This window comes from Solanum pennellii, chromosome 5 (assembly GCF_001406875.1).
Source record: "Solanum pennellii chromosome 5, SPENNV200".
Lineage (NCBI taxonomy): Eukaryota > Viridiplantae > Streptophyta > Magnoliopsida > Solanales > Solanaceae > Solanum > Solanum pennellii.
In genome coordinates this window covers 4,136,926-4,203,939 of record NC_028641.1, presented here as the reverse complement: position 1 = coordinate 4,203,939, position 67,014 = coordinate 4,136,926, and the positions used below count along the sequence as shown (strand labels likewise).

Sequence of the window (67,014 nt, the reverse complement as noted above, 5' to 3'; positions counted from 1 at the left end):
GAGAAGATTTTATGCCTCGTCAAATTTATATATCGCGAGAAGGCTTTATACCTCGCTGGAATTTATGCACGACGAGAAGATTTTTTGCCTCGTCAAATTTATATATCGCGAGAAGACTTTATACCTCGCTTGAATTTATGCACGATGAGAAGATTTTATGCCTCGTCAAATTTATATATCGCGAGAAGGCTTTATACCTCGCTGGAATTTATGCACGACGAGAAGATTTCATGCCTCGTCAAATTTATATATCGCGAGAAGACTTTATACCTCGCTTGGATTTATGTGCGACGAGAAGATCCATGCCTCGTTGAAATTTGCACATCGCGAGAAGACTCCATGCCTCGCTGAAAGTTATGCGTCACGAGAAGATTCATATCTCGCGGGAATTTACGTATCGCGGGAAGATATTCATGCCCCGCAAGAGGACATACACGGATAAAGAAAGAGCAATATTTATCCATCGGCCTCAACCGCACTCCGTATTTTGATATAAAGGTAGACATCAAGAAGAGCATCGAAGATAACGACGTCAAAGGAAATACCAGTATCATATCAGCATTTATTTATTTTAGCATCAAGTGAAGATGTACATTGAAGAGTATATTACAAAACACAAGGCATACACTTTATTTGCTGGACGTCAGACAATTCGAGTCGACGTCGATTTGAGGAGAACAATGAAGTGTCGACACGGTAAAAAGACACTGTCTCCCAACCTAATTGCATTTTTTTTAAGCTGACGAGTTTTATCTCAGTCTTTGTCGAGAGCATCCAAAAGGATGAATTCTCCAAAACCACAGGTGCGGACGACATCAAAAAGGATGCAGCACAACGTGGAACTTTTTCTTAGCAGCGAACTGGGACACAGTCCGAAGAGGAATGTCAAACTCTTGGGACGCGAGCAGAGGAGCGACTTCCACCACAATCGAACCACCCCTCTCGAAGTATGCGGGTTTTTCTTTAGTTCTGTCAGTTTCTGTCTCGCATCCGGAAGTTTTGTTTTATCGGAAGCAAGTTTCCAATCTGAGTGACACTGCGTCAAGAGCTTTGGAAATTATGTCCGTGTAAGTTCTTAATTATGGGTGTGAAGCGCGCCACATTCATGGCTAAGAGGTTACAAGCCTCCTTTTCATACTCGTTTAATTTGTCGCTTGTCCAAAACCAAAGGTTATCTAGCATAATAGATCTCCTTTTCCACCGATCGAGTCGAACTACACACAGCCTGATTCCGAAGTTCTAAGGATATGTAGGCGGATTCTATGTCGAAAACTCGGCTGTATTCCAACATTCGCTCTCAAATTCTATTCTCGAGCAATTCGATACCTTCATAATTCGGTGTCGAGGTGGCTTTTGATTCTTTCAAATCGTGCGGTAAATCAAGCTTATCGAACTACAAGTGGCCTGAATTCTCATATAGCCTGAGATATGTAGGAAACCCGTTTGCAAGGGTTCGGCCATAATTCCTAAACCCTTTGTCGGAGCCTTCTTTTTAAAATGAATGGGGTTGGCCAAAATTGGTGGTCAATTTCATTTTCCTCGAGTTGCTTGCATCAACCCAAGTAAAATGAGGGACAGTTGTTGACACCCAATTTTTGACCCGCGTCGGTATAAATTAGTTATCGAGCTTCCTAAATTTTCCGAATATTTTAAATTAATCAGTTTTAAAAATTTTACGAATATGATAATATAATACATGAGAGTTATGTTACTTTGAATACTTTTTGTCATAAGTTTTAGGTAATATACATATCTACGTTAATTATGTATATAAGTAGTATATCTTATGATTATTCAAAAAAAAAAACCATCGAAATATACATTTAAATGTTTTATTAAAGTAGTTTAATTTTAATTATAATTATGCGTTTGAATCACTTTTTACGATTTTTAATAATTATTTTATTAAATAAAAGCTCGTTAATTGGTTAACGCGAAATTCGTCATTTTCGTTAGTTACGTGTTTAATTAATCCAATTCCCTTCCCTATTCTAATTAACTCCACCAGCAGCCCACCTTATACCCAATATTCCCCACAGCCCACAAACTCAAGGCCCAATTCCCCCCAGGCGGCCCATCCTCTTCAACCCAGTCCAACATCCCCTTTATTTCTTTTAAAAAATACCAACCCAACACTTAACAGCCCAACTCCCTTAAACTCTAACCCAACCCAATTAACCCACACTCAACAGCCCAAAACATAAAATATCCAACCCATCCTACCTGACCCGCTCCGACCCAAACCCTTGACCCATCCAACCCGACCCAGACCCTCTCTCCTCTTCTTCCTCCCCCTTTACGCCATTTCCAGGAAGAAACAAAAGAACGCAGAGAAACAGAAAATGTAGAAAAAGAAGAAAGACCCAAAAATGGAAAAATCGTCTCTCCCCACGCGACTTCTCCCTCCCCCAACGTCTCTTTCTTCAACACACTGTACCGTGTACAGTGCTTTTCGGCAAGCAGACCTGCGTTTCGTCCTTGTGACTGTGAGATGAAGCCACCTCGCTCACCAAGGACGCTCAATCGATCTCGACCGTCTCTCCTTCCCTTCCATTTCCGGAATGAGACGAATTTTCAGAAAAAAGGGATGCTACACTGTTAAGGGAAAAGGATTTCGAATTTGAAATTCGAAATGGGCCTGAAATCTCCCGCCCTTCCTCTTCCGAAAACCCTAATCTTCTCTATAAATACCCCCTCCGAAAAACGTCGTTGGGGTTGGAGTTTTTCTTGAATTGGAAATCGTTGAAAATTGGGAGGGATTTCGCAATTAGAAAATTCGTTTGAAAATCTCGGGAGAGAAATTTGAAAGACAGATCTTATCCTCTTGGAAAAGTTTTCTTGTGTATCGTTCAACCCATAGCAGAATCGTTAGGTTGGGAAACTGATTTCAGGCTTCATCGTAAGATTGTTCTGTTGATTCTTCTTTTGTCCAGCTTTGAGAGGAGTTGAAAAGGAAGTCGAAAGATATTCCCATTCCGCCAAGGGTGCGCGACTGTGATATTCCGCTAGACGCCTTCGCTGTGGTTCGAGGGTGGTTTCTGTGGTTGAAGCTCGCCATTTCCTTGCTCGACAACGTTCCATTCGCTGCACTCCAACAGGTAAACTCATTTTTTTTGAAATTTTCTTCTCTTTTGGTTTCAAATGTGACGATTTGAGGGTGAGGACTCCGTTATGTGTTGCTGGTTGGATTGACACCACTGAATCGACGTTACTTGTTGTGTTGTTGGAGGTTTTGATACTATCGAATCGATATTATTTGTGTGTATGTTGGAGCTGTTTGTTCTTTAGCTTACATATAGAACTCGCATGTTCCTGTTTATCTAAGTTGATTGAATGTATTATCCGGTTAGGGCATATAGGTTCGATGGATTGACCCAAAGACGACATTCTGATATCTTCCTCATTGAGCATATTTTTTTTTTCTTGTTAACATATTTGAAGTCGAATTGGAGCTTAACAATCGATGTCTTATCCTTCATTCATTCACCTCAAGTTGAAAGAATGTTTTGAGACATCAAAATTTGAGATTTGGTTCTGTTTTGTTTGTGTCTGCTCGTTCATGTTGCTCGCTGTTTTTTTTATGAGTTCGTCGTTGGCGTAGTTCCTATTGTATCGGTCTTGACTTTGTTCTGTTTTGTGGAGAGACATCGACTGTGGGCATAGTCGACTGAATGAGAAAATAATTTTCATGTTAAAATTTTATCTATATTAGGTTGAGTTCATGTTAATCAGCTTTTGGATTCAAATTTTGTGTTTCATATGCTACTGTTTATTTGTTTGCTCCGTAAAGTCCTGAATAGTTGTTGTTGTTGTCGGATTGATCTCACACGATGCGTTTTGACTCCAAGTTTTCATCATCGTAATCCTTTAGAGATTGGTATTCGTATCTTGTTTCCTAAGGTGATCTCCAAATGTTTAGTTTTTTTCATTGCTTTGGGTCCTCTTGAATTTTTGTAACTGTTCATGTTCGTGTTAACTTTATTTATCCTTTGTCGCATCAACATCGTTGTGTTGTCATTCTCATGAAGATCGAATTATACCCTTTGCTGATCCGGCTTTTCCCTTATTATGCATGTTCCGAATATCGCATTCCTACTCTTAGAAGCAGTCGGGTAATATGTCAACTGTTTGTTATTAATTTTAATGCCACAAAGGTTTTATTGAATGATCAGCATGTTATTAATATGGGTGTTGAGGATATCTTCAGTCTTTGACTCTTTTGCCTCTTGTTAGTCATCGACTTTGCTTTGTTAATTTAGAATACCTTGTTGCTTTTCGATACATGTGGAACTTTACCAATTTTACTAATTCGTCTTTTGGTTTTGCATGAAAAATTTGTCCGAGTCCTATGGACTTCGCCCTTGCATTTTCTTGGGCCATGGAGGCCCAATTCACTTTCTTCACCGAGCCGATCAATCTGCGATATTGGCGGACAAATCCCGAAGATAAAAATTGAAGAAAGTCGAAGAAGAAGGATTAGAAGACGCATTTTATTTTTTGCGTTTCGTATTGTATTTATTTTGGGCATAAGCCCTCGTTATTTTTACCTTTCTTGTAACTATTTTATATGCTTAGACTAGGACAGGTGAAGATGGGTTAAAAACCCAAAAGCAGGTGGGTCCAGGATTCGGTCAAGGCGAACAGAACCCGAATCTGGACCTAAAATCTCTCTCTCTCTCTCCCTCTCTCTCTTTACTACTTGTTTACGTTCTTTTGTCTTGAATTCCGTTAGTTTAGGATTAGAAAACTCCAAATCCCCTTCGAAACGCCCTACTCTTTTATCAAGCTAAAACTAAGTCTTAAAGCAATAATGTTTCAAACTCGTAAAACTCGTTTAAATAAAAATCATAAGGAAGTTAAGCTACGAAACGGACTCGCAAAAATATAAGATAAACAACAAATATTTCAACTTGTGAATTTGGCTAAGTAAATTCTGATAAAATTCAAACTTCAATTTGCAAAGGTTAAAACAAAAATAGTCAAATAAGTTAATCGCCGGAAAACCGTAAGTTAGCGGAGTGTCTTAGGTGCTTTACACCTTCCTAAGACACTAATAGGAATCCCGAACCCCTTAAATTATTTCCAAAACGATTTTTTCTGTTTAAGTTGTTTTTGGAAACAAGTTTTCTTGATTTTTCTTAAAAATTAAGTGGCGACTCCTAAAAGTCGAAAATACTCTTAAAACAAAACAAACTCTTCTCGAAATCATTATTTTTCGATAAAACAGAACCAATTAAAAAAAAGAGAGAAAGATACATGTGAATTATGATAGATTCATGCTCAGTACCATTGAAAATTATCATAAAATAGTAAAAAAAAGAATATTCTTAATTAAATATTTTGAATTCGAGCTTTAAATATAAAATTATCTTTGATAAGGAAAACTTTACTAATATATTAACAAAACAAGTAAAACCAATTAAAAAGAGAGAGAAAGATATACATGAATTATGATAGATTCATGGTCAATTTCATTGAAAATTATCATAAAATAGTAAAAAGAATTATTTTTAATTAAATATTTTGAGTTCGAGCTTTAAATATAAAACTATCTTTGATAAGGAAAACCTTACTCTAAACTAAAGTGAAATTTCTAACATAAATTTAAATTAGTCAAACTTAGATAAATACCAAACGTAAAATAAAAAATAAAATAGATAGATATTATTGGTATGATGACATATTCATTTTCTCTATTATTTAGTTTGACGCATTTTCTATATTTGTAGTTTCACGTCACATCTTCGGAATATTTTCATGAATAACGTGCTTACATGAGGTGTGTTTCTGGGCTTTTGAATATTTTTTTTTATATATTTTAAAAAATCGTTAAAAAATTATAAGTCATAACATAATAATTTAAAATAGATATAAAATAAATTTGATTAATTCTCAAAATTTTATTAGTGCAATATTGAAAAAGGAGAATAACATATATTACTTGGATATTACGTTATAATTAATAATTTTGAAATCATAAAAAAGAATTGATTGGTTTTTCAAATTTCAACGATATCACGTAAATCAGTACAAAGAGAAACAATATATTATTTGAAAAATGTCATATAAATTACGATGATTAAAATTTCAAATATTTCATAAAAACATATAATATTAATATGGGCAAATGACAAAAATCACATACTTTTAAGACAAAATTAAATTTGTCCCTTATAAATTTATAATTACAGAATTCCCTCAAACTGATAGAGTGATATAAGCGCCGATACATTAATCTGATGCGCGAGATACATTAATCGTTAAGTAAGATATATTACATTTTATACATGATACACCAATCTGAGGACATTTTATACATGATATATTAATCTAATGCACGAAAATAGAAAATTTTGGAAATTTATAAATCTAATAAGAAATAATGGTAATAAAAAAACTTGAATGTTGGATTTCTGTCATTTTTCCTATTAATTTATTCATTGTCTTTCAAGATTTATCTATGCCGCATAAAATTGAGACAAAAAACATAGAAAAAATTACATAAATTGATATATTTTTAAAAATAATTACTGATTTTAGCGATACTTCTTGTTTATTACCATTTATAGCAATATTGTGATGAATCTGTAATATGTATTAAAAGTGAATTGTGTATGCAATATATTTGAAAAAGGGAAATAACATATATTACTTGGATATTACGTTATCATTAATAATTTTGAAATCATAAAAAAGAATTGATTGGTTTTTCAAATTCCAACGATACCACATAAATCAGTACAAAGAGAAACAAATATATTATTTGAAAAATGTCATATAAATTACGATGATTAAAATTTTAAATATTTCATAAAAATATATAATATTACTATGGGCAAATGACAGAAATCATATACTTTTAAGACAAAATTAAATTTGTCCCTTATAAGTTTATAATTACAGAAATCCCTCAAACTGATACAATTATATAAACGCTGATACATTAATGTTAAGTAAGATACATTACATTTTATACATGATACACTAATCTGATGTGCGAAAACATTAATCTGATACACGAAAATGAGAAATTTTGGAAATTTGTAAAACTAGGAGATAATGGTAATAAAAGAAGTTGAATGTAAAATTTCTGTCACTATCCTATTATTTATTAATTGTCTTTCAAGTTTTACCTATGCCGCATAAAATTGAGACAAAAAAACATATATTGAATCCAAATCCATGTTATTACAAATTAGAACATAAAAAACAATTACTTTAATTTAGCTACCTCTATATTCTTTTATCACAATTTTGCAAAACAAAAACACCTCCCTATAATTCATGATGACTTATTTATCAAATTATTTCCCTTTGTATCTCAATGTGATATGACAAAACAATCTTTATTACTTTTCCATATCAATTCATGATACAAGAAATATTCCACACTATCAATATACAAATCTCATTTCCCTAATCCTTTTACTCCTCACACAAAAAACAAAGCACCAACACATTTGATTTTCTCTTTTCATTTCACACATACTAATCCTTGACCAAAAAAAAAAAAAACTCACATCTTGAATACAAATCACATTATTAACATATACATAGTAAACTCTTTTTAACTTTTAACACTACTCGACTCTTTAAACTCCGCCTTTTGACTTAATTCTTCGAAATTATCAACCACATTTTGTAGCCTTGCAACAAATTCAATTACAAGTGATGCAAACGTCGCTAAGGATAGAGCACTCGCGCTTAAGTAAGTTTCCATTTCGATTGTATCAGTAATTTCACCATCAACAAGTGAAAGACGCGAAGGCCATTGATTTTGCTTCTTAAATGGTGTTAATTTTGCGACTAATTGATCTGATTGTGGCCAATTTCCTTGTAATAACCTTATGTCGATAGCTGTTTCACTTAGTGATCGTGAACTTAATGGTATATTTTCACTACTACTATTTTCACTCGATGAATCGTCAAGGTTATTATTATTATTAATAATGTTTGATTTTCCAATTTCCCAACTTTTTGAGTTGACCAATAGATATGACTTGTGATCTACTTTTTTTTGAAGATTTTGTGCTGTCTCATGCACTTCTTTTAAGATATTTTCATGACTATTTAGCATTTCTAGTTTCTCTAATTTTGTTCCTAACTCACGTAGAACTTTTGCAGCATTTGTACCAACTCTCTTAAGCTCGTTGCGGAATACCTTTCTCTTCTCTGGTGGTGCCTGTCAGATTAAAAGACGTTAAAAAGTTTAATTTCTATATACTGATAAATGATTACGATAAACAATCCCTAATTTAATAACCTCTAAATAGTTGAGTAAATAACATGCTATGATTCTTAAAAATAATGTAAAAACTTATTTAGATTATATGCTGATGGCGTTCGATTTTTTCTTAGATTAACTTGTTAACATGACATACATAACAACTTGTAAATGTACATATTGATTAAAATATGACAACTTAAATATTGGAGTATTAAATTAAATAATTTGTTTAAATAATATCGATATCGATAGTGTAAAAGTTATTTATGTGTTTTTCTTGCCCCTCCATTTTTATAGTGGATGATGGAACAAAAGGGACTACCTAAATAAGACTTTTTGACTACTATAACCTATGTTGCTTGATCGTTTCTTTTTTAAATATTATTAAATGTGTGTCTGATCATCCAAAAAAATTAGTATATATTTAAAGAATTTAACAAAGTGCTATGATATTATTGAATAATTCGAGCAACATAGGTTCTGTTTCGAAGAAAAAAACCTGAATTTCTGATTGGATACATCCATGCAATGCCATGACCATGAATGCACAATGTCTCAATCCACTGCTTAATTTTACAATGTCTCTCCAAGGATTCTTGTGCATTTTAAAACGTCCATGAGGTGGCTCCCAAATAGCAAATCCAAGCTGTTTAAAAAAATAAAATTAATATTAATTAGGATGTCATATAATTTTTTCTATTTAAATTCATGATCAGTATTAACGGATCAAGTAAGACAATGGTTTTTTTAACTTGTCAGTAAATTTTATTCAGATACTTAAACTATACTCTATTTCAATTAAGTAACGAAACATCTAATGTATAAAGAAGTTGAATACCTGCATGATCACTCGACTTATAATAAGTAGACACCAAGTAGAAGAACTAAGTTAAGTGTCTACACATAATTATTTGATTAAATTGTTCCTCCAAATTTATGGTTCTCATCAACATGTGATTTGAACATGATAGTTATTGGCAAGCCATGTGGTTAGGCATTAGTCTTATCATATCACACAATTAATTAGTTTTAAAAAAAATCCTATTTTTCTTGAATATGACCTATTTTTATTTATTTTTAAAAAAAGAATCAGACAAATTGTCGTACAATATGTATGTTTTATTATGTCAGAGGTGTTCCATTATAACACAATATATTTCGAATGACAAAATGAAATTTTAAAAATTGTCGATATATTTAGGTCATTTAATTAGTAAGCAAATCAAATGTTAAAACGTACCAATGTTTGCTCTCGACTTGTTGATTCTATAACAGATTTATAGCCATTATAATCTGAATCATTTGTAGCTTCATCATAATCAACACAACTTAAATATCCATTGATACAACCTGCCACAAAATTTATAGTTTCATTGTAATCAATTATTAAAGAATGACTCTGATCGTCAAATAATTTAACAATCAGAAGCAATCTACTTACGATATATATTAACATTCAAATATATCCCACGTACCTTCTAAAGACGTTGCAAGATCCATGAAATTCTTAACAACCAATCGATGCAAATCTTCACCAGCCCAAATAGGGCAAACACTAATATTTATCATCAAACAAATTCCAGCCCCAACAGCAATTAGGGCCAAACGAGTAAAAATAGCCACATTATATTCTCTAGTTCGATTTCCAGCCACAATGAGAATACAATATGTCAAAATAAATACTCTATATCCATATTCATATGGTGCCATTGTTGGATATAACTTTAAATATGTTCCTATAAATGCTGCAAAAAAGAACAAGCAAAAAATATATATGAGATTATATTTATTAAACTTTGAAGTAAAATTAATATAAATAGTCAGTCCACTCAAAAAAAAAAGAAAAAAAGCCAGCATACATATGCGTGTAGGTGTATATCATGTATATTAGCTAAAAGTTGTCAATATTTTTGACTGACCAACCAACTATATAACATCCCCAATTAAGAATAGGGTATCTTAAAGATTAGCATATGAAAATATGAAGATCTTTAGTTAATTAACCCTCCTATTATTAACTTAGACAATCTCGATCCGTCCAAATTTAATCCACCAAAGAAAGAAAGATTTGGGCCTAGTAGGCCCAATTGACCATTATACTGATCTTTACAAACTAAATAAACACACTTTTTTTTTTATTTCATATGTTTTATTATATATAGATATAATAAAGAAAGAAAAACAAGTTTTGTTTGGTAATAAATAAATAATAAAAAAACAAATAAACAAAAAAATTTTGATAAGAGTTGGATAGATTGAGCTATAATTCAGTTATTTAGTCCATTTTAACTCAATTCATCTCACTGTGACAAACTTTTTCATATAAATTAGCCAATAAACCATTTATTAACACCAGTTTCAACTTTCAACCCGTCCAAACTCAACTCAGACCGGATATCTAACTCGAAAATTGTAGATATTTATGCTAGTTAATTAGAAGTGTTTACCTACAATAAAAATGCTCACAACAATTACAGCTTTTTCCCTTTCTCCAGCCCATAATGCTAATTGAGCAAATATGAAGGCAAGCATTCCAGCACAAAATGTTCCCAAGCCACGATTAAATCCTTTAATAAAAGTTGCTCCTGCAATTAACAAAAAAAGGAAAATTAATTAAAGGATAACTTATACTAAAACTTATTTAATTAAGCTAAACATATATTAATGGTGCAAACATGTCTTGTATTGTCAAATTACACCGTTAACACATAGAACTTATACTCATTCTACAGTAATTTTAAGTTATATACACTGACAGCCTAATAATTTTTATATCATTAAATCATTTATACATGTTGTACTAGATAATCTTTCCGAATTTCCAGAATAAAAAATATCACATGTTTTAAAGTAACTTACTTGTTAATAGTTCAGGTGATCCGATATAATAGTATTATTTATACATCTACAATCTATAATATATATAACTAACTCATGTACACCATCAAATATATAAACCATTTATCTTTTATAACAAATAGTCAGTCTTATTTTCAAGATTACAATTGTGAAATGTCACCTTATTTACATAACATATGGGATTTATTTTTCTTTGAATATGCTTTTTTAAGAAAAGAAAATTACCTGCTACGACAGATAAAAATATCAAACTTGATTGAGTAAAAATAAAAAAAGAGAGAGGGGGTGTTAGATTTTAGTACCTATAGTGAACTCAAACATAACAAGAACAGTCAAGATTGCCCATATTGCAAATTGAGCAATATCAGTTGGTTTCTTCCAAAAAATAAGAAGTGACACAAAAGATAAAGCAAATCCCATTTTTAATGAAAAAATGATCTTTCTTGGATCATTTTTACCCATCTCAATTGCTTTCTTTGCAAAATCTTGAATATTATTGAAGAAACTTTTCAATTTTTCATATAATGGAGTGAAACAACAACATCCATTTTTAATTTCATCATCATCATGTTGTAGTAGTTTTTCTTTTTCTTGGTTGTATTGATCTTGAGAAGCCTTCTTGAAGAAATTCTTTATGGTCACCATTTCTTTTTGTAAATTTATTGTTTTTTTTTTCTCTTGGTTTATATATGGAGTCTGCAAAAAAAAAAAAAAAGATCAAATAGTTATTTTTGTTTTACAAGATATGTGAAAGAAGAATAGAGAAATTAATGTAATAACAGTTACAATTGAATCAAAGCAAGTTGCGATCGGTTAAATTTCCACACTTCATTTAAGCATATAGTATATATTAATATAATATTATACAAAAGAGAATTTAAATTATGAGGGTTAAACTATATATTTCTCATTGGTAATGACTATTTGGACAGGAGATCTTATTTTTTTTGTTATATTTATATATTTAGAATTTATGTAAAAGTATTATGTGGAAATAATTAACTATAATATATATATATATATATATATATATATCATGCATGTGAAAAATTATAATCAAACACAATTTTTCCATTCAAAATCGGATATGAAGAAGTATATGCTATTACTTTTTTTAGCGTCATATAAATTTTTAACAGGACTAAAAAAAGTTAACAGGACTAAAAAAAATACTTCAAAATGTATATTTTATTTCTATCATGTTAAAAAGATTGTTTTCGATAAATCTTCGAAAAATAAATATCTAAACCTCTTGAAGGTGGTGTCCATAAAGAAAAGACGTGCATGAAAGTGAAAATTTTGAATGATTCTATCTAACATCACCAAGTGTTCATAGTACGGTGGTGAGAGCAAAGAAAAGAAACTTCCCACCCACTCCACAATAACTTGTACCAAAAAATAACAAGACTCGGACCTAAGATTTAAAGTATATGATTTTTATAATGATCTCGAGTTAATATATATTGATAAAAACTAGATTTTACAATCAAATGTCTAATGAATATAGGATCAGGTCAAAATTTACTAGTTCATATGAAGTCGTAACTTATAAGCTAGATCTGTCAACCAAAGTAACATGAGTTGGTGTATTATATTATTACCTATGTAGATTTTGTTTCTTACATTACATTATATTTCCTTTAGCTATGGATTTATCGGAAACAACTTCTCTAATGTAGGAGTTATAAGGTTCGTATATACCATACCCCCTCCCCAGACCTAGACCTAACTTTTAGGATTATGTACGTACACTGAGTATGTTATCGTTGTTGTTGGTCGGTTATGCTAGAAATTATTGAAAGATGGCATGACATTTCATGGCTTAACATATGAATCTAAGTAACAAAAAGAGAAATGCTCATTGGAATTTGTACAAGACTTACCAATAACACAACATTGCTCTTTAAACCTGCAAATTCAATTGGAAATTAAAGAAAAAATATTATTGGGATTTTATTTAGAAATATAACAAACAAATCAAAGAAAGTTTTTTTTTTTTTGTAAACATAAAGGAAAATTACCAGAAATTTGTTACAAGAAAAAGACAGTGATAGCAAATACCAAAAGAAGAGTCCGAAGAAATAACAATATGGTCTAAATATAGATTTATGAAAAAGGTTTATGAAATGAATAAATATATATCAAGCTATATATATAAGAATTAGAGCAAGCTTATACTTAGAGACTTATTCATAATTTTTTTTTTTTGTGTGTGTGTACACAAAGCTAAATGACTTTTCAATGTAGCAAAAGGAACAAATTAATTTGTATTGCTAGGTAATTGGTTCACTATGTGATTTGTCTTTTTAGTGATCTCTCACAGTCTGAAGAGTTCTCAAAGTTTTCTCATTTTGACAAATTTGCGATAGGATTATTCAGATTCGATTCTTTTATTTTTAATTATATTTTAAATTTGAGCTTCTAAAATTGATAAAAACTCCGTTGGGAGCATCATACTTAGAAATGAGTTACATAATACGAATTCAGATATAATTGGACTTAAATATAAATATCAAACACTTATTGAAAAATAATTTTTCTCATTTGAAAGTTTATTTTTTGAATTTTTCTCTGTGAAGAAATGAATTAAAAATATAAAGACTTTCTATACAACTCAAACAAACGTGGAACCATTCTGTCAATTTCAATTGCTTCCATTTTCAACTATTAGATCATGTAAACATGTTTCGTAAGTAATTAAAGAATTCTTTCCAATAAATAAATAAAATTTTGGTACAAATTAGGACTTCTATTTAACATGAGCAAATACATTTGGCAAAAATTTCAGTTAATTATTCTATAAAAAAGAGGTGTCACTTCAACTAATTACATGTGTACTTTTGGTATAATGATTTTCAAAATTGAATAAGTTATTTTCTAATGTTTAGTTGCTAGAAAATAGTCTTTACTGGAAAGGAAAAATAATTTTTAAAATTTTTGTGTATAAAAAAATGTAGTTAGAAAAATGTTTTTAAGAAGAATTTGGTGGATTGGGTTATGACTTGCACTATCTCAACTTAAATAACTTCTGATCTGTCTATTTATTAACTCAAGTCATTTTGACTCACCTAAATTCAGTTCAACTCATTCATTTGACGTTATTCTTATCATCATTCTGTAGAACTTACATTTACGACTTGACAACATATCCTTATCACATAGTACCCTAGTACGAACCTTCATTTTATCCAGTCCATTCCAATTATGCAATGTACGATATCATCATCAATCTCCGTTCTTCTGGGATACGACACCTCTAGCCCAATATTAGCTCTTAATCTAGGAAAAATAAAACCAAGCGTCACATTGATCATAAAAATATACTTTTTTGTGTATGCAAAGGGCAAAATATGAGTATGAATTGAGGTGGATTGAATTAGTGGTATCTTCAAATTTGAAACTCATTTTGATCACTTAATAATTAATATGACAAATATTAATATTATTATTTTTTATTATATGATTTTGTCAATATCATAAAATTCAGCTCAAGTAATGTTTTTTCTTCATAAACTTGAATGAGTAGTGCGCATGGACATATATATCAAAAGTCGTCTCTTTTACTAATTATGTAGAAAATGACATTGAAAGAAAAATATTTATGATATATGAACTTCATTTTCAAATTTTTTCAGATCTTATTACAAAGATGACTTTTTATTAATACCAATAAGAAAGAATGTAGCTCTTGGACATTCTTAATATGCTCCTCTTTTGTTAATATTAGAGATTTAATTTCACGAATAGTCAGAGAGGTATACATATATCACACTCATCCACAAGTTCAAGGCGCAACATCTATCTGAAAGAGAAAATGTTTTTTCTAAAATAATAATGATAGACGTGTCGAAAAAGTAATGTGAAGTCATTGTCGAGAGAATTGCTGACTAATGACCTAAAAAAGTACGTAACGTTTGAGAAGCACGAACAATCTTCACCCATGAGATACATTCTACTTTTTTTTGAATAATCAGATAATATTGATCAATTTGATTATTCAATTTAGGGATGACAAAATTAGTCTATAAAAATCTGATACTCATATCTACTAAGAATTGTAAACTTGATAAAAGTTGAACATATTAGACTACGACAAAATATTAACCCATCTTATCTCAACTTTATAATCTTCAAACAAATCAACACCCACTCGTTTATCAACACAACTTTAACTCTCAAAAAATTGTTCAATCCGCTCATTTGACATCACGAATTAACTTACCATTACTAAATATACAAAAGTAGTAAATCTATGAGAACTAATGATCATACTTCTTTTGGGCCCAAATACATAACATGACCAAAGTCCTCACACATAGGCCTCTTAGCCCAATTTAAACTTCTTTCATTTTTTTCTTCTATTACCTTATCCATTCTATCATTATCTCAAATTCTCTATACACACTCTTTTTAAGGCCACAATTTTCCCACTTCACTTTTTTTCATCACTAGACAAATTTTTTTTTATCTACACAAAAAATGTTATCAATGTCTGTTCAATCTAGCTTGAAAGGCAATTTGAGTATCCCTTCTTTACCTTCACAAAATCCAGCTTATAAATCCTTCAAATCATGTTCTTCATTATCTTTAAACAACAAAGGTTTATCAACAAGAAGAATTCATAAGATTTTTGCTTCAGCAGTTGCAGAAGCAGAACCAGTTGAAGTTGAGACTTCAGAGTCTGTTGTTCAAGAAATTGAGGTAAAAAATCAGCTCTTTAATTTTCATTAGGTAACTTCTTTCATTAGTGTCTAGATTAGTTTTTGCGCAACTCAATTAATTTTATTAATAGTAGTGTTACTTCCCACTAGCACAATCGAGTAATGTTTGTCTGATTTTAACTTGATACGTAATTTAAGAATGTAAATACTCCCTCGATCCATCTTTACTTGTTCATTATATTAAAAATAGTTGTCTAACAATACTTGTCCAGTTTGAAAAATTAGAGAACCCTTGATATTAAATACTATATATAATACATTTTCCAGAGCATCAAATTTAATATATTCAAAGGATAATATAATAATATTTTAGGATCATTTGATATTACACTAAAGATATGTAGAATATACGACAAATCTAGAATTTTTAAGTCTATGAATTCACCTTTACTATGATTATTTTCTAAAAATGAAATGGTAGTCCAACACTCGTTCATGGAACTGAGTAATAACTAGCAAATTATGAATGTTTTAATTAATAAAAAAAGGCATAATTGGGGAAATATATTGATCATTTAGCTAAAAACAGAACAAAAATGGAGTTAAATTATAGCATTACCTATAAATATAAGTTGTGTTTCGACAAAAAAACTAGATATGTCAATTTGTACCCTCGAGCCCTAAAATTTTAGTGATGATAAACTAGATATGTCAATTCGTACCCTCGAGCCCTAAAATTTTTTGTGATGATGAATTCAAACTCTAGATCAACATATGTGCCATATACTTGCACCCGTACCCAAACAACATAATGTATGTACATATTGACCCAAAAATAACATATTCAGTTGAACACTTGAACACACTTAACTCATCCTAGCTAGATACGCCTATGACAAAATCCAACCTCTGACTTTCACCCGTGTCAAATACTCAAACTCGTATTGAAACGTCTACATTATTAAAGATGAAAATAATAAGTTCAGTTGAATGCACATAATTCTTTCCAGACGTACGACTATATAAATAATAAGCCCAAAAAGGATAGGATATTATGTTTTGATATCTTATAAGTGAATTCTTGGATATATTTTTTCAGAAAGTTGATATGAAGAAAAAGGTAATTGAGAAGCCAAGGCTAGTGTTGAAATTCATATGGATGGAGAAAAATATTGGACTTGGCCTTGATCAAGTTTTACCAGACCATGGAAGTGTACCATTAAGTCCATACTTTTTTTGGCCAAGAAAAGATGCATGGGAAGAGTTGAAAACAACACTAGAGAGTAAGCCATGGATATCACAAAAGCAAATGATTATTTTGCTTAATCAAGCTACTGATATTATCAATTTGTGGCAGCAGAGTGGTGGAAATTTGACCTAATTGTTGTTTTTGGTATTTATTTGTAGACAAATTGTTTCAACTTTCTGTTTTTGTCATCTTATTTTTAAGTGTACTATAGTTGATGGAGAATACAATTGGAATCATTTTTCAAGATTTCTTTTTTCAATTGCATTGCTAGAATGTGTTCTGACTGGACGACAAAATTTTTAACCAAACTAAGCCATTATATAAAACAATTTACTAAAGTAATATATTTTTCTAAAATTTTACAAAACTAGTATAAACGTATTTCACGGTAACGTTTTAGGGTATATTTTATTTTTTAAAAACTATATTAGGTTGATATACGTTACTGTAAGTAACGTTTAGGAGTAAAACGTTACTTTGAGTAACGTTTTAGGAGTAAAACGTTACTGTGAGTAACGTATATCAATCTGACGCCATCAACTTTTAAAAAATAAAATATATCCTGAAACGTTACTGTGGAATACGTTTATACTAGTTTTGTAAAATTTTAGAAAAACATATTATTTTGGTGAATGACTTTATATAATGACTTAGTTTGGTTAAAACCTCCTGGACGACAAGATGATCAAAATTTGTGAATAATTTAATAAGATAAGTGAAATGAAGATAGTATCAAAGTCGTGAAGATAAGTAGAATATGTATTGTACCAAAGTTATGTTACATTTTATTTTCTTTTAATTCAAGATATTCCTTAGCGATTGTTCATCATCTTCCACCGCCGTTATATTTGGACTTTATTATGAACTAAAAGCCCATAAAGTTTCTCTAGTTGGGTTGGTTCATCCTAACAAGGCCCATGGGCTCTATGGCAACTCTCACTTGAAACTTACGATGGAAGAATCCTCTTTTCGTAATTAGTGGCTATACTAAGGGTAAGTTCCTGCCATCTTCAACTACGACATCGTATAAAGGCCTTCATGCCCAATTTTTCCTGTAAATTCGAAGTACAGAAATTTTGGCAGAAGTTTTTTTTCCCGCGCTCTGGAGCTCTGTGAATTCTCCAATCCATGGCTCCTAAAGCAGATAACACTGAAGGTAACTTCTCTCGCCGGAAAATTTTCGCCGGATAACAGAATTGAATATTTTCGTAGTTGAAATCTTAATTTACAGATCCTAAAGCTTATCGACTTTTTGTTACTTGAAAATTTGCAGGAATCGTGCTCAACTTCGTAAACGAGGTAGCACACAGTTCATCATTTTTCTAACTAGTATATCTAATTCGATGTTTGTAGTGTTACTGTGCATTTTTCTTTGTTTCTTCTTCGAATTCTCACCTGTAATGTGTAAATAAATGTAGTCGAAAAATCTAAGATTTATAGAATTTTTGTTTGAACGTGTTACTATTGTTTACACAAACTGTAATTAACTAATTTCTACTTACTACACCGGTATGAGCATTCAATTTGAAACATGAAGTGTAATTATGTGCTTAAAATTAGCAGCTATGCAGTAAAAGCTGTAATGCAGTACACTACATTTTCTTTTATTTTGCTTTGAAGATTCAGGTGTAAGTTTTGAAAGCTATTGTTTATCAAATTGATTAGATTCAATGTAACTAAGCTATAGTATAATATATTTGGTTCCTTTGTAAAAGTTCCATTAAGATATAGAAGAATTACACCTTTAGTTGGATCTTCAAGTGCTTGTTGCTACTGTGTGCACAGAGTGTATTTCCTTTGTTGCCTAACATAGCTTCAAGTTGCGCTTTCTTGTCTGTTATTTTTCTGGATAGCTGTTAGTTTGTTATTGCCTGGAAATATCTCTGCAAATTCTTGTATTTTGAGTTATGCAGTATTTGATTCCTTTTTCTTGTGTGGTGTTTAATGTAGCAAAATAGACCATTGAATGTCCAAAATGCGGCAGATGCACTGCAAAAGTTTAACCTTAAAAAAGCTGCAGTACAAAAGGCGCTGGATAATCTCTGTGACAGTGGTAAGATATCATTTAAAGAGTATGGCAAGCAGAAAATCTATCTGGCTCGGCAAGATCAGTTTGACATCCCAGATACGGAAGAGCTTAATAGAATGAAGGAAGAAAATGCCAATCTACAAGAAAAGCTGAATGAACAGAAGAAAGCTATCAGTGAGGTTGAAGCAGGTACTCTTATTTGATGCTCCTTGCTGTTGCCTGTGAGTTATTTGTACAGATTTGTCGGATGGTTTTTGAATTTGATAATCTTCAACTCACCGAGTGATGGTACATGAAAATTGTAATGTTTTTGTTGCAGAGATGAAGTCTCTGCAGTCAAATTTGACTATGGAAGAGATACATGCTAAAGAATCCAAACTGAGAAAAGAGGTAGGAGATGAAGAGACTCTGTGTAACTCTCTAGAATTTGAATCTGGTCGTCAAGCTTAACTTGAAAAATATCCTAACTTCTTTGTCATTTCAAGGTTGATGAGATGGAAAAGAAGCTAATTAAATTGCGGGAAGGTGTTACTCTTGTTAGTCCAGAAGAAAGAAAAGCCATCGAGGGGTTGTATTCGGAATCCTTAAATCAGTGGAGAAGGCGAAAAAGGATGTTCAGAGATGTATGGGATGCCATAACTGAGAACTCGCCCAAAAATCCAAAAGAGTTTAAGGTATTAACAAGTTAATCTTTTTGTATTCTTGCTTGTTCTTCCTTAAGTTCACTCCTAATCTTCATGTGCATTTCAGGAGGAACTTGGAGTTGAATATGATGAGGATGTTGGTGTGAATTTTCAGTCTTTTGCTGACCTGATCCAGCATGGCAAGAAGCGTCGCTAGAGGCTAGTGATTATATTTACGTGTTACATTTTACCGCAGGAGTATACTTGATCAGGTGTTCTATGAGTATATATTTGTAGACTTTGGAATTGTGCTATCTTTGCCATTTTGTAATGTTAATCTGCTTTTCTAAGACCTCTTGTCTATTTTACTCTCATCACTACTGCAAGTTGTCTTAGGTTCAAAAGACAACTGAAAATAGTATAGGGAGTTAGACAGTAGAGGACTAACCGAATAGGGTGTTAAAATGTAAATGTAGAGAAACTCTGGCGTTTTACTTCTTCAATATTGGCATTGAGCTGCCACACTCTGGCGTATAAATATGCTTATCCACCTTAAACCAAAAACAAAAAAAAGGGTTGCCTCTCTACCCTCACAGGTAAGCCTGTGTACGCACCATCATTCCCAAACCCCACTTGTAGGATTACACTTGTGAGGGGTAAAGCTAAAGCTGTGTACGCACCATCTTCCGTAGTCCTCACTCGTGGATTACACCGTGGGCTTCTCAGTTTATTCATTTGTACATATTTTAGTGTATGATAGACTGAACTTTGCACAAGTTATACCCCTTTTTTCATAGCAGATAATAGTAGACCATAGCAGTAAAGTTTTGAATCAAAAGAATCTGGATGTAGCTTCGATTATTATAAAATATCACAGCTTCTGTCTAGAGCTTATAATCAAACAAACAGAATATAAAGCTACATTATATTGACAAAAGCATCAAAATATATCCGCAAACTTGCAAAATCTCCAAAGATAAAGAAAATATGCAGCTATGATATATTGACTAAGCATAATATATGCACCAACTGACAAAATCTCAGCAAACATTTATTCATCCTTGGTCTCTTGTGATAGCTTTTTTCTGGTTCTCATCGATATTGGCTTCTTATTTATGTATAGGTTTTCTGTACCTTGCTTCGCGAATCCTTTAATCTCCTTTTCGTTAACATCTATCCATTCTTGGTTCACCAGTGATAGTTCTTCCTTGTTCTCATTGATATTGGCTTCTTATTTATGTTTAGTTTTTCTGCACCTTGCTTTGTGAATCCTTCAATCTCCTTCTCATTTCCTGCTTGGTGCACCGGAGAACCAAAAACTTCATTCTTAGGATGTTTCAATGACGGGATTCTGTTATCCTCCCCAACTTCTTCATCTATTTCATCATAAATTACACCATGTCTGGGACTTTTCACCTCATCAACAAGAATGTCGTCTGCTGAAATATCAGAACTTGAAACCGAGACTGATCTCTTGAACTGTTTTTCATACTTCTGTTCGAGTTCTTCGACCTCATCTCCATCGGAGAATTGATCGACTTCAGAATGAAAACCATAGTTTTGACTAGTCTCGATTTTCTCAACTCCCTCATTATTTTTCTCCTCTCCTGCATGAAACTCAGATTTCAAATCCTCACGAGAGTCCGATACATTCCTTGGCCTTTGACTCGGACTCTTGGGGTCATCTGTATCACGTGATTCAGACCGAGAGAGTTCCACAGCTGCTCTTGCAGCTGCTGCTGCATAAGCAGCAGACTCAAAAGCTGCTTGAGCTGCAGCTTCTACATCTTTAAATTTTCTCCTAGCTTCATGGTCTACATCTTGAGGCAAAACTGATACGTGATCTTCAGGCTCGTCCTTCCTTTTCGCGGTGACCTCCTTCTCCTGTTTTCATCGTAAAAGTTCTTTAAAATTCACTTCACAAGTAGAAATATTTTTGTGTTATAATTCAAGAGTCATCTCGAACATACCTCTGTATTTTCCAACATTATTTCCTCAATTTTCAAAATAATGTTATTCTCTGCAGCAATTTCCTTAAGCACTTTGGTTCTTTGTTCTAAGCTAGGCATCCTTGTTGACAGCTTTTGTATCATCTACTTTGCGAAAAAAAACAGTAAATGAGTACATTATAAACATTCCATTTTGTTCGTAAACTATACCAGATGATTATTACCTTAGTATTTACTCCACAATTGTTTCTTAACTCAACAGCACGAGCAGCGAATTCTTTCCCAAATCTAGATGTGAAAATAGCTCGAAGCTCTTGAAGTTCTGGGAATTCACCACACCTTGAAGCTGCAAAAATCAAGCTCGATATCGCCTCCTTCAATTCCTCAGGACATATTCTACAGACAGATTATGAGAAAGCTCAATAACAGGTAACAGTCAACTAACTGAGCTACTTAGATTTTCAAAAAAAAAAAAAAACATATCCATGATTGAAAATATAAAGAAATTAAAAACACTAACTTCTCTTGTTGAATAAGGTTGATTCTTTCAATAGTGAGAAGACAATAGCCTTCTACCATGTCAAACACATCCAACATATTTTGTTCCTTGATTACTTGCTCAACCTACAAACATAAACGGTTCTGTGAGTTCAACTGAATCTATTACTTTATAACTCGAAATATGTACCATACATATCCCTACATGATCAAAACGATAACATACTAAAAAAATAAATAAGTTACCCTTAGAAGAGCTCTTTCATGGTACCCAAGGTTTAAGAGCTGAACTACATCAGACCGCGCGATCGAGCACCGTGCTTGGCGTTGGTTCTTGAGTACAGTAACCCTGGAAATGGCTAAATTTGCAGTGGCCTTAAATTTACTAGTTTTAAAGTTTCTTCCTAGTAAAGCATCAAGTTTTCTTCCCATGGCTACTTCACTTTCACTTGTTTGTTTCCTCACTCTCTCAATGAGAAACAAGTAAAAGAAAGAGAAGTATAAACTCTTATAAATTTGAACACAATAAGAGTTTTTTTTTTTAATGGTTTGTTGAAGAGACTAGAAGATAGGAACAAATGAAACTAGCTAAGTTGCAACTTTTGATAATGACGAAGGTTGAATTATAAGAAAAAATATTAAGAATGTGGTGGGGAAGTTAATAAGAAATTTCTCAAATATATTATGGTGCAAATGTTTTTTGTGGACATTTAAAATAACCATAAAGTAGAAAACAAAAATTTGGGGGGCTAGGGAAAGGTGAAAGGATGGAGTTTATAATGTGAAAGATCAAATCGTTAGATAGTCAATCATACGAGCTATTGAGATTCTCCTAAAATTTATTAATTAAATTTAGCAACAAATAATAAGAAATATGATTTAAAATATTATAAATATATATAAAAAATTTTGAATTCTATAATTATATATAAACAAAATAAAATAATTATTCAATTCTAGCTTAATGAATATAATTATTTAATAATTATTAATAGGAAATAATAGATGACCTGGACATCACAATTATATATCTATATATAGTATAAACAAAAATTATGTTAAAGTAACATGTGGGGATTTTTCTTATGAAGGAAGTTTTTTTAGTATGAAATAGAAAAATAGGAATTTGAGACGCGGTTTAGAGGTGTACATATTAGAAAATACTCTGTGATTTTTTTGCGGCTTTGAAACGGTCCAATTATGGAAATTTTTCTCATTTTTGTTTCATATCCATTACCACAATATTTTTTTGATTTTTTCATTCGTATTAAAATTTGATTAATTCGAATGCATATTATATAAAATATATTTTTTATATTCAAAGCTCGAATCAAAAATTATTCTTGAATGATCCATCACCACAGAATTAAGAAAAGAAGAAAGAAAACTATATATGAATTAATATTAATAAATAAATACATAACAAAAATTCAAATCATGAAAGTTTTTTGCATTGCTCTTTATTAATTACTAGGAAAATATTGAGTATCTAACACGTTGTTGGTATTTTTAGCAATCTGAATAAGAGATTGAAAGTGATTTAACTTTGTCCGTATTAAATATATTTGATTTATAAGTGATTTGATTATGTACGTATATTTTACTTAAAAATAAAATTTAATCATCGAATATAAATAAAAAATTATTATAATTATATGATCATATTTAACTTCGAAAAATTTGAAAAAAATAATGACACTATTAATGAAATTGATGAGTATGAATCAAAATAGAGAGAGGGCAAGTAATAAAGTTATTTGAAAATGAAATTTTATTTATACTAAAGTCTCCAAGTCGTATCAAATTGCTACAAAAGCTAGAAAAAATTAGTCCTTATTAGAGGTTGTGTTAGGTAAGCTGATTATTCAAAACTTGTTGACAACTGCTGATTAGCTACTAATTATAAATGATATAATCACTTTGTTTCTAGAACCTTTCAAAATTAAAACTACCTTGGACGTTATTAGGAAATTATCGAGACTAATATTCTGTTTGATCAAACTTATTTTTATTTTCCAAAGTGCTATTTTTTTTTTTTTAAAAAAGGGTCTTCGATCGAGATTTTGTGAAAAAATAAAGTATTTATTGAATGTAATTGTTTTTCAAAGCTTAGAGAAGTAGGGTTTTTTTTCTTTTCGAAAAGCATTTTCTTGAAAAATACATTTAGAAGCACGGTTAAGAAGTTTGATCAACCATGAATTACTGTTTAAAAATATTTTAACATTTATTAATTAAACATATTTTTTCTTTTTACCAAAAAATACTTTTCAAAGTTAATTTTTAAGGACTATTCGACCCCAAACAATATAAAATTCTGAAACAATTTTTACCATAAAGAGGAAGAGAAAAAGACAAATTATTATTAAAATTGTAAAAGAATTTAATCATCCTTCATCTCAGCTTCAGAAAAAAATTTATCCACATCACCATAATAAAGTTTATTACATAATCATAACTAAAATCGTTAAAATCGTAATATTTATACAAAATGTTTGGCTATAATATTTACATATTATTATTATTGCTTAGTACAATATAATCATAATTATATCATTATTATTAAATAACGATGGTAAAATTCTTTATTATTTATAGTTGATTTTCAGTAAAAGTAGAGCTGTCAATATGGGCTAGTTCACCCCATCCGGGCTAACCCATACAGGCTTTGACATTTTACGGGTCAGGCCGGGCTAGCCAATTTTTGGTGTGGGCCAGAAAATGGTCGGCCCAGCCCACAAGTACGTGGACTACAGGCTTGCCGGGCCAGCTCACTTTTTTAAAAATTATATTATTTTATAATTATTAAATTAAATTATAAATTATAATTTAAAAATATTATCATAAATATCGACAAAACAATATTACATTATGTTAGGCCTCATTTGTTTTTGAATCTTAATCATTCAGATTTGCCTCATGTATTTGTTTTTAAGAACTGGATCTTAATTATTCAGATTCAATTCATTAAATTCGTTTGTTTTATTTTTTTATAAGCCTCTTAATGGGTATGGATATATCTGAATGAATCAGATCTATAACACACCCTTAACACTATTCAGACTAAAAAATAAGACTCCTATCTTAATTCAACTAAATCACAACAACTCATAAAAATTGTTTTCTTATTTAATAAGATGTTTGCCATTATAATTTTTCCTTTATTCATATTAACTCAATATACATCTTTTACTTTCATAAATTAATCAATATATTTGAATTGATAAGCACTCCCATGATATAATATTTAGCACGGGTTTCAAAAAATAAGAAAGTATTAGTTATTTGATCGATAACAATAATAATTTTCTATAATAAAATAAAATAAAATATTTTTCTAAACTATATATTTACTACTCTATATAAACTATTTTAAATTGCATTATATTAGATTCTCAAAGTATTTTGAATGCAAAAAATAGTCATATTAATGATGTAACTTGATGTAGAGTTCTTAAAAGATAAATCATATTACCTTGTTACGGTAAAAAATGAACAAAATATTATTTTATATGAAAAAAAAAACATTTTACTAACAAGGTTTTGATAATATTTTATTGATATAATGTTTAATTTCATATGTGCATTCATATATTGAAAACAAACTGTCCCAATAATTTAGTGTTCAGATTCAGAGACAATATTTTAATATTCAGATTTACACATCTAGATCTTAATGCACATCTTAATATTTAAGCGCGTATTCAAATTCAGACGTCTTAATCTTAATGGAAACAAATGAGACCTTAATGTCACTACTTGTTAATCAAATTCACAAATAAAATTATCTTTATAATATTTAGGGAAAATGCACAAGTACCCCCAAGACTATGACCGAAATCACAAAGACACACCTTACTAAGGTCGTATTACCCCCCTGAACTTTTTTTTTTTGTAATTTTGTGTATCTCTTTGGCTTACGTGGCATCCAAATATCTCTGACGCGCCTCAAATGCGTGGAGTCACATATAGTACCACATAAGACAAAAGGTGTATAAAATTACAAAAAAAAAAAGTTCAGGGGGTAATAGGACCTTAGTTTAGTTAAGGTGTGTCTCTGGGATTTAGGTTATAGTCTAGGGGGTACTTGTGCATTTTCCTTGATATTTATTAATTTTTTTTTTCAACTAAAAGTATAAATATGTAAATAGAAATATTAAACTAATTGTTTTGATTTTGAACTCTCTTTATTTTTAAATTTTAATATTATATTATATTTTTAATTAATTTTTATTGGCCCACAGGCCGGCCCTACCGATATTTCTCAAGCCCCCCAAATGAGCAGGCTTATTCAGGCCGGGCTAAAAAGCTCTTTTCTTAAATTGGCTCCAAAAATCTTAGCCCAGCCCTATTAAATCCCGGATTAGGCCAGGCCGGCCCAACGGGCCTAGCCCATATTGACGGCTCTAAGGGCCCGTTTGGCCATAAATTTTGCAAGTAAAACTTGGGAAAAAACTTGGCAAATTTTGTTTGTCCATACACTTTTTTATTATTTGGCAAATTTTTTTGGCAAATTTTTCAAATTCCCAAATACTAGAAAAAACTAGTATTTGGGCCAAAATTCATTATTTGGAAAGTTTTAGAAATTCAATTTTTACCCTTAACTTTTTATTTTACAAAAATAATATATTTATTGACACCAACCAATTCAATTAGCACAATGTTTCCTTCTACATGCATTCTTTTGGTTTCATACATTCCTTTGTTACAGTTCGTCTTAATGAACTAGCTACTAAATAAAACATGAAATGCATTTATTTTATTTTGGTAGATAAATATTACGTTGTTGATGCTAGTCTACGGAACACAAGAGGATTTTTAGCTCCATTCAAAGGAATGCGCTATCATTTGCAGGACTACCGAGGAAGTGACAGAGAGCCTAAGAATGAAAAAGAGCTATTTAACTATAGACATGCTTCTCTGCGCAATGTATTTGAAAGAACTTTTGGTGCGTGGAAAAGTAGATTCAGAATACTAAGACAAAGCATGAACAACTATGAATGTGACATGCAAGTGAAAATAGTAATTGCTTGCGCTGTATTGCATAATTTTTTACGTGAACACCAAAGTAGTGATAGAATATTTAATGAATATGAAAATGATGATATGGTTGTTGATGAAAGTGACGAACTATTGGCTCAGGTAACAACATCGCTTCATCTTCTCGATCATCTGATTCGGAAATGCAAGCTCATCGAGAAGAGATTGTTCATAAAATGTGGGAAGATTATATTAAAGAATAGGTTGAACTCTTTCAGATGAGAACGCATAGGTTCTTCAGTGATTGCAATATTTATTTCCTTTTGTTTTCTTCTCTTTTTTTTCCCGAATTTATATTAGTTGTATTTTCATTATCATGATTTGTACCAAGACCTTTTCAATATACGAATATTTATTGTAATGATTCTTGTTGATTTGTTGCGGAAGTCATAAATTTTGTTACGTGAGATTTCTATTGTGCTATGTAATACAAATTTATGGTTAGTTTGATAGTTTTAAAAACTTATGGGTATAAATCATATTTCTTAAAAAAATGAAATATGTTTCTCAAATTCTATGGCCAAACACATGGCAAAATTTCACCCAAATTTTCATCCAAATAGTATTTGTCAAAAATATTTGAATATCTATGACCAAACGCTAGCTAAGTAAAAGCTTTATTTGTCAATTTGTCACACGACCCTACGTGCATGCGTTACATGTGTGCATGCGTCGTAATCGTTTGAATCATTTCTTACTTTTTATTTTTATCTTTAATTACACACTATTACTTTTTTTTATATAACAATAAACATGACATAATAAGATTATAATATCAAAAAATATTTCTAGTGTGTTGGAAATATTTAAAAATCATAAATTTTACAACTCTATCCCCGCATATAATCTCAAACAGAAGCAAATCGGATATCCATTTTCGGATTTGTATGAAATAAAATGAATTATTATTATTATTATTATTATTATTATTATTATTGAACAGTCAATGAAGACTGAAAAGATAGTCAAGTTGAAATTAGAAATTTAAACCTCTCAACGTCAATAATAACAATTTACCTAGCGGGGACGTCACGACCATTTATATTATATATTTGACAATGAAAAATAAATTGACTAGTAATCTATTTTATTATTAGATTTATTTTTATCTAATTTCTAAGTGTAAGGTTCAATAGTTTTGGGTTTATAAAGTATTTAACTATACTGGTAGTATATTAAAAAAAAAATTTGACACTATCACATTACTTTAAAATATTTACAGGTAAATTATTACAAAGGACTCCGTTCGTACTAATAGTAGTAGCACTTTTTGTAAGATACGAGCTTAAATCCGATGTTTATATCAATCCAATAAATATAATATATATGTTAATCAATACACATCTTCATCCTTTTTCCTTTTTTTTTTTTTTTTTTGTGATTTTAAAAAATTGGAACTTTCATGGTACTGTCAGACTTCAGCAATCAAAAGAAAATTCATGTTTACTCCAAATGATTTATTCAAACCAGAAAGTGTTAATTTACTTTTGGTTTAGCGAAATTCTAATGAATTATAATTTCCTTTACGTTATTGCATTTATAGATTTTTGACCTTTTTTTCTTTCTATCATAATATTTAGCTTTCAATCGTTGTAACCCAAAAATATGTAACAACAATGAAACTTCCATAAGCTCATTTTTTTCTACGTCTTTGATTTTTGATGCAACAAAAGTACACATGTTGTAGAATCTAATTGAGTTTTGTCATATTAATAAGTATCCTTTTAGTTGAAAAATTAACAATATTTGATTTGTCAACAAATTGGGGACCTCATCTAGTTTATGATTATGACAAAATTTGTCTCAAGAGTTGCAATATTTTGGTCCAACGCAACTTGCTTCGTGAGAAGTGTGGATACCACTCATAACTCGTTTTGAGTCTATCAATTAAGTTGGTTAAACCACAGAAACTTGAACAAATGAAATATGCATTTCAACAGGTTAAAGTAAAATTCAATTGCTTTGTCTGCATACTAGTGAATATGAATAAATACTCCTCTAGTCACACCTATATTTATTAATAATATAAACATGAATATGTATGTATAAATTGTATTATATACATACAATATTTCTTTTTCTATTTGAAACTTTGATCGTTAACGTTGGCGATATGTTTACGAGAAGCAGACAGACCACAAGCCTCCTTATTCACTTTTTTTTGCTTTAGATAAGACTTTTTCATCAGATGCTGAAACTTGAAGCTAAGAGAAAACGTAAATTTATTTCATAGAATAAGTGTGAACATTAACAATCGCTCTGCCCAAACATAAATCTTTCGAGCTGAACCACACACATCATTAGGATGAAGAAGAATCAAAGCAGACATGAGTCGCGATTCTGAAGATTTTAGTAGGCTTTCTTACCTGAGAATCACACTATCCAGGTGAAGGCAGGAAATTCTTCAGCATTAGTGCAGCGCGTAATAGGAGCACCGGTTTAACTAACCATTACATACATAGTGATAACTTTCCCAAACTCCAAAAGAAGTCGCAACAAGCTAAATCATGAAGCAATATATCGATTACTACAATCTGAATTGAAACCACAGTTACGCAAGAAATCAAGGCATGATATGATCATTTAACAATCTCTGACAATGTCGAGCTCCAAAACAACACTCATCCCTAACATTCAAGCTATAACCTCAAATATAAACACAGATTGGTGCAGTAAATGCAGCTGAGAATTTTTGAAGGCATAAGTGATCAGAGAAAAACCTAACAGACAATCTGCAATGGCAGAACAAGCTTCTATTCGAACATACATTTTCATAAATTTACTTCACAATACACAAGTGATGGTGTGTAAAGCAAATTTGGTAGTTGGGAAGCTGCATTTTTTTGACAGCATAGCAACATGGCAAGTTTTTGTGCTACTCCGGATAATTAGAGTCTAACTCATATAATAGAGAAAAAGATTGAGATCTGCCCTTATGGCTAGAAGTTCAAAATTCGAGCAAAAACTAAATGGCGACTGGCGAGGATATAGATGACCCCAACTTTTAACAGAGGGCAAAGTTGGACCTTTCACATAGTTCAAGGGAAAATTGAGCTCTTTACACTTCTTACTTATCCAGACTAGTGATGGGTAACGTCACTTGTTATACATAAGAAGTGATTTGTAATGTCAAACCGAATCAACATATGCAGGATTCAATGTATTCTGAATATTTTTAAATTTATAATAGCTAATTAGAATGACAAAAAGAATTCTGCAGAATAACAAATACACATGAACCAAAAACAAACAACTCAAATGACAGCTGCTATTCTAACTAAAGACATAATAAAATGTAAAAGGTAAACACACACAGATTGAGAACCCATAGACGGAATGCTAAACACTCTTAAGACATTCGAAATAGAGAACTAAGTCAGGTAGAAGTATGTGAGTGCTTCACCAAAGATAATAACTAGAGAACCAAACAACAAACAATGAGTGAGTTCACTCAAACATAGGCGGTGGTGAAGTGAGTTAAAGAAACAGGAATGGGCTATAGGTAAACATATCTTACATTCAGAAGTACAGAAACAAGAGTAAAGATGCACTTCAACTTTAGCAAGTCAATTCACAAAAATCTACGTATGACTTCTTGAGAAAGAGGAGAAGGGAGTCAAAGCAGGCCAGTACAGCACAAATGCAGGACAAATGTGAGACGGTAAGAGTGTGAGGCGACAGTGCATCAGTAAAAGAGACTTGGAGCCCTAGCATAAACTAAGCTGAGCCTAAGCTTGGCATCAGAGCTCTGGGCTTCAGCCTTGGGAGGGTGATTGGGCTAGAAAACTTTTTAAACTGAAGAGTACTGTATAGAGAACCTCAAAACCTCTTTCACTTTGATTTTCCAGTTAACTGAAGAACCTTTTTTTTTTTGAGAAAAACTGAAGAACCTTATTGAGAAGCTGATAATATCAAAAAACATAAACCGTGAACCAACCAAAAACAGAAAAATCAATATTTTCATTTCAGTTAATTTTCTTGATTTAATGCCCACCCCTTTGGTTAAAACCGAAAAAACTGACAGAACCAATTTTTTTTTGTTTCATAGTTTTTCAGTCCGTTTAGGTCTAAAACTTTCAAGGTTTGTTACGGTTGAGTTCTTGATTTTCTGAAAAATAAGCCGATTAAACTAAATAACTTATACATGTATATGCTATTTCTCACTTGTTTTGCCTCTCATCTTGGATGTCACATTACTTTTGCAAAATGCAGCAAGATTGGCAGTAGTTCAATTGCAATTTACATGCCTAACTATTTGACTTCTTATGAGCTTTCATATGTTTTTAGTGATGCTTTAATTTGCAACACTACCTCATTAAAAATATGATTTTTGTTTTACAAAGGAAAATAGCTCCTTTAGGTGCTAGTCTGAATTTAGATATTCCATATTCCTACCTTTATCAAAAAAGAAATTCCCTATTACTACATTCTACTTGAGAAAATTTTAAGGAAATTACTATTCAGTAAAGCATCTCATAAAAGTCAAGCACCTGTCCCCTCTAAATACTATTCGAAATCTGAATTTCCTGGAAAGTACCATAATCCTAAAACCATTACATCAAACTTGAGTGCAGAACTCGATAGAGTGAGAAAGAAAGATAACTAGTCAAATGGTAGTCAGGCATTGAGGGGTTTAAAGACTCGTGGCTACACATCACACCTTAAAAGACTCGCGAAATGGTAAGTGTGTGAGGCGACAATGCATCAGCAAAAGAGACTCGGAACCCTAGCATAAACTAAGCTAGGAGCCTAGGCTTGGCATCAGCTTTGGGAGGGTAATTGGGTTAGAGAACTTTTTTAACTAAAGACTAAAGTATAGAGAACCCCAAAACCTCTTACACTTAGATTTTCCAGTCAACTGAAGAACCATATTTATAAACTGATAATGTTAGAAACATAAACCATGAACCGACCAAAAACCACAAAATCAAAATTTTCGTTTCAGATAATTTCTTGATTTAATGCCTACTCCTTTAGTTAAAACCGAAAAACTGTCCGAACCAAATTTTTTTGGTTCACAGTTCTTCAGTCGGTTTCGGTCTAAAAGTTTCAAGGTTCGTTTACAGTTGAGTACTCAATTTTCTGAAAAATAAGCAGATTAAACCAAATAAACAATCTTATACATGTATATGCTATTTCTCACTTTACTTTTGCAAAATGCAGCAAGCTTGGCTGTAGTTTAATTACATGCCTAACTATTTGACACCTTACGAGCTTTCATATGTTTTTAGTGATGCTTTAATTTGCAACACTACCTCATTAAAAATATGGTTTTGTTTTACATTCGAAAATAGTTCCTTTACAGTGCTCATCTGAATTAAGAAATTCCATATTCCTACCTTCATCAAAAAGAAATTCCCCATTTCTACATTCTTACTTGAGAAAAATTTTTATGAGGAAATGACTATTCAATTAAGTATCCATAAAAGCCATGCACCTGTCCCCTCTAAACATTATCTGAAGTCTGAATTTCCTGAGAAGTACCATAATCCTAAAACAACAAACTAGAGTGCAAAATTAGTTAACAGGAGAAAGAAAGATTACTAGTCAAATGGTAGTCAGGCTTTGAGGGGTTTAAAGACTCGTGCCTATACATCACACCTCAAATCCTTCGAGAAGGACAAACCTTATGTATTAAAACGTAGAGTCACGAGTTGAGCTTGTCATAACTAACAAAGTTTAATGGCCAAAAGATGGATAGACAGAGTCAGAGAGGCTTGGCAGAGGAGCAATATGTTGGTGCTTAAGAAGGTGGAGGAAGAAAAATATGAGAGGCTTGTCAAATGTTCCTTGAACATGCAGATTGGAGAAAAATGCAATGCATCTTGGAGGAGGGATCTAGAAAGTCAAATTCCAATGCAAGCTAAACAGATGTTTTTTTTCATGACCAAAAATCTGGCGCGGGAAGTTAGTGTTCAGGAAAAGGGACAATTGAAATTTGAGATAGATTTGATCCACAATGGCCAAGTTTATCAGCAAATCCAGTTAAGAACTTGAATTATATTCCATGTAGGTCAATTTCATGGAAGACAAGCAAACTTTGAACGTAATACATTGATAGAAGAATATCAGGTTTTCAAAAGATAACCCACCTTTTACACCAGAGACGTAATGAAATTCAAGGATACTTACTAGAACTGCAGATGCATGGAACCACACCCTAGCAAGACAAAAAGCCATATCAATACCACATTTCTCAAAGGGATGTAGAATATACTATTCTTAATGAACAAACAGCAAGAAAAGAAAATTGACAACTCACTGAAACAACTCTCACTTCAAGGCTGCATCTGATCATTCTCCAGTCATACATTGCTCCAGGATGACCATACCATGGATCAGATGCAATGCAACTTATTAGAAAGTGTTTCTCGGAAAAAAATTTAAGAAATAGAAGAAATAACACCCACTCCAAATTATTTCCAAATAATATAGAACCTTTAGCTCTTGATAGTTTTACTATTCTAACCTAAGGAGGCTCATTGACAAGCCACCCTCAGGTCTGCAATTTTTCAGGCAAGACCAAATTAAAGTTTAGAAATCATAACTTGTCAACAAAAATTAAAAATTGGCACGAACGAGAAAGCACAAATTATCACTGATGTCTGAGGAATCAAGTAGATTCACAACATTTAAAGGGAGTCACAGTAATTCCTAACAAACAAACCAAGGTACCTTCTCCAGGGTGCCTTTTAAGCATCTAACTGAATCTTGCATCAAAGCCCTGGTAGATATCCTGAAGGAAAAAGTAAATTAGACTTTCCAGGACCCGAGGATTCTGAACAGTATGTAAAACAAAAGAGAGATGATACACAATTAAGAAATAGGCCTGAAAACTATATACTTCCACACAAATAAACAATTAATTCAGAGATTTGAAGACAAGAGTCAAGAAAACTAAAAGTACAGAAAGGGAGAAAAAAATAAAAAGACAGATCCCAATCTACATTCAGAGTGAACAGATAATTTGTTGTGTTTATTTACAGAGACATATGAATAACCATGCTTCTGTCAATATCTATTTTGGCACAAGTTATTCTCCACTCTCAAGACTTGAGTCCAAAGTACCACTTGAGACATGATCACTATTTTAAAATTGTATGAAGCTCTTTATAATATCACCATCAAGAATTAGTACAGAAGGGAAAAACGCCTTTGGCAAGTTATCTTACGATAGAACAGAAAACATTGCACTGAAAGAACTGCCAAGATATAGATCTCCCAAAATCAGCAATCTTCTCTGCAACTTCAACCATGCCAATCTCCGAAGCACTTAACCCAGATAGTAGATAAAGACATATAAAGCCCAATGATTAGAGAACTGAAAATAAACTAAGATCATATGATCATAATACACTAGTATCTAGTGCAACATGTCCCTAGTCATAAAATCATTGTTGTCATTCACTTGCCCGTGATGAATGGGTGGCTCAATGCCTGGGAAACAGTCATTCTCTTTTCTGGATCTAACACAAAAATTCTCTCCATAAGATCTTTGAAGTGAGCCAACATCTTTGGGTCTTCACCTGGAGAGCCAGAAATTATTGCACTGATATCTTTTGGCTTGATATTAACAATCAGCTTCCTTATAGCCTGCAAAAGTATACAAGTGCAACCAAGATTTAATATACAGCAAGGTTATCATTAATGACTATCAATGGTTTGATTATCTGGGAATGACAAGACAGCCTAAAGTCTACAAGAAAATGACCTTCTTTGTAACAGGATCCTCTTCGATGGCAAGAAAATTGAGATCCTGGTCAAAATGTTGTTCTGTAAATGCACCCTGAAATAAAAGAACGGAAAGAATTATTGTTTCGATACTGACTATATCATGTCAATTATTAAGAAAATTGCAAAAACTATAAAAGCAGCACCACCTACTGCAATCACCTAGAATTGTCCGCAGCAACTAATCAACCAGGTTAATAGCTTCAAATCATAAAATATTCCTAATTAGCGTATCGTAATATAGAGAATATCTAAAGACGAACCTTTCTAAGCATCTTTTTTGGAAATGGACCTTTCAATTCCATATGAAGACGAAGCATGTCATTATTACTTGGACCTGGAAATAATACTTTCCCAGCATAGAGCTCAAACAAACAGCAACCCACTGACCATATATCCATCGGATGATCATACGACAATCCAAGAACTGCAACATAACATAATACAGAAACTTAAATCAAACAAAAGCATACTTAGATCAATGTCAGAGCACTGAATAATAGAAAAAAGAGAAAGGGAAGTCCCAAAAATATAAAAAGCAAATATTGAAGAATTGATCTTACTGATCTCTGGGGCACGGTAAAAACGGCTCACGAGGTATGGAGTAATTTCATTTTTTCCAGCAAACATAGCATTACCAAAGTCACAAAGCTTCAGCACATTTTTTGCTTCATTTACCTAAACAATTAAATACGGAAAAGTTAACATATACATACAATTTAAGGGAAGCAAAGTAAAACTCTCAGCAGATGTCTAGTCGGAGAATTAGCTAGCCCACGGAAAGAAGAAGATACACAGACAGTTGACTTACCAACATGTTGTCGGGTTTAATATCACAATGAAGCACACCACAATTTTTTAAATGCTTCAAAGCAATGAAAAGTTGCTTTGCGTACGTCCTCACAGCAGTGAGTTTGAGTCCAATGTTACGTCCAAACTTCTTCAAAACCTCCCGGAGATTCATATGAAGAGACTCAAAAACCAAACAGAGATGATTCCGGTACTTGAAGCTAGAAATAAAACGAACACAGTGGCGCTTGTCTTCAGGATCTGCACCAACTAGTTTTTTCAGTATAACCAACTCTTCCATACCAGCTTTATACCTAAAAAGGATGAAAACAACATAATTAGGCCACCAGAGCTATCAAGGACAGCACAAAATGGGGAAACTAAGAAACAACTCACATTGTTTCATTATTGCGTATCATTTTAATTGCTACTTCCTCAGGGTCACCAGGTCTAGCCTTGAGATCTTTAGCGCGGACAACAGTAGAAAAGACTCCTTTACCATGAGCAGCAACAATCTCGTAACGGCCATCAAGAATTTCTCCGAACCGATAACCTGCAAACCGACAAGTAGACATCAACTAAGACAGCGATTTTCAGCCATCAAAGCAAAAATTAATCAACATAACAAGCTTCTCTGAAACTACTTCCTGCCAATCTTAAATCAATTTTTTTTTATAACCAAGATATCCCCGAGGGTCAGAGACGCAAGGTTCTAAACTCGATAGATAATGGGAAAAATAATATCAACTAGCAAAAAAAATAATCTCAACTTGAAACATAAAAGAGGACAAGACATTTTTCCCTTATGTATAGTGTTTTTGAACCTGAATAAATATTGCACTATTATAGTTATTAAACAGAAAATGAGTCATATGTTACTCAAAATTTATCAAGCATTTTGGATAAAATTAACAAAGAGAGGCTATCATGAGCAAAAAATGAAGGAGTATGGTGCCAAGTATCAGATGTAGTAGCACTAGCATATAGGTAAAAGCTAAAATACGAAAGATCCTGGTAACAAGTGAGATGAAATACTTACTATAATACCCTTCGGGATCATCCCAGTTATCATGAAGGCCACTGCGCTCAACTGCCACACCATCTCCTTTGCCCTGACAGACAACAAATAAAAACCAATGAAAAATGAATTCAGGTGCTTATTACATAAACAAGGAAAGGACTTCCTATAAGCATGGTAACATGTTTCCCACAGTTTTGGTACAAGTACAAAGCAAGAAAACCATCCTCTTTTTCTCTCTTGTTAGAGCGGAGTTTTCATTTATTATCGTTCGGGCAACAAGGAGCAAGGAAATATAAGGACGCATACAATCCAGGGTTCTAACAGTACATTATATTCCTAGACATCACACTTTAAACGGAAATTAAATGGTACTACAAAATCTCCAACAGCTAAAGAAACAGACATAATGTAGTGAGAGGTATTTTGTAGTCATGGTTTCCAAAATGGTTCACCGTTTGTCATTTTTGGTTCAGCAGGAAAGAAAGGTTTGCTCACAATTAGTTCAATTAAAGATAAATAAACAATGAAATGGCCAACATAACAAGTGCTACATTGGATTACCTAACAGTATGCATGCTATTAGTGCCCAATCTCTCTAACATTAAAAGTCAACACAAGCTAAATCCAAGAATTAGCAAACAAAAAATCTCTAACTATGTTTCTAAGATAGCAACTGACCATCTTCCTGATGCCAGCAGGCGATTCTCCAAATATATCGTCACAAAACATGTCAGCCGACCTCTCACTCTGCAAAGAGTAGTAAACAGAAGTCAATCATCAGATAAAGCCAGCATTTAGGAAAAAGAACTATTTGAGCAAAAGGCAGACATAGAAGGCAAATTACTGCATCAACTAATTCTAAAACAAACATTAAGGACAAGAACTAAGATGTCCCAGAGAATAGTGTTGAAAGATAAAAAAGCAGAATAAATAACACCAGTCAACCAGAAAGGAAAACCCCATTTAAATCTCAATGGCATGTGAACACACCTTTGGAGTACCCTGTCCCAGTCCACCAGCTCCAGAAGCCAGCACATCACCAATCTGACCACCCTGCAGAGGTGATTTCCCAACAGAAAATGTTGGCTCGACATCTGCACCATTGCTTTTAGCATCAATAGACTCTTGCACAACATTCTGTCTGATTGCCGGTTTTTGGGTAGACTGATCCATGTGAATCTCAACTAGTGCAAATAAATGAGAAACATAGTTAGAGCCCAGAAACGCAACCCAGACATGCAAAGGATTGATAGAGAATATCTTTAGCACAGAACTCTAGAATCATATACAGTGCAATGCAAGACTTCATAAAACCTGAGTGACAACAGACTCCAACTAACATCATAAGATGTATAAGACTATAACATACACATTTAAGAGAGCAAATCCAAAATTAAACTCATTAAGCAGGCATAACTTTGGCACTTAAACTGCGATGCAGAATGGGTGATTGATTGGCCAAAATACAACATTCACAGCTTATATTCATGAATATACAGATGATAAACCTGAAGGTGCTTTACCACCGTCGAGTTTAACAACAATAAAATGAAAAAACAGAAAAAGACCGACCAAAGACTTGTCATTCATGTAAAGGTATAGAATAGGCCAAAGGTATAGAATAGGCCAAGCTTTGAATATTAAATACGGCAAAACAGAATCAAATAATATATCAAGAAATCTCAAGTCAAAGAAATTACCAACGTCCCCAGATTGAGTAACTTGTTCCTTCTGTGAGTTCTTAATCTTATATTTTTCAAGAATAGCTTGCCTTCGCCTTCTGCTCTCCTCCTTAATTCTATCAAGTTCATCTTCTTCATCCTGTTCAGCAAGCTGGAAAACAACTTTTTCCTGATAATCCTCCTGTTCAACTTCATCTCTGCAATACACAAAAAATGAGAAAAACAAGAACCACATATTAAGTAAAACATCTCTGCTGAAGAGGTTCTGATATCAAAAGTCGCTAGCTAGAATTAACAATACCTTCTCGATCTCTCACTCTCTGTCTCTACAGCATGTTGCTTTGTGGTCTCAGTTTTTAAGTGATTACTTGTCCTTCCTCTCTCAATGTCAGTCTCGTAATGTCTATTACGTCTATTATAAGCAACACTGTCATCCTGCTGCCTGCTGTACCTATCACTATTTCTATCCCTATCTGCCTCCCTACTACGTCCCCTGCTTTCCCTATCCCTATTCCTCCTTTCTCTCTCTTCCCTCTCCCTCTCCCTTTCCCTCTCTCTCCCTCTCCCCCTCTCATGTTCTCTTTCTCTATCCCTTTCCCTATCTCGAGCTTTCTCTCTTTCCCTCTCTCTGTCCCTCTCCCTTACTCTTTCCCTCTCCTTATCGCTCTCCCTTCGCCTCTCCTTATCGCTCTCCCTTAGCTTTTCTCTAGCCAACTCACGCTCCCTGTCTTTCTCTCTTACTCTATCCCTGTCATTCTCCATACTACTCTCCCGAAATCTATCAACACTCTCCCTGTTATAATACCTGTCTCTAGAGGATCTGCTGTTACCAGAATTATGCTCCTTTTCCCTGTCCCTTGAAGAATCTCGGCTTCCATGTCGATAGTCCCGGTTGTATCCAATTTTTTCATCATCAAAGTTACCTCTATATCTGCTTTCCTTTTCATATGTGTCATCTATCTCACGAGACTTAGGTACAAGGAAAGACTCCTCCAGAACACTTTTTGATCGTGATCTTCCTCTGGAGCGATCTGGTGACTTGGATGACTTTGTAACATGTCTCTCTTCAGGGTGCTCATAATGTGAAGATGATACCCTAACAGATCTATGCCTCTTTCCAACATTTTCAGGAGTCGAGGATTTTATTATTCGATCCTGTACCTCATTCTCATCCTCGTCATAGCTCTTTTGTTTTGTACTTTCTTCACCAGCGATACTATCTTCTTTCTGTGGTTTAGAGTCCAATTTATGAAACTTATCTATGTAACTACCATTGGCAGAATGCTTGTCACTGGACTTCCTTTCTCTAGACCTATCAGCCTTTCTACTTTTCCTTTGCTCATCATGCCGTACAGAAACAGTGGAATCTCTGTCAACTTTTTCCACATTGTCTGCAGGCCCTTGTTCTTGAGCTTCATGCAATTCCTAGACAAGAAATATGAACTGAATTAAATGATAAAGTACAATTTTCCAATATTTTAGCAGACAGAAAAGATTCAAATTTTAACAGTCACGAGAAAGTTTCTTACTAATAAAAAGAAAGCCCTCAATCATCAGGACTTCAAAGCTCTGTATGGAATACATAATTCTCATGTCTGTTTTATGCAACATACTTATTAATCAAACAGTTGAAACAACATTAATTTAACATATCTTGGACACTAAAAATAGTAAAAATCTAAACAAAGGTCCCTTTTTTGGTTGCTTAAAGTTGAAATGTTGTATTTGAAAACATAAGTTTTTCCCTACTTACCAAAAAGATCACTTTTCTTTTTTCAAAACTAAACTAAATTGTATTGTATTGTTAATCTTCAAAGAACCATGACCGCAACCAAACAGGCCCTGGAAGAATAAATAAATAAATAACACGATATTTATACAGCAATTAAAATCGAAAGAAATCTGAACAGACCATGTTCAAATCATCTTCATGCCCCAATTTTTCTGTCACGGTAATCTCATCAGCATCACCAACAGCAGCAGTATCCACAACATCATCCTCAATGATTTCTCCTTCCTCCATATCATAATCAATCCCTAAAGTAGAAACACCAACAACAGTACCAATCTTCATCTCTTCTCCTGGTTTACCTCCATTCTCAATCTCACTTTTTGATTTAACCATTTCTTTCTCGGATTTCGAATCGGATTTCTCTAGATGCTTCTTGCTATGATGGCGATGGTGGCGATGGTGACGATGATGGTGGCGGTGCTTACGGCGTTTCAATGGTTCTCCGGTATCCTCATCGGAAGGAGAAGATCGATGGTGTTTGCGACGGGAAGGTTCATTGGAATCGCTGGCCATTGGAAAAATTAGGGTTAGGTTTTGTCGGAAAATTATTCGGGTCTAAGGGAGATCCGATTGAGATGATGATGAGTTATAGAGAGAGAAAAGCTAAGGTGCTATTTGGAAATAAGAGAATAATACTAATTGGGTACTGAGGTTTATAAAGTTACACATAGGCCCCTTAAGGTTTTGTGATTTGTTTGAAATTAGAGGGAAAGGGACCGAGAGTGGACTTTCTCATTGCTAGCAAAGAATAAAGTTGAGCATGATTTAGTTTGATCATAAAATACAATGATTGAGTGTATTTTTGTATCAGAAATCAGGATGTTAAGATGAGAATACATGGACATATTAGGAGCAATAAGATTATGAATGAGGTTATTTGAGAGAAAGTGATATTGTGCAAACGATGTGCGTTGATGTCCCAATAAGGAGGTGCGGGAGATTGCTTATAGAGGGTACGCAGAATAGTAAAAGTAGGCTGAAAAAAAGTATTGTGAAGAGATGATCATATATGATATGGTGCAACTTCGTATTATTGAGGACATGATCCTAAATAGGAAGAATTGAAAGTTGTTTATTAGGTTAGAATGTTATTAGGGATGGAGACTGGAGTATTCTCTTGTCGGGCTTGGGTTTAGGCTTGTTTTGTATTTGTCATAGTACTAGACGTACTCTTGTAGTTTTTGTTATATGTTGTTTATTTTATTTCAATTATCGCATTATTTTATTGTTGTTATTCTTTCTTTCTGGTAGACTTTACACCGAGGGGCAGACCTACGTGGGTGTCGGGGACACTAACCCCCTAGGCAACAAATTACATTTTATATATATATATATATATATATATTGATATACTAGTTTTTAGTCATCTAAATCAAAGAGAAGAGATAGCCCAACAGTTTGACTTTTGTTAAATGCACATTTATATTTTTATTTTCTGAACCCTTAGTGCTCAATGTTTTCTTCTTTATTTGTTTGTTTTTTATGCACTTGAGCCGATTGCCTTTCAGAAACAACCTTCACACCTATACACAAGTAATGGTGGATCCACCACTGTTTGCATTACTTATCTTAATAACAATTATGTTTCTTTATTGTTTTCCTTCTTTTGTTTGAATTTGATATACTAGAGTTAATGGGCTTTCAGAAACAACATTTATATCTCCATACAAGTAGTGATAAAATTTATGTATATTTTATTCTTTTCATAATGAAATTTCACTGAGTATATTATTGTTAGTATGTTCTGTACTTAATATATAACACATGCATAATATTTTATTATTTTTATAGTAATATTATTAATTAACGCGACATATACATGTAAAATTCGTACACTAAATTAAAAAGTATAATATCAAAACCTGTCATAGTATTTTTCTTAATTATGTCACCTTAAAAAAAAATCCCCCCAAAAAACATTTCAATATGTATAATCACCATTAACCAAACATAATATATTTTTTTGAAAAATTGTCTAAATACATAATTTATTTTGCTATATAATTTAAAATTCTCTACCATTTACAAAAAATCCCTATTCTACGTGATGTATCACTCGAATACATCATATACATCACTTTATGTGATGTATTAGTCAGATACCTCACTTTACAAGTTTACATAATGTATTAGTCGATTACATCAGTTTAAGTGATTTATCGATCGAATATGTCACTTTACAATGTATCAGGACACACGCAATGTATCGTGACATCACTTTACGTAATGTATCATTTTGATACATTATTTTACGTGATGTATTAATTGGACAGATCAGTATACATGACGTATCGAGACATTGAATGATATATCCAAAACTAAAACACAATGTAGGATGTATTTGAATTGGAACGTGATGTATTCAAACGTTTGAGATGTATCTGAATTCGATCAAATAAGAATTTTTTTTGTAACTTGAGGTTTTTTTTTTTGTTTTCAAAAACAAAATAAAATAATCTATTTGGGAACACATTATTCCCAACGAACTTTTGCCTACGCCCCCAAAATACAGCAACCAAATCGGCGGAAAACTCAAAGCTACACTTAGAACTAATACTTCCTCGTCTTCTCCGCCATTTTCTTCTTCATTTTCTCCATATAAATCTTCCCTCAATTCACCATTTTTACAAAAAAGATCCCCAAATTTTAGCTTCAATGGCGTCACTTCAATCCTCTGCAATCTCCTTCTCATCTTCCCTTGGCCGTTTCTCAGCCACACGCACAATGCTCCCTCAGAAACCCAGAAAATACAAACTCCCAGTTGTTGAATCGAAGATTCGAGAGATTTTCATGCCGGCATTAAGCTCAACGATGACTGAAGGAAAGATCGTATCTTGGGTTAAATCGGAAGGTGATGTTTTGTCTAAAGGTGAATCTGTCGTTGTTGTGGAGTCGGATAAAGCTGATATGGATGTTGAGACGTTTTACGATGGGATTTTAGCTGTTATTGTTGTTAACGAAGGTGAAACTGCACTTGTTGGTGCTCCTATTGGGTTATTAGCTGAAACAGAAGAGGAAATTGCTGAAGCTAAAGCTAAAGCGAAAGGACAATCTGGGGGTTCTTCTTCTGGATCGGAGAGTACTCCTGAACCTCAATCTCCGGTTGGGGCTTCTTCTGATGAGCCGAAGAAAATTGTTGCGACCCCAAATGCGAAGAAATTGGCGAAGCAGCATAAAATTGATATCAATAAAGTGAACGGGACCGGCCCATTTGGACGGATTACATCGGAGGATGTTGAGAAAGCTGCTGGAATTACTCCGGCACCGTCCAAGAGTATTAGCCCACCTCCTGCTGCTGCTGCTGCTGCTGCTGCTCCGGCAGCGGGTGCGCCAGCTAAAGCTGCTCCGGTTAGTTTACCAGAGATTCCTGGGTCAACAGTTGTTCCGTTCACAACAATGCAAGTTGCAGTGTCCAAGAATATGGTGGAGAGTCTCTCTGTTCCAACATTTCGTGTTGGGTATCCAGTTATTACTGATGCCCTTGATGCTTTATACCTAAAGGTGAGTGATTTAAATTTGAGACTTTAGTTGCAAACTTAGTACTCCCTTGGTTTCAATTTATTTGTCTGGTTTTGACGTGATGCAGAGTTTAAGAAAGTAAAGTCTACTTTTTTAGTCATGGTGGTCTTAAACTATAGGCGTGTAGAGTGTAGCAAAATGTATTTAATCTCGTGGTGATAAACATGTCAGCTGAAAAGTTAAGTATTAAAGAGTTGTTAAAAGGGAAAAGAGACATTCCTTTTAAAACGGATTAAAAAGGAAAGTTAGACAAAAAAATTAAGAGGAGTATAAGTTATACTTCAATTTAATAGGGTGTTCACAAGAATTTTCACTCACTTGGCCTAAGTGTTTTGAAGGAAGAGTCGCAGATATAACTGTGTTCTGAAATGAGGTGGTCACATGACTTAACATAGACTATTATGTGATGCATAATAAAAATGTGCAATTGGTTTTAGATTCTGGAGTTTTAAACATAGACTACCTTGTGATTGAATTGATAAACAGGTCAAGAAGAAGGGTGTTACAATGACCGCATTGTTGGCCAAAGCTGCGGCAATGGCACTAGCTCAACATCCAGTTGTGAATTCTTCTTGTAAAGATGGAAAGAGCTTTACGTACAACAGCAGTATTAATATTGCTGTTGCGGTGGCCATTAACGGTGGGTTGATAACACCGGTGCTTCAGGATGCTGACAAGGTAGTATCACTGAATCAAGTCTCTCTTCTTTTGGTTGGTTAAAATTGTTGTTGATTTTGCCAAAGATGTTAAGTCATAGACTCATAGGTGATTCTTATTTTTATCTTATGTTGGTGCAGTTGGATCTGTATCTGTTGTCTCAAAAGTGGAAGGAACTGGTAGAGAAGGCTAGGGCTAAGCAACTACAACCACATGAGTACAATTCAGGTGATTTTGTTTCCATTGAATTTATAACTGGATTTCTAGGGTATCTCAGGGGAGTCTACTGAGTTGTGATTTCCAAATTCAGGGACTTTCACTTTGTCAAACTTGGGCATGTTTGGTGTGGACCGATTTGATGCTATTCTTCCTCCTGGCCAGGTGAGGGGTTGGATGTAGCTGATTTTTGTTTCCGATACATTTCATTGTGTTGTTAGGAAGTAACATCAACTTAAAAACTGAATAATGTTTAGGGGGCTATAATGGCTGTTGGAGCATCAAAACCAACTCCTGTAGCTGATGCTGATGGGTTCTTCAGCGTCAAAAATAAGATGCTGGTATGTCTTGCATTCTCTACCCATTTAAAAGTTGTTTTAAGTGCTAGGTTTGACTGAAGATAACTTTAGAAGTGAAATTTATTGACACATAGCATTGCTCACTCTAATTAGATAATGTTGCCCAACTAATTTGTCTATACTCTAGCGACTCAAAATTCTTAGCTCTCGATGAATTTTTATGTGAACTGTGGTCAGTTCCTATTTCCCTTGAATTCTAGAAGTTGAAAACAAAGAAAATAAACAAAATATGATTGTATACCACTTACTTATTTTTAAGGGCATGTTTTTATAGATTTTCAAAGCTTCCATCTCCCTTTCAAGTGCCTGTGGCAAAAACCCACCTTTCTAGACACCATATAATTAGTTTGACTGATAATTGGGTAGCTTTTGTTGGATTCTTAAATGGCTGCGTCATCTTTGTTATATTACTATACTTAGACTTGCTGTAAAGGGGTTTAAAACTACCTAAGTCCTGAGTTTTATAATACAAATGTTACTTATTAATTTTTATTTTTTTTTAAAAAAACCTTATGTGATGAAGTCAATTGTTTTATCTTGTTTCTATAAGATTTTCTTCTCGTTAATCTTCGAGAATTCTTGATGTACTGATGATCTACCTCATATAGCTAAAATTAAAAAAAAGTTGTAGATGTTACGGATATCAAGAGATTCTTGTAGGTTTCCTATATTTTCCCTATGTTGCAGTAGATGGGTTCCTGCATTCCTACCCTTTATGCTTCTCAGGGTGTCTTTTTACTTCTAATTTTATTAGCATGGTTGATGCGTCATGCATACAGATCTCTTCCAGTAGTTAGTTTTGATATCTATGAAGTTGTGAAGACGGTATAGTCTGGTAGGCCCTAGAGAGTGATAAGCAAGTTGAAGACGAGGAATAGTTTTCAGAGTGAGATTACCCTATGTAAGTTATGGATCTTGGAAGGGATGTACCACAGGCGTCTATTGTACACAGCCCTACCCTGCATTTCTGCAAGAGGGTGTTTCCACAGCTCGAACCCGTGACTTCCTGGTCACATGGAACCAACTTTACCAGTTACGCCTAGGCTTCACTTCCGAAGTGTTCCAGACTTTTATCGGCTGGACCTTTGTGCATATGGACCTAATATATTTTGTCTGTGAAGATCAGTTGGGAGATTTTAACTGCCAACTGGGATGTGGGATCATGTTCATTAGCAAGATAACCATAGCTTTCCTATCCATTATTGCATGCTCTATAGCAGATGGTGCTAAGCAGACCTAATGTGCAAAGAATAATTTCCTTTTATCCTCTTTAGTGTTTGCAGTTTTTAGTTTTATTGGAGATATTCGAGCTTTCACAATGACTTTTGGCTGAACTGCTAGTTAATATGCTTCTTAAATGTCTGGGATTGTGGGATAGGAACACTATTCTGTAAAGAGCAATGGACTGGTGATTCTTGTATCCAAAGTAGTCCATAATCTTCAATCATATCTGAACAAGTTATGACAAGTTAAGTGCGGATGTATTTGGATCTTGTCAAGTTAACTCAAGCACTACAACAAACGTCAGTCACATCTCTCATCAATTTTTGGTATATATGGATCAAAGAACCATGAATACAGTCTAGAGAAAAAAACTTCAATCTCATTTGGTCCATTTACATCCTACAACCAATTTGGGGTGGGTGCACGCACCTCAAAATGTAGACACTTGCAAGGGTTGTAAATCATCAGAAGGGTTGCCAAAAGTCGGTGCTAATTGTGGTGAAGTTGGCTTCATTTTCCCCTTGATAAGTGGTATATGGGATTGGTAGATAAAGAACTTAGCTTTAGTTTTCAGCTAATTCTTGGTTGTTCCAGTAATAAGCACTTGGTCATTGCTGCTCGAAATTACTGAAATACGTCAGTCCTTACATGCTGAGTTCTATGGGTAATTCTGAGACTTTCTGATTTGATATATGGTCTCCGATTTTGCGTCAGCCAACCTACATAAAAGGCTGATGAGATTTTTCTTATGGAAAGTTACCATCTCACACTAAAGGCTCTAGATAGTAGATAGTGCCTCGCTTCATGTGCTGGCCTTCTATTGGCTGGTTCTAGTTGACTTGGTTCTAGATAGGGTTGGGGTTTGTTAATTTTGAAGCCTTTAGGCTATAATCATGAATATCCAGCTAGTCTCACGAGGTCTTTTTGAGAATTAGTGTGGCTTCGATGGATTACGGTGGATTTCAGTTCTAGTTAATAGCATTTCGGATTTTATAAACCTAGGAAGCCGTGGTTTATGATGATAGTGGTACTTATTGAATCTATCTCACATTTAAGTTTCCCTCTTATGAAGATAAAGTTTGTTATCTTTACTCATCGTCCCAACTATGTAACAAGAATCCAATGGCAAGTAACATGTGGACAGGATTTCTTTCGTCTCTAGTGTTGTTTAAAGTCTAAAGGAGATGTAGTAACTATGATGCCTCAACTCCAAACTAGTTGGGATCCTTAAATGAATTTTCTATATTCATTCCACTCCATTTAGTTTTAAAGAGGACTGGTCATCAACCTATTGCAGTCCTTATCCTTTATCCGGGTTTGGGAGTATTCTTGGCATGTATTTGTGGGTTTTTATTCTTGGGTTAACGTTAGTTATCTTTGGAGTTAAGATTGGTTTGCTTTATGACTGCTATGAAAGGAATTAGTTTTGATTTTTTGAAATGTGAATTTGGATTTGGTTTTGAATATTTTTTGTGTTCTGAAACATATCACTCAAACACAATCATTTTAGATGCTACCATACTGGAGAAAACATAATTAAAACCGTCTAAACATTTTTTTTTAAAATTCTTTACTAAATGTACTTTCGACTGTCTGAGAAAAGCAGTACAAGAGAAACAAATTGCCAGAAGCAAGGCAACAGACGTCTCAATTTGATTCCAGCCTTCACCAAAACCGACTACAGTTGGTTCCCAAATATCAGGTTTCCGAAAATCAATGTGTCTGGTTTTGGTTTTAAACACAATAGAACTGGGTGGGTGGTTCCTTTAATCCTTGGTCTTGCTGACTTTTTCATCTCACAGTTTCATCTAAACATAATGCTAACCTTGCTGATTTACCTATATGCATGCATCATCAAGTGCATTATTAACTGATTACCTTTTGACTTTCCTTTTCACGATTTTCTCACCTTCCGAAAACCCCCTATCATTTCCCTTTACGGGAAAGGCTGCTACCTATCGAAAGTTTTTTCTCTATATTTCCCTTCTTTGTCTTCCTTCTCGGGCTTAAAGAACAGTAACTGTTGGTAGAAGTAAGACCGGATAGCTACTGAGAATGCTTCTTTAATCATAATCATGTGAAATATGTAGTTTTTTTCTTTGCTTACGGTTGAAACCTTGCTTTTGAAGTCTTAACTGAAGCCTCATGTGAACTTGTATGATAAAGTGATGTTCGCATCATCATAAGATTAAATTCATACTTCACATTTTAAATCTTTTACAGGTAAACGTCACAGCAGATCACCGAGTTGTGTATGGCGCGGACTTAGCAGCCTTCCTTCAAACGTTTTCCAAGATTATTGAGAATCCAGATAGCTTGACAATGTAGATGGAGAGCTAAGATTAGCTGGTACGCATTGCAACTGATATATGTGTTGCACTAAAAAATTTCCAGTAGTTCAAAGTGAGCCTCGCAGTGCAATTTTTGAAATTTTATCGCCTTTTTCGTTTTGCTGATTCATTTTCTTCTCTTATAAGAAGCTGTATTTTTCTGGATTGCAAAAATGTGACTGGTTTCTCAGAGATGGAGATTTAAATTATTTTAGTTGCATACCAAATTTGCCTTGAAAAAAGTCTGTTGATTTACTCAAAAGTTGTTTTTTAGACATTGTGCAATTATAACCTCAGGGCCGTTTGATTACTGATTAGAGTTTAGTTATGCAGAGTTTAGTTATGCAAGGTTTAGTTATATATGTATTAGTTGTGCAAGGTTTAGTTATGCAGGTATTAATTATAGGGTTTAGTTATGTAGGTATTATTTAGTTATGTAGAAATTACATTACATGACTAATTAACTATTGAATATTAAGTTTAATATAAATTAATATATATTATTTTAAAAAAAAATAAGCAAGTAATTCTGTATACTTAACTAGGAATTCTGTAATTTTTTTCTCTTTATATTTTTAATGTTTAAAGCTTATAAAAATAAAATACTATTAATATATTTCAAGTACATTATATTATCCTATTTTATATAATGTAAATTTCTATTTTGGTATTCCAAATTTATAAATATTATATAAATTGACATTCTAAATAAAAATTAATACATGATATTTAAATACGTGAATATATTTAATAATATATAATGCAAATATATAATTAGCATATGCGCTATCAAAGTTATACATTTCTATTCATAATATTAATAAATATTTTTTTTTGTTTTTAAATGAAAATAAATGAAAAGTTGTTTGTATACCAAAAAAATAGTTGGGAGAATAGAATACATATGTAAAGTTTTCAATAAAAAAATATTTAAAAATAAATTAATAGGAATAAATGTGTAATTTATCTTTCTAATACAAATATAACTAATACTCACATAACTTATTCCACCTTTTATCCTGCATAACTTATACATAGATCCCCTCATAAGTTATGTACGTATTAATTATGTGGATTACAAAAAATGCAAACAAACACCGTATAAAATTAATACATGAATAACTATTATACAATATTTAGAATTTATCAACTAAACATAGTATAAGTCATGTTGACTTTTCAACCTAATAAATTTTTTTACCAAACATAATAAAACTAATACAATGTATTATACATGAATAACATGTCCTCTTATACCATAATTGCATGTTTACTCATATATTTCATAATATTATTAGATTGTTATCTAACGCTTATAATAACTTACATACATGTTTTGAAGGCCTGTCTATTCGTTTATTTCATGCCTATTAAGAAAACAATGTATATAAAGTACTTTGTCTAATTCATAGTAAGCAAAATAAGTGAATAGTTCAAAGTTAAACAAAATTATTGTGACTTGTCTTAGAATCCTAAAAATATTTATTTTGGGACAATTACTTTTTGATAAAGCTAGATTTATTATTTTGAGAAGGTGGAGTACTTGTTTGTGATAGCCACCAATATTTTATTAATTTAATTTGATTAGGCCATCTACCTATTCTTTAAGGTTCACATTTTTATAACATTAATTACATGTCCACTTCCGAAAAAAAAAATCAAAAGTTGTTGCTTGAAATGTGTAAAGCAGTGATAGGATTGGTTCACACTCCATTAGTTTCTTCTTTACCTCCATTTTCTCGAGTCCGGAGCCTAAAGGGTGAAAAATGTTAACAGAAATTTTAAAATGGTACATGAATTTTTTTAATCAAAACGATAAAATTATTCACAAAGTAGCGATTTTGTTAGCCGAAAAAAGCAAAGCAGCGATTCTTTTTTATTTTTTTAAAAAAATTAAAATAAAATCGCTCCCAAAAGAGCGATTTTCAATATAAAATTTTTTAAAATTATTTTTTGCTTCTTTTTTTTTAAAAAAAAAGTTTAAATTTTTTAATTTATTTTTTAAAATCAAATTGCTAAAAAAATTTGATTTAAAATCACTGCCTTAGCAGCGATTTGATTTTTAAAAATAAATAAATAATTTAATTAAAAATCGCTGCCTTGGCAGCTATTTGATTTTTTTTTAAAATTGATTTAAACTTTTTTTTAAAAAAAAAGAAGCAAAAAATAATAATTAAAAAAAAATTAAAACTTAAATCGCTGCCTCATGTTAAAAAAATTATTTATATAAAAAAATTATTTTGAAAATCGCTCCTTCGTTTAATTTTTTTAAAAAAAAAATATCAAATTTAACAAATCGCTGCTATAGCAGCGATTTTGCTTTTTCCAATTGATAAAAATCGCTACTACGTGAGCAATTTTATCGTTTTTATTAAAAAGAAATTTCATATACTATTTTGAAATTTTTGTTAACACTTTTTCTCCTTTAGGCTCCGGACTCTCCTTATAGATTACAAGTTCAGTCAAAATCACTAGTTTTGATTCTAACTTTATATTTATCTAAAAAAAATCATTATAAATTATTAATTTAAAATTTAATATTTTTTAAAAAATATTTCAAATATATAAACCTTAAATTCTGACTCCGCATTTCAAAGTCTTATTCTACATGTAACGAAATTTCAACCACAATCTAAAAGTTGTGGTCTTTCTTTAAATAGTATGTAGAAACCTATCACATTTTTCAAGTCTTTGGAGTAGTTTAGAAGAAATAGAAAGGTGGTTAAGGAATTTTCAAAAATTAAAAAATAAAACTTAATTCAAAACTCAACTATTTTAGATAATTAAACCCAACTTTTCAACTCTATTATTGGACTGGAAAATTTAATTTATATATACATTTAAAGATAAGCCACCTATTCTTCATGAGCTTTTGTTAGCTTTTATATATTGACTATACTAGAGCAAGTCAAGAATCACGAACATCTTTGAAATTCGAAATTTATTGATCAGGTTAAATATTTTTATTAAAATTTTTATATTATTTTTATGATTATAAAATTTAAATTTTATCAGTTCGGTCTCTTTAGATACTTATATTGAATTTAATTATATTTATGAAATTACAACTTTTAATTTCAATAAATTTTTATACATAAATCTGTTAATTACTATGAGATAATTGGATTCAAATGAACCTGATATTAAAAGACTACATCCACCACTAATTTAAACCCGAAACGGCGAAATCCTTTAGTTCATTAATAGAAAAATCTTATTTATTCTACCACGTCACTCGAAGGCTGGAATCTCTAACTATTTTTTTTAAGTATATAAAAAAGGAAAAGGTGTTGAATATTTTGTACTTTAGTCCAAACAAGTTGCGTAAAGAATTACTCTCACTATTTATCTTTGCTAGTTCATATTTAATATTAAAAATTATTTTTATTTATTATAATATATTTAAATATTAAATATAAATAATATTAATAATAAAGTTTTACTAGATATAATATGATAATTTTTATTCAATAGATATTTTTTATTTTTTTTATATATAGCGAATAAGTAAAAATGAATAATACAAAAGTGGAATAAGGAATGGGTATTGTTTTTGAAAAATCTTTTCCAAGAAATTGCGTGATTCTATTGTATTTGTATTTTTGTACTTGTAAAAAAAGGAGACAAAAAATGGCCCACTAAGCAAATATGTCACCATCCTATCATATTTAAATATATACAATATTTTTTAATATTTAAGTTACTAGAAAACAAAGCAAAATAAGAATTTAAAATACTTTTTACAAAACAATTCAACTTAATATAATATGATAAATATATTTATTTTAAAATAATCATGTAGTTTGTTTTCTTAAAACTTTGCTCGTATAATTTCAGTTTCCACCTCAAAACAACCATTAATATACACATAATTTTTTCTCTAAAAAACTCACATAACTAATTTACTAATTAATTTTATATATTAAAAAGTTCTCAACGATTATTATAAAAAAGAATTATTGGCATATCCATTAATGTCACGTCTTGTACTATTCACATGTCTACCTCACTAAAAACAATTATGAAAAAACGAATAAAAAAATGTTTAAAATGGGAAGTCACATTGTTGAAGTTATTTGATGGCTTTTTTATTTTTTTTAATAATTTTTGAATTATTCTATCATGTTGAAGATAAAGATAAAGATTGGACTTAAATAATTGTCCCATCTATTTAAAGGAATTGGAATATTTTCTCACAAGTTACAAACATATAACATGATTACTTTTTAGATTATAATCTTTTGGAATATTGTAACTTGAAAGGGATAACATTATTTTAGTTTATTGCGCATTCATTATGTTTATACAAATATGATTGAGGTTTTTATTCGAGGGTTATATAGTCAGATAAATTAAATTTTTTTAATTTTGTTAAGATATTTTAAGTTTGAGTTTTGTAATCATTAAATTTTGATAATGATTTATTCTTCTCGAATTAACTTTACGAATATTAATTTAAATTTATCAAATTTCAAAATAATATTGAACATCGAATTGGAGACAAAGAAAAACAAAACATTATTATTGAGGGGTCAAATCGTATAGTACGTACTACGTATAATTGCTTCTCCTTATGTGTACTCTTTTAAGTTTTGGAATATTACAAGATCGTCCTCTTAGTCTTTTAATTTATAAAAGTAGCCCTATAACTTTTTCGATGGACGTAAAGAATACAAGTTTCAAATGACATTTCTCGTTGATTATATTTTTTTCATTTCGATTCACCTCATTTTTTTACCTTCACCCTTGCGGCCTCTATTCACACCGGCCACCGCCCTCACCTCCGATCCTATTATTACTATTACTAGTTCAGATACAAAATTAAAATATAATCTTTATGAGTTTGACCTTTTAATATTTTTTGGCATCTAAATCTAGAAATGTCAAAAACAAACACTTACGATAACATAATGAGGAAAATTATGTTAGCTACAAAATGAGGAAAATTCTATGATGGAAGGTTGTTTAGCTTTGACTAAAAATAAATACTATAGAGGAATATTAGCTAATTTAATTTTTTAACAAGAAAAAAATAATTAGGAGATTTAAAAATAGATAATATAATGTTGATCTTATCTAGATATACTAGTTTGTTCAGGATTTTGATACAATACATATATATTTGTTAAACACCCCTTGGCTAGATAAAGTTGACTCACTTCTTTTTTTAAAAAAAAAAAATTGACAAATTAATTGTGGACTTTCACAAAATTAAAGTTTAAAATTTAAAATAGAAATTAAAGGGATAATGCATAAGTACCCCTCAACAAAATCTCAGATATACGCTTATATTATACTAATGTTTTATTGTCCCTGAATTTATTTTATTAATAATTTTCTATCCCTTTTCGGTTTATGTGACACTATCTTATTGGTTCAACGCTGGTTGATTTTTTTTCAAATTAATGCCACTAGGCCGAAAAGGGGTAGAAAATTACTTATAAAATAAGTTGAGGGGGTAATAAGACCTCAATTTAGTATAAGTATGTCTCTAAGATTTCGAGCATAAGTTGAGGGAGTACTTGTGTATTTTTTCAAAATTAAATTATATATTTTTCATTTACTAATTCAAAGTATTTCAAACTTTATTCACTCGATCGATATGAATTTTCTTTTGTAGATCAACAACAGAGGTAAAGGATTTTTTTTATTAAAAGTTAGATCTTTCAAATTTAAAATCGAAATTTCTGATGGCCTACGAAAGTAATAAACTAGCCAACGTATTGAGGTGGTCACACATGAACACCATCTTTGTCCTCCTACATTATTTTTTTTTTAATTTCTTGGTTGTTCATTAACGAATATATAAGTATTAAATTAGTCAAAATTGTTCCTATCATCAACACAAAATTTTAATACAATTCTTGATGTTGATTATTCTAGGTGGCCAAATTCTTTTGAATATTTTAAAAAGATATTGCAAGACATATATTTAAATATTCATCAATGAGGCAAAAGGACAATTCCTACGTCAAATCAAATCCATAACCTAAAAATGTTGTACAAGAATTTTAGGAGCCTCAAATAATTGAGTTAACGATTTTGATCGTTTAATTTTATTAAAGTTTTAAATTTTTTATTTGGTTATTATAATTTATTTTAGCATATAATTCAAAGACTATATACAACATATCAAGTAAATAAAAAAATACTTAAATAAAGTTTTTTTGTAGATTAATCTATTGACATATCCACCCAGCTTTCAAATTAAATTAAATTAAATTGATTAAAATAAATTAAATTAATAAAAATAAAAAACCTTAATCTATCTAAATCTAAATTAATTAAATAAATTATAATTTTATGAATTGATTTTATCATCTCGAAACCTTATCTGAATAAATAAAAAGACTATGACCAAATGAATGGTGGACAATACTGACCATCGAATTATTATTATTTTTTTATTTATTCATTTATGGAACCCCTTGTTTTGTTGATTAATAATATTAAATAAATAGACATGAGCAAAACAGGTATCTTAATTTTAAAATTCCCATTAGGCCACTAATTATGTTGCTCCAATCCATCATTTCTACTTTCATCCACTGCCAATTTCTTCTTTTTTTAATAACAAGAGAAGTGTGTGACATGATATGGTGAGGTTTTAATAAAGTAGATTGATTTAAGGGTATATTTGGTACAAAAAATAGTGAAATTAATTCACTAGTCATTAATTTTTTTCTTTGTTTTAAATTAACCATACCATATAACATATAAATATATTATTATAAGTGTCCGAAGAAATTAAAGACAATTTCTCATATTAATATGATGTTAAGATTTACTATAGAGAAAAATATTTTACATATATTAAAGGATATCTAGGTAAAATATATACATAAGTTTATCTGTTTTTGAGAAACTCCTCATGAATTGATGATATAAGTCGTGATTATTGCATATTTACTTTCATTTCGGAGAAACTTATAAGGCTTTTTAATCGATATTTATAATTCGATACTTTAAATATATTTTTTCTAAAATAAAATAGACCATCTTGTTTTATGTATCCACAAACTATGTACTTGAGTGCTTCATAGTATTAAGTATAACTAATTTTTTAAAATAATATTAAGTGGGTGACATGATTAGTAGTTCTGGTACTGTATTCTATTCTTTTTAATTTTCTTTAATGGGTGCGCATAAATTATTTTGACCTAGAAATGTCTGAAAAAAGTGGGTATCTGGCATGATTCACAAGAAAATAAGTGCATCCAATTTATTTTATTTCTGGGTGGAATATAAAAGGTAACTTTGTGATGTAATAGTCTATTATATGTGTAATTACATTTAATTGAGTATTAATATAAATATTTTATTAAGCGATCTCTTTTTATTTACAGGCTTTTGATAAATAGGATTACTTGAAATCTGTAATAGGGATATTCAAAAAAAAAATTATCAAATTAATTAAGATACGAAAAAATATTTATTCAATACGATTATCTAAGCAAATTGCTTATTAGAAAATATTTTTCTTTCAATAGGCTCTATATCATGCGAATCTCTATTATCGCGATATGGAATATCAAAAATTTATAAAAAGAAATTAAAAAAAAGAAGATAATTCAAGATATCTAATCTAACAAAAATCTTATAGAGATAAGAGTATGATGGGTTGAGGTGTGATGGTAGTCATAACTGTATTAAGGACAATAAATTTAAAATATCATTTATGAACTTCTTTTAACTAGTATAAAATTATTTTTTTATTTTTAAAAAACTTATTTTTTTTGAGAAAATATTTTCACAAACAACACCAATTTTATATTTTTTCCCAAAGATTATAATTTTTTTAATGATAAAAGAAAAAGTGAGGGGCAGTTGGCACAGTGATCCACAACATCAACCTGGCCCACCTAAAAAAGAGAGGCAGTTTCTTTTATTTTTATTTATTTTAATAGTAGTAGGGGCCAAGGAAGAAATGGGAAAATAAAAAATAAAAATAGATAACACTAAAAAAGGAATCTGAGCCAAGCAATTTTACCGATAAAAATTATGATAAAGTGATAAATATTTTCTCATCTTTAATTAAAAGATTTTGAATTTGAATTTTGTTAGGTGTGGGGACCTTTTAATCAAAAAATTGCTTAACCCATCAAAATTTTTGGACACATTTAAATTTAATTTGACTTATACTAGATTGGAAAACCAATCAAATAAAAAGGCAATTTCCTAATTGACACAAATTAAGGAAGCCTTATGGAGTACATGAAAAGTCAAGAATTAACAATTTCTAGAATAATAAATTCCATACCCAACATGATAAATAGACTATACAAATGAATATAGTTTATTATTTTCTTCCTATCAATTCAAGAAAAAAGATTGTAAGTGAAAGATTCATCAAATTATGGGGTCTTAGACTTAGAAAATGGAGAATAATGAAATAAAATAATTTGATAGAATTGAAATATACAATTTTTTTAAAACATGGAGATTGTGTTTAAAAGAAGGTGATGTATATTTGAAGATCTCGGAAGAATAATCGAACTGAAAAAAAAATTGTCTCAATCGGTCACTCAAGGCAAAAATTACGATCATTTGAAATTTTACCAAATTGAAGAGTGTCACTCAAAAAAAAAATAAACCTCAAAGGTCATACTTTTGCCAGGAATGTTCGATTGAGGCGTTTTTTCAATTTAGTTGCTTTTTTGAGATCTACGTGAACAAACATCACACACTGAGATAGGGTTTATAGTTTTACTTTTATCATTGTGTGACTATATATAAGTAAAATTATAATAAGATAAAAAAAAGACAAATCAAATAAAGGAATTGAGTTTACCACCTAAATCTCAAAAAATAACCAGATTGAAAAAAAATCGTCTCAAACGAATATTCGAGACAAAAGTTATGATCACTTGAAGTTTCACCAAATTAAAAAGTATAACTCACCAAATTTGTGAAACTTCAAACAAACGGTTATAATTTTTATTTCAAATATCCGATTAAAGTGATATTTTTTAATTTAATTATTTTTAATAAATACTACACATTAAAATAATCCGTTTTATCGCTTAAATTTCTCGAATAAATCATAATTATCAACCGCGGCGTATTTCGTTCTATCATTTCATTGTATCCACCAAATACGAGACGTCCACACCCCAATAATGACATTGACACCTAAAATTAGGCTTTGGTTTATTGTCTACAAAATAAAATATTTTATTAGATAATATAAGTTAATTATTTCTTAGTACTTATTAGTAGACAATAGTGTAACCAAATTATATTATGTGTCCTTAAATTAAAAGCACATGAGAATTTGAGGACCAAAAAAGTCAAGGAGACAAAATAATTTTTTTTTCAAAATAAATAAATAAATAGGAAAAAGGAAAAATAATTGAAATTCATATTACTATTGGATCTGTCAGATGAGTACAAGAAGGATCTTAATAATCTTTTGACCAAGACATAACTTAAAAATATCTACACTAGAATCTTTTAGATTTCAATCATTAATAATTGAACTGATATTTTTGTGGAATAGATATTACATCTTAGATAGAAATGTACGGTTATCGCGATTAGAGCAGAAGGTTATTAAAGTATTATGTGTTAACTTGATTTTTTATGAAATTATATTTAGATAATATTGTTTACGAGTATCATATTTATCATAATATTTTATTTTTACTATTAGTTACCATTTATTATTGATTTTATTTTGATTATCACAATATTTTTATTGTTATATAATTTACTAGTCTTTTTCTGAATGGTTGTACTGCTTAATTTCTTTATTAATAATGACTATGTTTTTTCACTAGTATTTCTTCGCTATTTTAATTTTTCGCACTTAAGTTAAGAGTTTTTTGTAAATAATTTCTCTATGTTACATAAAGTAGAAATAAGATTTGTGTATTCTATTCTATCTGAACTAAATTCACGAGATTATATTGAATATGTTATTGTATTTTTGTGAAGTGAAAAATGAATTGTTGGATCAAAAATCTATCGTTATTGTTATCCTACCTATAAAGACTAGATAAGAAAAGCATATATCTATTTTTTCCATTTTATATGGACTATATTGAAATTATTGTTATATTTTTGTAGGAGTATTAAAATTTTAAATAGGAATTGCACAATCATATGGTCAAATGATCGGTATCCCAAATGGACTTATATTAATTATAAATTTAAAAATAGAATTTTAGGAATTGAGTTTATGCTTTGCTAGTTTCATCACATGGAAATCCAAGAAAACTTATTAAGGGATAAAAGATTAAAGGATAAAGAAAAAGGGGGAAAAGAGAAAGGAAAAAGAAGAAAAGAGAAAATTAAGAGGTGGAAACTTAATTAATTGTCACTTGTCAAAAGTGGGTAATTGTAATTAGAATAGCACCACCAAAAGTTCTAATTTAATAAAGATAATTTTTGTTTTTAATTAAAATTTAGGTCATAAAAGTAAAAAAAGAAACAAAAACTATATATGATAAAAACACATTTCTCTTTAATAAAATCTTATACTATATACAAATCAAAATTAAATTAGTATTTTAAAATAAATATTAAATATAGTGGATGATAATAAAAAAAAGTAGGTAGTTGCAAATGCAATTACTATTGTCAACAACCATAATATGGTGCCATTGCAATTACTAACCATTCAAACTTTTCTTTTCTAAATTTTACCTTCGTTGAGCAATAAGAGTAACTTTATTTGCTATGATTTCCAATTCCTTTTAGGAAAGTCTAATGAAGTTAGATATGGTAAATAAATTGAACGAATTAAACATATATCATTTTATAAAAAGATTTTAATAATTCAATGAGGAAGGATTATCGAAGGATATCTTTCGATAATCAAGTTTTAACAATGGTAATTCATTGAATATCGGTATGAGGTATTGAGAAAATAACTTTTTAATAAGTATAACTAATGGACTTGACTAGAAGACAAGTAGTATGACGTTTATGATAGAGGTGGGTCGCCATAGACAGATCAAAAGAGAAGGATCAAAAGACATGTATGTTCGTAAGGCAAATTTCTCTGAAAAAAATTGGATGAATTTTTACATTTTATTAAAATGAGAGAGAAATGTGCCCTACTCAATATATTTTTCTTAATTAAACTTTACTCGGATATTTTTAATGAGTCATAACTCAACCCAATCGATTCACATATTTCAAATAAGAAAACTTTAATCGAAAACATGGAACGTGGACCGGCGTGTCTTGTGGGTTCTGACCCAAACTCATGGATTCCTTTAGAAATAAAAAATTAATTAATTGATGCTATTTTCTTCGTTTTTTATATTATACTTTCGTCATTTTAATTTACTATCATATAATTTTATTAGATATAAAATTTATGAAATGTATTTTTTTCACAATATTCCAAGTTATCCTTAAAAAAAAGATAGATTTATAAGTGGAATTCAATATAAGTAAAATATTAATTGTGTTATTAAATATTTATCAAATAAAAAAATATATATATAATTCTTTATTATACGGAATTATAAATAAAGTGTATCATATTAATTGAGACAAAAAATATTTATTTCCACTTTTAAGAAATATATACTAACAAATAAGAAAAATAATTTTACTAATTTATTCCTAAAAAGAGTTTTTTGAAAATTTTATAAACTAATTTAGAACTTATTAATTTTATTTTAAATTTTAACTAAAAATAATAATTATTTTTTTAATAATATAGACGACTAACATACACAGAGGAAGCATATAATTGTACGTCCAAACCGACACTTGAAAAATCAATTTGTCCAAACGGTGCACGTATTGTTTTTGTCATAAATAATACTAAAGCAACTTGCATTTCATTTTAGCACTATTATATAACTATTTTTTTTTTTGAAACTTGGTAAACAATTGAAATCGAAATTGAAGATAAAAGTGTGTGTATATATATATATATTTGAAAAGATAAAGTTAGAATTTAGATTATAATCTATTTTTCAAATTTTGGATTCAATTTCAAGTTAATTTTAAAACTTTTATGACTAGATATAAATTTTTAAATATAATAAGAAGTTATCTTAAAAAATGAATATTTCTTTATGGTCAAATATATATAAAGATTGTTAAATGCAATAGATTAATAATTGAATAAATCTACACGAATGAAAATGTGCAGTTGCATGCCATTAACGCTATCACATATTGACACTAATAAAGAATGCTAAACTTTTTATAGGTATTAGTCAATTGTTATTAAAATTAATATCGCTAAAAACTTTAGAGACATATACAAAAAATGACAATTATCGCTAAAAATATATATTTAACAATAATTAAAAATTAAATATCGCTAATAATAATATTTATTGTAGTGCATTAGTCAGCCAACTTTTATTAATCTTAATTATAAAAACTTCAACGACTCAAATATAGAAAGTCATTCCATAAAGAACCGTCGAAAGCAATAAATTACTTTATTTTAAAATAAATAATGTTTTAGTTTTTTTCTAAAAAAATTACTCCCAAAATATTAGTCTAAAAATAATTTCTTTTTAGAACTTATTATTAAATTTTGAAACAATTTTTTTACGATATAAGTATATAATTTATGCAAAATTTATCTTGTTTTGTTAAATGTAATTTCAGCTCTAATCCATCATGAATTCGATATATATAATATTTCGAAATTTTCTTTATTAAAAAATATTCTCTCCGATGAGTGATATTTATCATCTACTGATATCGAATACTAGAAAAATTTAAAAAAAAATAAAATTTATATAAAAAGGTACGTCTTTGACATAACACCTAACTTAGACGGCAAAACTATAGCATCTTAACTTTTTTGGTATATAGATTAAATTAATTACTAAATTTAAGTATACATTAACTATATAAGCAACCTAACAATAAATTGTACAAGTCACATAAAGATCCAATTTATACGGCAATAATAAATAGACAAATATAGGAAATGAGATTTTTATTTATAATTAAAAAAAACAAGAAACCAGATCAGATCTAACTGTATATTTTAAGGAAAAATGTTTTTATTTTTTTAAAAAATAATTTTAAAAATTGCAGTCTGATTCATGTCGTTTACAAACCAAACAAGTAACAGCCAATTACTTAAACAAATTTGCTTCTTCAATAACAATGAAATTAGTTGGCCATTAAATTAAATAAATTAATATAGATTATTTAATTAACTCATTAATTAGCTAAATATGTATAGGTGAACAAATTGAATTTGTCACGTTCTCGTGAGTAGGCGGATCTATGGTTTGAAATGTGTATTTTTAATTACAATAACTTTCGTGTAAACTTAACATTTATAATAAACTATTTAAATAAACATTATTAAATATATAAAAATATTTATTAAGAATCTAGTGATAAATTAGTCTCTTGGTTAGAAATGAAGTTCGTTATAAAATAATAAGTTGAAATAATAAATATTATAAACTTTAATTTGTGAATTCGTCTCTTCAATTTACTTAACCACTACACATTTACAACACACAACATGCACAAATTTATTACTAATATATGGTAGTATAATGCACCGGCCTAGATGTGTTCATTTTAATTTATAAGTTATATATATATATATAAGATTTGTATTAAAGTTAGTTATTGAGTTTTGTTAACTTGTCGTTTTTATTATATCTTTGATTTTGTGTGTGAGTGTATATCTATGTTAAATTCGTTTTCTCTATTTTTGAGATTCACCAAATATTATGATGGTTAACATGTATTGGTGATGAATTCTAAATATATCGTTTATGATGAATCAGAATGTTGAATTTGAATTTTAGAACAAATAATATGTAGAAACTAATCGTTTTCTAGAAAATGTCAAAAATGACAAACTTTCAATAAATATTGTGCAGCGATTTTTCTTATTTTATTTTTTTACAAAAAATTGAAAATGTTGCCTAGGTAGCGATTTCAATTTTTTTTTAAAAAAAGGCATATTTTGTAAAATCGCTGCAGTGGCAGCGATTTTGCTTTTCCGGTGGAGTAAATCGCTGTTGTTGCAGTGATTTTGCCGTTTTGATTAATATAAAATTTATATACCATTTTGGAATTTTTTGTTAATATTTTATACTCTTTAGGCTCCGAACTCGTTAACACATAGTGTATATATTCTCATAAGTGATATTTGAAATATATAAATTTAACAAATCTAAGTTCTATTTTTATCAAATAGTAAAATAATTTTTCGATAAATCTCGACTCAAGAAAATCATCAATATATGAATGTTATGTCTCAAAAATAATTCATATTTTTATACGCACCGACTTGAATTTTTGAACATGTCTAGTGTATAACTCCAATTTGTCAAAAGTTCCCAATTTTATATTTTCTTTTTCCAAAAAGAGTTTATAATATTTTTTTTGTCTTTAAACTGTTGAAAAAGACTGTACCTTTATGTTCTTCCACGCCTATTAATATTTATTTGGAACTTATCATTATTTCCAAAAAGCATAATAATATACTAGAGGAATTTATTAGCTGTCTTGAATCTATAGTTTCCTCCACCACTTCAAAATATATATATTTTATATTTCGAAATTTCTCTGTTTTTTCCACTATTATTTAGAAAAAAATATTAAACATAAAGAATCATATAATTCAAGTACTAAGAATCAATATCTTGTATCTAACTTTTCTTTCATTTCATTTAAATGGAAAATTATATTCTTTTATTTATTATTATTTTTATAATTATCTTAATTTATCGTAGCTATATCTTCAATAATAATCTCTCTATTTTTATAAGATTATAAATTATACATCCGTACATTCTACTCTTTTCATAATATTTACTTACGAAATTCATTACATGTGGTGTTGTACAACTAAGGAAAGGTATATTTAACTTTACTATAGAATATAGTTTAAATAGTCTATTATGATTAACAACCAACTTTATGTGATATCAACATCAAGAAAATACGTAAAACCTAATTAACCATAAAGTTTTACCATAAAGACATTAATGGTTGGTACATATCAATTTACCAATGCATGAGATGTATTTTTTTTTACAATCGAAAGACACTTTTCGATAATTATGATATTTGAACTAATTTATGTATAACTATTAATTATATACCATACTTGTTATTTATGTACGTAATTATACCTCGCATTAATATCAAACACTTGATTAGATGAAAAGTTTTTTTTGCATCATTAACTAGTAATGTCTTGAGTTTAATCTTAAAAGTATATTTTTTTTCTATTTGAAGAGAACACAATATCTTTTTAATTATGCGATAAGAATCTGAATCAATTAAATAGGAAATATCGAATATGGTAGAAGATAATGTTTTTACTTTTAACACAAACTATAGACAAATCTCTCAACCACTCAACAATGTTCTCATCAAATCAAATTGGCACCCAAAGCAAAAACATCCATAACCCAAAAAAAGAGGAAAAGAAGATTTTTTCCTTTTTGAAATAGTAAATGGTTGGTAAAAATCAAATGAACAATGCTTGGAAAGTAATGTTTTCACTTTAGCACAAATATAATAGATGGTGAAAGTTTAATATTTTCATTAAATTAATTAAAACGTCTTAGAAACTTTTCTCGCCTTCATTAATAATATGCTTATTTATTTATTAAATAAAATTTGACTTACATATCGAATATCAATAAAATTTTATTACAAGTGAAAGCATATATTTCAATCGTTCTTCAATATTCTCATCGTAATCACAATACTCTCAAGTTGTCAATTATAATAATTGCCTTTATTTGCATTTTGCCGTCAGGCATTAGGTTTCACCACAATATCGTACTTTGACAATTTAACCTATAAAGCAAAACAAACAAATAAATCAATAAATAAATTAGCAGTAGCGAAGTTAGAAATTCATATAAATTTATTAAAATTTAATAATTTTTATTTAAATATTATTTTTTTTATTATATTATCAATATTAAATTTAAAAAATAATTATTGTAACATTTTAAATCTATAAAATTAAAATTTTAATTTCGATCCCCGCGAACTAGAGACAATAATTGAATCAATATCTTGTCTTGTGTGAGGCCCTACTTCGGACTCCAAATCTGAAAATCAAAACCAACCCATACAATACATTAATCATTAAATTCACACCACTTTGGGAAGAAAAAAAAAAGTAAAAGAAAATTCTAGAATCCATACTTGTAGAAAAACACAAGAACACATCATGGACACGTTTAAGCAAGCGATAAAATATAAATATAAAATTGAAGGTCATAGCAATAAAACTTAGAATACCTTCCCTCCTCTTATTCCATTCTTAATTAGTAATCTCAAATTTAAATATTTAAAATAATTTTAAAAAAATATAAATATTTTTCTTTTAATTATTCTATTTGACGTCAAGATAAGATGCCCGTAACAAATCAAACACCAAACACAAATGCAAATATTAATTTGAATTTGTTAAAAAATGATAAAAGTCTTATATTAGAAGTGAATGAAATAGATAGATTTCTTATAATGCTTGAACAATTCTCCTTACTTTTGAGCTAACTTCTTGGGTGTAAGTTAGGCTTTAGACCTAATTTTACATGGTATCAGAGTAGGACCAGTTTCATCCGATGTTGTACCCCCAAATCAAAATTACCCACACACCAAATACTAAGCACTGGGCGTGAGGTGGAGTGTTAAAGAACGAAAGTCCCTCATCGATGGTTAATGAAATGAATGGACTCCTTATATGGCTTGACAATCCTCCTATATTTGAGTTAGCTTTTAACGTGTGTCTTAAACCTAAGACCTAATTTTACATATTTCAAAAGCGACATCAAAACACATAACAAATATTATTTTCTTTTATTCAAATTTAAAAATAAAAAAAATAGAAATAGAGATCTCATTTTCTCGCAACACAAATATCAAGACAACTTAAAATAAATAAATAGTATTTTTAAAAAAAAAATAAATTATACACCCATGTCCAAATGGGTCCCACTAACATGCTTACATCATCATTATTACTCAACTCTCCCCCACCTTTGTCCTGCCCACTATATAAGCCTTCTGTTATTTATTTTCCCGTCAAACTCATCTCCCATTTCTGTTTGCACAATTTGCATTTTTACATTTTATTTCATATTATATCAAAAATGGATAATCAATTGATTTCGAGAAAACGCGTATATGACGACTCAATAGAATTACAGATCAATTCCCCGGAGGTAAAAAGACTCCGGGAAGATCTCTTAGACGATTTATACGATTCGGAGTTTTGCACTCCGAATCACGATCTAGATTCGTTCATGAAGAGCTTCGAAAACGAAATTACAGCTTCAGAGATCGCCGGAGTTTCGTCGGAATCCGGCGAATCTCAGCCGGAGTTAGGATATCTTCTAGAAGCTTCTGATGATGAACTCGGACTACCTCCGCCTATCGAGGCGGAGCCTGAGTCAGTCCGAGTTTGTACTGATTCACTCAGTAACGAGTTTTGGGGATTGGAGGACCAGATACCAAGTTATGACCCGTTTGATTTGGGTATTGTTGAATCGGATCATTATAGCGGTAATAATATCAATATGGGTGAATATGTCGGGTTAGATGGTTTATTTGATCATTCGGATATCGGGTATGGGTCGGGTGATTTTCTATGGAGACCAGAAACTTTACCCGCTCAATAATTTTGTTTAGGGAAAGATATTGTAAAGATTTTTATAATTTTTGTTTTTTATTAATATACTATTATTTGATTGAAAAACAAAAAGGTAGAACAAATTATAATATTTTCATTCCCTTGAAAATGTTAACTAACATCAACGACTTCTTATTTTATTTTTAAGTGTTAGTCGATTCAATAATATAAAAAGTTAATGTACAATGTTTTTGCGTATATTAGAAAAAAAAATTCCGACTCAAAAATTCTCTCTTTATTCGGTATTGTTTGTTATGATTTTATTTTTTAAAGTTAACTATAAAAACTTTGACTAACATATTTTATCATATTAATATGCAGAAAATTATAATTTATAGTACTTTTCATATAATTTTAGAATATTTAAATTTTTTGTTTGACATATTAAATTAATGTAATCTAATTTAACTTTAAAAATTAATCAAATTGACTTTTGAAAAACGTAACATGAAAGAAATTACCGAACGGAGAGAATACTTGTAACTAATACTTTTTTGAAAATGTTACAATTGTTTGTTAAGTTGTCAAAAAGTTTTAAAAGATTAATTACTAAAATTATTTGATTTCTTAATATACGTGTAAAAAAATGATTATTTGATATGAGACTGAGAAAATATGAATGTTCCATGTAATATAATTTAACTATTTAAGTATAAAAATTATCTTGATATTTTGAACTCCAAAAATTAAATTCATGGGAAGATTAAAGTTCGTGTATAAGACAAAACTTTAAATTCAATTTGAACATGTTTAATTGATTTTATAGATTTATTTTTAATTTTCTTAGGTAAGAGATTTGAAAATAGTAAATAAATGATTTTCTTCTATTTAAAATTTAAATGGCCATAGAAGATTAGCTCTTCTTAATACAAAAACAACTAGGTAATAATTTTGCCAACCTAGTATATAATGATGCAATTTTTGACATATATCACTCTAAGTCATTTT

At 30.7% G+C, this 67,014-nt stretch overlaps 7 protein-coding genes across 9 annotated transcripts; 4 read left to right on the top strand and 3 right to left on the bottom strand.

Annotated features, from left to right (window-relative positions):
- Positions 1–7,420: 7,420 nt before the first annotated feature.
- Positions 7,421–11,741, bottom strand: LOC107020120 (aluminum-activated malate transporter 9-like). Its single transcript, XM_015220437.2, has 6 exons — positions 11,389–11,741; positions 10,675–10,812; positions 9,703–9,972; positions 9,468–9,577; positions 8,727–8,873; positions 7,421–8,182 (listed from the first exon to the last, which is right to left on the bottom strand). Exons 1-6 carry the CDS (start codon positions 11,729–11,731, stop codon positions 7,568–7,570), a joined length of 1,623 nt encoding a protein of 540 aa, XP_015075923.1. The 5' UTR covers positions 11,732–11,741; the 3' UTR covers positions 7,421–7,567.
- Positions 11,742–15,474: 3,733 nt separating this feature from the next.
- LOC107018490 (30S ribosomal protein 3, chloroplastic-like) lies at positions 15,475–17,255 on the top strand. Its single transcript, XM_015218985.2, has 2 exons — positions 15,475–15,787; positions 16,847–17,255. Exons 1-2 carry the CDS (start codon positions 15,566–15,568, stop codon positions 17,126–17,128), a joined length of 504 nt encoding a protein of 167 aa, XP_015074471.1. The 5' UTR covers positions 15,475–15,565; the 3' UTR covers positions 17,129–17,255.
- A 762-nt stretch (positions 17,256–18,017) lies between these two features.
- LOC107018889 (homologous-pairing protein 2 homolog) lies at positions 18,018–20,151 on the top strand. Its single transcript, XM_015219476.2, has 6 exons — positions 18,018–18,152; positions 18,270–18,295; positions 18,947–19,214; positions 19,345–19,415; positions 19,511–19,699; positions 19,776–20,151. Exons 1-6 carry the CDS (start codon positions 18,125–18,127, stop codon positions 19,863–19,865), a joined length of 672 nt encoding a protein of 223 aa, XP_015074962.1. The 5' UTR covers positions 18,018–18,124; the 3' UTR covers positions 19,866–20,151.
- Positions 20,152–20,473: 322 nt separating this feature from the next.
- Positions 20,474–22,817, bottom strand: LOC107018888. The gene is made up of 5 exons (XM_015219475.2): positions 22,342–22,817; positions 22,118–22,221; positions 21,822–21,993; positions 21,619–21,741; positions 20,474–21,532 (listed from the first exon to the last, which is right to left on the bottom strand). The coding sequence occupies exons 1-5, from the start codon at positions 22,525–22,527 to the stop codon at positions 20,837–20,839; spliced, it is 1,281 nt and encodes a 426-aa protein (XP_015074961.1). The 5' UTR covers positions 22,528–22,817; the 3' UTR covers positions 20,474–20,836.
- A 6,296-nt stretch (positions 22,818–29,113) lies between these two features.
- Positions 29,114–40,778, bottom strand: LOC107020321 (serine/threonine-protein kinase prpf4B). 3 transcript variants are annotated; one of them, XR_003578531.1, is made up of 17 exons: positions 40,268–40,778; positions 38,657–39,780; positions 38,374–38,552; positions 37,664–37,857; positions 37,352–37,420; positions 36,692–36,764; positions 36,049–36,205; positions 35,675–35,966; positions 35,427–35,541; positions 35,127–35,290; positions 34,844–34,918; positions 34,545–34,725; positions 34,305–34,404; positions 33,808–33,868; positions 33,395–33,447; positions 33,265–33,292; positions 29,114–29,632 (listed from the first exon to the last, which is right to left on the bottom strand). XR_003578531.1 is itself a non-coding variant. In XM_027917211.1 (16 exons), the coding sequence occupies exons 1-15, from the start codon at positions 40,658–40,660 to the stop codon at positions 33,427–33,429; spliced, it is 3,198 nt and encodes a 1,065-aa protein (XP_027773012.1). In that variant the 5' UTR covers positions 40,661–40,778; the 3' UTR covers positions 29,146–33,292; positions 33,395–33,426. The 3 variants fall into 3 exon arrangements, 2 of the variants coding, with proteins under 2 accessions (XP_027773012.1, XP_015076116.1); XM_027917211.1 differs by having other exon boundaries at positions 29,146–33,292; XM_015220630.2 differs by lacking the exons at positions 29,114–29,632; positions 33,265–33,292; positions 33,395–33,447; positions 33,808–33,868 and having other exon boundaries at positions 33,957–34,725; positions 40,268–40,777.
- A 1,834-nt stretch (positions 40,779–42,612) lies between these two features.
- LOC107020534 (dihydrolipoyllysine-residue acetyltransferase component 4 of pyruvate dehydrogenase complex, chloroplastic) lies at positions 42,613–48,712 on the top strand. The gene is made up of 6 exons (XM_015220940.2): positions 42,613–43,648; positions 44,153–44,344; positions 44,464–44,551; positions 44,634–44,704; positions 44,797–44,880; positions 48,346–48,712. The coding sequence occupies exons 1-6, from the start codon at positions 42,803–42,805 to the stop codon at positions 48,448–48,450; spliced, it is 1,386 nt and encodes a 461-aa protein (XP_015076426.1). The 5' UTR covers positions 42,613–42,802; the 3' UTR covers positions 48,451–48,712.
- Positions 48,713–65,451: 16,739 nt separating this feature from the next.
- LOC107019834 lies at positions 65,452–66,187 on the top strand. The gene has a single exon (XM_015220204.2). It carries the CDS (start codon positions 65,528–65,530, stop codon positions 66,053–66,055), a length of 528 nt encoding a protein of 175 aa, XP_015075690.1. The 5' UTR covers positions 65,452–65,527; the 3' UTR covers positions 66,056–66,187.
- Positions 66,188–67,014: the final 827 nt, after the last annotated feature.

Coding starts and splice junctions, on each gene's coding strand:
- LOC107020120 (XM_015220437.2), bottom strand. CDS start 11,731: ATGGTGACCATAAAGAATTTCTTCAAGAAGGCTTCTCAAGATCAATAC. Junction 9,578..9,702: donor TCTTGCAACGTCTTTAGAAG/GTACGTGGGATA, acceptor ATTTTGTGGCAG/GTTGTATCAATGGATATTTA. Junction 8,874..9,467: donor CAAGTCGAGAGCAAACATTG/GTACGTTTTAAC, acceptor TTTTTTAAACAG/CTTGGATTTGCTATTTGGGA.
- LOC107018490 (XM_015218985.2), top strand. CDS start 15,566: ATGTTATCAATGTCTGTTCAATCTAGCTTGAAAGGCAATTTGAGTATC. Junction 15,788..16,846: donor CTGTTGTTCAAGAAATTGAG/GTAAAAAATCAG, acceptor ATATTTTTTCAG/AAAGTTGATATGAAGAAAAA.
- LOC107018889 (XM_015219476.2), top strand. CDS start 18,125: ATGGCTCCTAAAGCAGATAACACTGAAG. Junction 18,153..18,269: donor TAAAGCAGATAACACTGAAG/GTAACTTCTCTC, acceptor GAAAATTTGCAG/GAATCGTGCTCAACTTCGTA. Junction 19,215..19,344: donor TATCAGTGAGGTTGAAGCAG/GTACTCTTATTT, acceptor TTTTTGTTGCAG/AGATGAAGTCTCTGCAGTCA.
- LOC107018888 (XM_015219475.2), bottom strand. CDS start 22,527: ATGGGAAGAAAACTTGATGCTTTACTAGGAAGAAACTTTAAAACTAGT. Junction 21,994..22,117: donor AACCTTATTCAACAAGAGAA/GTTAGTGTTTTT, acceptor ATCTGTCTGTAG/AATATGTCCTGAGGAATTGA. Junction 21,742..21,821: donor ATTGTGGAGTAAATACTAAG/GTAATAATCATC, acceptor TTCGCAAAGTAG/ATGATACAAAAGCTGTCAAC.
- LOC107020321 (XM_027917211.1), bottom strand. CDS start 40,660: ATGGCCAGCGATTCCAATGAACCTTCCCGTCGCAAACACCATCGATCT. Junction 39,781..40,267: donor ATGAAGATGATTTGAACATG/GTCTGTTCAGAT, acceptor TTTCTTGTCTAG/GAATTGCATGAAGCTCAAGA. Junction 35,542..35,674: donor TTAAACCCGACAACATGTTG/GTAAGTCAACTG, acceptor TTAATTGTTTAG/GTAAATGAAGCAAAAAATGT.
- LOC107020534 (XM_015220940.2), top strand. CDS start 42,803: ATGGCGTCACTTCAATCCTCTGCAATCTCCTTCTCATCTTCCCTTGGC. Junction 44,345..44,463: donor TGCTTCAGGATGCTGACAAG/GTAGTATCACTG, acceptor ATGTTGGTGCAG/TTGGATCTGTATCTGTTGTC. Junction 44,552..44,633: donor ACCACATGAGTACAATTCAG/GTGATTTTGTTT, acceptor TTCCAAATTCAG/GGACTTTCACTTTGTCAAAC.
- LOC107019834 (XM_015220204.2), top strand. CDS start 65,528: ATGGATAATCAATTGATTTCGAGAAAACGCGTATATGACGACTCAATA.